Consider the following 62678-nt stretch of genomic DNA (forward strand, 5'->3'; position numbering starts at 1 on the left):
TGACTAAATAAACACCCTGTATATATTTGTTGTTGTATCAACAAATCAAGCATTTACATTAAAAAAGTGAGTGACATTTAATTAAGTGGAACTGCTGATGAAGACCAGACGGAACACCTCAACTACGCGTATTTCACGTTTGGCGATATCTTCTTCGTTGAGATTGTTCTGCAAGTTATTTTTTAAGCTTCATTTTAGTCAAGATCTATTTCTGATAATGGATCCCAGGAATAATGGATGAAACTCTTCAAATATTTTACATATAGTATATTTTTATATTTGCATTTAAACAGTGCTATTTGGTGAAACGTGTTCATGAAGATTAGAATATAACTTCTCCTTGACAAGTATTTTACGAGTTAGGGCTTAGGTATATTATATGGGCTTACCTATAGGCTATTGTTTTTCATTCAATAGTTTACATATGTGAAAGAGAAAGTATAACAATATGCTTGTTAGACTAAAATAGCTTTAGTTTTGTTAATTTCAAAAACTTAGTTGGTGATAATTATAACATAGGTATAGAATCTTCAAAAATAAAACAGTAGATACAAAGCAGGTGTTATTGGCCCGTCTTTATATATAAAAAATCGATGGCATGATTCCTAGGAACAGATCTTCGTATGTGTTATAGTTTCAAACTTTCCCATACTGAACGATCTAAATAGGCCACCATGTATACCCTACGGAACATTTTATTTCGTTGGATGAATTTAGGGTGTAGGGGAGAAACTACCCAATTATGAGCTACTTACTGAAAACTATCATTAATAGACAATTGTAAGGATATTTAACATTGCCAAAATAAGGTTAAAGGTGCCCTCTAGTAGTACTTAGTCGATATTGTGATACAATGAATGGTATTATAAACATTTTTCTTTTTTCATATACTATGGACATTCCTCGATGGCACCAAGCTGCAACTGGAAAGCGATGATCACACGGCAAATAAAATCGTGAAGACTGTAGCAGCCACGTCTAAGGAGGATGAATGTATCCACATTCAATATTTTTTATTTATTGTTTGTTTGATATGTAAAAATGCACGTCAATAAGGTGGCAAACTATTATTAACAGAGACCGGAATTATTGTGGCATTCTTGAACTGTCATAGAGAGTTCTCATTTATCGACTTCGGGTACACATATATCCATACAACGTAGAACACAAAATATTAAAAAGTTATAAAGTTAATGGATATTTGACTGTAAAAGAAGTAACTGCTTTTTTGCATTTCTTTTTACTTATTAAAAAATAGCTCTATAGTTAGGGAGTACAAGTCCAGTAAGGGTTGCTAGATAGCATCTCTCCAGCAACTCTTACTGAGTTTCAACATAATTACTTATATTTTCAAGAAATGAGAGGGGTAAAAAATTATAACTAACCATATTATTCTCAAAATGTTGGATTGTTTTAAGCATGACATCAGTGGAATATCATTTTGAGCGCTGGGATTCGGTGGTTAACAGTCATAGTCGGTCTTTCGCATGTATTGCCGTTATTCTTTAAAAACGGATGGGAAAGTTACTTACATTTTATTCACAAGAAATGCAAAGTAATTTAATCATTCAAATTTTGAAATATTTTATCACCTAGGAATGTAAAATTAACGACGACGACGACTTGTGATGATTTTGAAGTTTAAATATTTTTTGGCGTTGGTGTGGTAATTATACATTAATTCATAACGAGTTCAATTATTCACAACCAGTGGCAGTAAATTAAAACACGATCGAAAGGAGTGTTTTAAATCGAAACGAGTTGCCAATTATCTATTCGCACATATACAACGTTTTACAGTACATATGGCACTTTAAATTTTCGACATAGGCGCGTAAAGTGCTAATTAACGCCCCAGTGCGGTAAAGTAGTACCATATGTACTATAAAAAATGTTGTGTTTCAGTCGTTAGAAAAAATTGTTTAAACCCTCGTGTCTTCAAACCCCCGAAACGCTCAAGATTTACACTTCTCTAAAATACATAACTGTTTTAGCCAAAAATAATAACTGTTGAACTATATTGAAGGCCCGGTTCACATTGAGTGGCTGCACCACTGTGCACATACAAAGTTTATTCTAACTGTAACTTTTTTGACCACATTATTTTCAATATTTCTCGATTTTTAGCGAGGTAAAATTTTTTTGATGTCATGTACCAAATAATACAAAAAAGGTACTAAAACTGGGAGTAAGCGTCAGGATGTCAGGACCATGATAGCTATTTATATCGTTATAAATAGCTATCATGGTCCTGACATCCTGACGCTTACGATACTACAATACAGTAAGGGCTATAACCGCGAACCACTTCATTAGTTCATCTATTCGCCTCTCTATCACTGCGCGATCTTTCTTTGTGCGAAAGAGAGGCACATAGGCTTCCCCTTCCCCTGATGAAATTATGCGTTCCACGTCTTAATCATTAATTTAAGAACAATAAAACATACGAAGAGTATTATTGTATTATTTCAGTAGTTACAGTAATAATAGGCATAAAATAGGGAATATTACGCAAAACTCTGCGTAGAGGGCGTTACTAACGCACACAGGGCCTACCGCGAAATGGAAAATCTAAATTGTGGTTTCTGCCTCCATCATTCTTGCATATTCGATAGACAGAGAGGCATATAGGTAACGAAATTTCGTTTCGCGTTAGACCATCTGTAACCAAAACGCCTTGATGCATCAATGCCATAGTGAAAACTTGTCAAAAAACTGTTTAAGGCATAGTATGCATAAGTTACTCTCAGGTTTATAATACATGCTAGTGCTGCTCTCTACAGCCTGAAAAAATGTATGGCCTATCTATTTCAGGAGAATGCATCGTACGCGAGCAGTTAGCAATAATATCGCCAACGACAGATTGCAAATGAAATATAGGCACCTTTATGAGTAATTCAATAACTGCACTGAAATATGATGTTCGTACTCTCTGCAGGCAGATTTACAGAAGATCAGTTGGACTCTAAATTAAGTAAAAGAAATAGTTTCCCGTAATCTACAAATTTATTAACGAGATATTTCATTATATATAACTTCGTACGAAATGAAAAGTAATATGTGGGAATATGAGAAAAAATTAATATATTTATATTAATTTATAACCTACATGCTCATTAATGAATAATTTTTACAAGCAGTAACATTACTAGATATCTCATTTAATATAATCCGACTAAATTACATTTCCGCAACACCTCCGTATTTCACAAAATAAATCAAGACATTATGCAACTTATATAATTTTGACGTATATATCCGAGTCGCCCGTGTTGCGACCGTTGCGACTTTCATGTAGTAACACCTAACATGGAAAAGTAAATAATAAAGACTGAATCTTCACGGATACCGCGTTGTTCGGGAAATATATATAGGTCAAATAAATACTTAACTAAGTCGCTTGTAATAAACCTTGCGTAGATAGATAGATAGATAGATGTATAAATAGAATACTCTTTATTGGAACACCTCAGTAAAAAGATACAAAAGAAAATAAAAAACAAACAATTGATTAAATGTAGAGGCAGACAACAGGCGGCTACGTAACGACTTCTATATACTTATAGTACGTTATTCTTTTGTTATATAATTTATTTCATTGTCAATAATATGATAATCCGACAATATGTACGAAACGGCAGTATTTAGTTCTTAAAGCTCTGCTTCTTCTGAACATTTTTTTATTCCACTTCATTTACTATTAAAATTGGTAACAAATTCTAAGGCAACTTGTCTGGCGCTATCAACTATCTCAAGTAAAATGTGGAGCCAGCGTGACTAAAATAAATATAAGTACTATTTTTTTATTGCTTTCCACAAAACCGGCAATATGTAGAATTGTGTAGCTTTATTTACAGAAATTTGGTTTCATATAGAGATTGGCAGTCATTGTTAATTAACTTCTCTCTGCGCCGAGTAAAATATAACCCGACCAAGTAATGTATTGGCTATACCATCCATATTTAACAAACAAATTTATGACGTTTTGTAACCTTCTTATTTTGGCAAATATATACCGACACATCCGAGCATGCACATTGCGAAGGGTGGTATTCTGGTTTTTCATCTTGGTCCAATGTGTATTTGCGTCTGACATTTTGCTTAATGAGAGAGTGAGACGCAATGCACATTGGACAAAGATCTTAGACTAGTGGAATATCACCCGAAAGGAAGAATTGAGTCACCGGGTGGCCCGGAGGCTCCGGGAAGTCCGATTTTTGCTCATAGCATGACCGGCTAGTCTCCGGTCCGAGCCCGCACCGGGCCACTACAGAGCTCCGGTGATGACGTAATGCTTTCCATAGAAAACGAAGCGCCGGAAGCTCCGGCCCGGCCCTGCCCCTGTGTAGCGTGAGTCAACCTTAACTTTAAAATAGGCATTCATACGCGTGGCGGTGACGACTTCCATAGAAATGGAGTTATGGCCAAAGTCAACGATTAACAATGTTTATGAAAGTCAAAGATGATGAAGAGTCGATACATCGAATTATGACGAAAAAGTACTTTTGAAAAAAAAACTGTAATGTACTCGAATCTCAAAAAATGTACACGAGGTCAAACCCGAGAGCTTAATACTTAGTTTATTTCTGTCCAAAATTCTTCTGGTTCCAACCGAGCAGTCCGGAAAACTAAACAAAGCAGCCGGGAAAATAATAAACCTCATCCTTCAATTACAAAAGTTCGGTTTCTTAAAGGATTTCCATATTCTTAGGTCGGGTGCATGGTTTTAATTGGAATTTTCCTCATCACCGGAAACTTTTCAGTGCGGGATCAATTTCCAATTCTGAGTATTCTATTCGCGTTTGCGAGAATGCCGAGGGATGAGATCGTTTTCTGTCAATGTTATCGACACAATGTGAGCAATGTTTGCGAGCCTACAAAATTCGAAATAGACAAATTAACCATATGAATCAGGAGACCAGTATTAAATATTTGTATTGATTTTAAATGTGGAAATCTAATGTACAGTTAGCTTAGAGACTTTAAAAAAAAACCTTAAATCGAACGAAAAATTAAAAAAATTACTTGTTTTTTTTAATCAACTGTGCTATCTAAGCTCCCGCCACCAAAGTAATTTATGTTTCCATCTTAGTTTTTAATTTCTTATAGCATTTTTTAAATTAGTGATTTGTTTAAATTCGATCTCTGCAACACAAAAGGAAAAAAACACAAAATGAAATAAATTTTGTGTTCAAATATTAAATACAAATCCCAAAAGCATAATTATATTTAATAAAATAATCTTTCATCTAAACAACTCTCCTGCCCTTCTGGCTCCCACAACAATACCCTCCCACGTCTCGCGGCAGACCTGCTCGATGTAGATAGGATCCAGATGGAATCCTTGGAAACCACCCTGGAGACCAGGTAACTCATAAGTATAAGACAACGGGACTCCGATCAGATGCGCATAGTCCTCAGAGGCACCAGACGTGCCATACCAGAGCACCAAGACAGCGTTGCCGACGATATAGTTAGGGAAGTTAGGTAGTTTCCGGGCATCAATAGCGGTAGCCATATTCACACCAACAGTATGTAGAGCGAAAGCATTAGGAGATAGAGAACCGTCATGGCCCCATCCGTAGAGGATCATGCTACCGTAACTGTGCATTGTCAAGTACAAAGCCATGCGATGAAGGTATTCGTGAAGTAGATCCCTCACTACTCTAGTCTCGATCTCAGAGAAGGCTCGGTTCCCGGCGTACGTGTCTGCGCAAGGTGAGTTGCTGGTGCCAACAGTGTTCCAGAAGAAGTCATAGTTGCGGTTGCCATCTACTCCAGGACATAAGCCGCTCAAAGCATTGGTGTCAGTTGAGCGTGTTTTGCGCCAGAATCGTTCCTGGAAATGATATATAATGGTATCACTCTATTATAATATGATAATTACATATTATGTAACCTGTTGTCCTCGGATTATTACGCTGGTTTAAGATTTTATTAAAATTAACAACTTACCGATGTGTGTGTGAATACATATCCATCAGGATTAACAACAGGCAGGATGATCCAATCAAAGTTCTCCAGAAGGTCCGGCTCAGTCACGTCTTCAGTCAACTTATGAATCATCCAAGTAACCGAAGGTGGGGAGATCCACTCCCTGGCGTGGATACCGCCATCAATAAAGATCACGGGTTTTCTCTCATCTTGGAAGTTGGTGGTGGAAATCTTCAGATAGTAGATGGGGCGACCTTCGAAAGAATTTGCGGGACTGACCAAAGTGACGGTGTCAGGAAAACGAGCGGCAATATCGATGACGTAAGCGTCGATCTGAAACAGTGGAATAAATTACCTACAGATAACATTTTTTTTCTATTACATGAACGTTTAATAAATTGTATGAGTCAGGAAATTACTGATAAATCAAGGACGCTTAGCACGTAGAATTTTGTACATTGACCCACCTGTTCCTATCTGTATCACAAATGCACAATCTATGCGCCCGCGGATAATTCCGGGGATAATGTCACTGTGAGAGCTGGTCAGCATTATAATTGTGCAGGAGCAAGAGGGTCAATGTACGAAATTCTTTGTGCTTATCATCCTTACATTATAAGAAACCTTCACATAATAGTTTTAGTTTACTAGGTAGATTGACAACGGTAAGGTTGTAATTAAATGCAACTGGTTTGTGTTATTCTGTCATTAAAAATATGGTACTATGCCTATTTTGAACATACCGTTTCTAGACTCTGATAGTTGTCATAAGGGAGGCTTTTACCGCCATTCCTCATCAAGTCGCGTGCCTTCTTCGCCGCAATCAGTGTGTCGTCGTAGTCCAAGGCACTAAAAAATAAGTAATTTAATAATTTAATGGAATAATCTCAACTAATACAAATAAAATAAATAAATATTAAGGAGCATCTTATACATATAGATAAATCTAGCCCCCAAACTACGAAAAGCTTGTACCTACTATGGGTACTAGGCGATGATATATAAGCACTCATGACTCAGGAACAAATATCACATAGGTATCATAGGTGTTCATCACACAAATAAATGCCCTTACCGGGCTTCGAACACAGGACCATTGGCTTAAGGCATGGTCGGCCACCTAAGACCCACTAAGTCAGACCGGTCGTCGAAATACAAACTACTTAGATACTAAAAATTTTAGAAAATTGTGGCTTCGATTGCATCCGCATTCAGTAGATATGAGTAATAAATAGATATAATATCAGACAAAAGAAGACGTATGATGATTATCTTTACTGCTTAGTTCTTTGATTATATCTGCTTGGAGTTAGGTAAGTACCTACAGTATTTTACTAATCTACTTATGTAATAATGTAGCCAGTATATTACCCGTACCCATATTACATGATGAAATGTAGGTAGGAGATTTCGGACACTAAGTACAACAACCATCTCGCGCATGAGAGGAGGTCTGTGCCCAGCAGTGGCACCTATATAGGCTAAATTATTATTATTATTATTTATATTAAGTACAACAAAACGTAGGCAAAAATAAAATTATCATTACTCATATAGTGAAAAGAGTTTGCAGAAAATATGCAACTAAGTTTTCAATCTTAGTACCTAGTATTAGTACTAATTGACTCGTTATATTTGTCGAAATAGCTAAGCAATTTTACATTGCACTATTTACTGTTTACTTTGGACTTCTGCTATATAATGCCTGATTCAATAAATTAATTACTGGGTTGACTAATAAACCAATCCAAGTATTTAATAAAAATAGCTGAATGATAATACCTAAAAACATTTTTATCGTACGTAAGCATTTGACGTCAATATTTATCTCTTATAAATGAAGTTAATGGGTATTAACCATTCATAAATGGGATTTAAATTGAATAGTAGCAGCTTTGCTGATATTTTCGCTTTGACATGCCCAATAAGAAAAGTATAGGTCAAACATACAACTCGATGACATCGGCAAAGGAAGGAAGGAAGTCATCGTCTAGTTTTATTATCTTGAAATTGGTGAAAAATTAAGGATCCACTGCGATAACTAAAGCTGTTAAAGCATTAAACGTTTTGTTCAGTATCCGTGTCGATGACGTCCGATTGTCTACCGTGAACTGTTTCTTCTTTCATCCTGTCGGTTCTGCCACTGCTCATATGCTCTACAATACTCGACTTTGTATATTTGGTGCCTATAAACAGTGTCAACCTCAACTCGTATACATCTTATATAGTTTCTATACATTCCTATATGTACTTACGCTTTTACATTCTCAGCATGCACTTTGTAGTCGATAGCCAAATCTTCTAAAGCCTTGGTGAATCCGGCTTGATGTTTCGGCGCGACTAGAACAACGCCCTCACGTTGAACGATGGGGTGACTCAGGACATCAACGGAGTACTGGTCGAGGATCGGTGCGAGAGCCTTCAGCTGTTCAGCGGATGCTGGTCCCACGTAGTAGGACTTCCACCTGCGATTGAAACATATCACGATTCCGCAATGATCTAATTTGCTATTTTATTAGGTTATTATTTTAGAAAGTTTAAATGTAGGTTCTTGAAACGCATTACCATCCTTTTACCACCTGATAGGCAGGAATTTAAGACCGGATACAAAAATAATTCAATAATTTACGAAGACAGGCTACTTTTATAAGTAGTTGGCTAAAGAAGTTTGCAAGAATTAGTTACGTATATATTTTGTTCAGTTATTCTTATTTAAAGATGGTAGGTACACAATAACATCTTTCATATTCTTGTGCTCTTAAATATTTGATGCATGTGGCAGAAATCCCAATATGTAGTTTCAAAATGTATAATTGAAATTTACTTACCCCTCATATTTCTCGTGCTTGGCAAAAGCCAAAGCAAACAAGAGGACCACGGCTAGCAACCTCATTGTTTCGACTGTCTGGAAAACCGAATCGCCGTCTACATATATACTTGTAGCAAGATAATTACTTACAAAGTTCGAAAGATAACTCGATATAGATAGCTTTACAGTCTTATGTAAGTAGTTATCTTTCGAACCAACCACCTCAAAAACTCCTCCTCATTTGCACGTAACGGTGTAGACGACTAATCTTTTTAATCTTTATTTGATTTTATTTCGATGTACGTAATGTCATATGACTATAGGTATACGACTCGAGAATATTAATTGATTAAAATAAAATGAGTTCAAAAAGCATAAAAATATTTAATATAAAATCCTTCATCTAAATAACTCTCCTGCTCTTCTTGCTCCCACGACGATGCCCTCCCACGTCTCGCGGCAGACCTGCTCGATGTAAATAGGATTCAAGTGGAATCCTTCGAAACCACCCTGGAGACCAGGCAATTCATAAGTGTAAGACAACGGAACTCCGATAAGATGTGCATAGTCTTCAGATGCGCCGGACGCGCCATACCAGAGCACCAAGACAGCATTGCCGACAATATAGTTCGGGAAGTTAGACAGTTTCCGGGCATCGATAGCAGTAGCCATATTGACACCAACAGTATGGAGAGCGAAAGCATTAGGAGACAGAGATCCGTCATGACCCCATCCGTAGAGGATCATGCTACCGTAACTGTGCATTGTCAAGTACAAAGCCATGCGATGAAGGTATTCGTGAAGTAGATCCCTCACTACTCTGGTTTCGATCTCGGAGAAGGCTCGGCTCCCACCGTATGTGTCTGCGCAAGGTAAGGGGCTAGTGCCAACAGTGTTCCAGAAGAAGTCATAGTTACGGTTGCCGTCTACTCCAGGACATAAGCTGCTTAAGGCGTGGCTGTCAGTTGAGCGGGTTTTGCGCCAGAAACGATCCTGAAAATGATAAACATCACCTTTTAAGGTCTCACTTTTGAAAGTAAATTAAACTTACAAAATCTAACTTCGGTACAGACCAGAACTAAGCTGATGCTGATGAATGATAATCGTCAAAGACTACGTACTATAGCTAAAATAAATAATGTAAACGGAATGAAGATCCAATTTAAGTTACACTTACCGATGAGAAGGTGAAGGCATATCCATCAGGATTGACGACAGGCAGGATGATCCAATCAAAGTTCTCCAGAAGGTCAGGCTCAGTCACGTCTTCAGTCAACTTATGAATCATCCAGGTAACCGAAGGTGGGGATATCCACTCCCTGGCGTGGATGCCGCCATCAATGAAGATCACGGGTTTCCTCTCATCTTGGAAGTTGGTGGTGGAAATCTTCAGGTAGTAGATGGGGCGGCCTTCGAAGGAATTTGCGGGGCTGACCAAAGTGACAGTGTCAGGGAAACGAGCTGCAATGTCGATGAGGTAAGCGTCGATCTGAAAAAAAAACAAATTACAAATCAAATATATATTACATGATTGATTAAACACTTGGAGTAGGAAAAATACCGACACAGTAAATCTCCAAGAATAATCTCTCTCACTGAAATTTTATTAATTATACTCGGAATGTTCGAAGTTATGTGTGATGGATAACGGCAAGGTTTGTATTATGGCTGGTTATTTAAACTAAAATAGTTACTCTAGATTCGTCCCGAACTAAGCTAACATCTAATACAAAAATACCGTCTTTTGAGCCCAACGCTTAAAGTCCTCCTCGTATTTACCCTTTTACTGGTTTGTATTTTTGTATACCTCAATTTATATTTAGACGTAGTTATAAATAGGTACTACTAATATTTTGAACATACCGTTTCTAGAGTCTGATAGTTGTCATAAGGGAGGTTTTTTCCGCCATTCCTCATAAAGTCGCGTGCCTTTTTAGCCGCAATCAGTGTATCGTCATAGTCCAAGGCACTGCAATAATAATAATAAATATTAAATCAATCAAACCAGATTTCAAAGCATTTAAATTTGTGATCGCAAATACATACAGTAAATATCTAGTACCTATTGTCTGGAAGAAGCAGCCGAATGCTTACAATTACCTAGTATGCTTTACTGATTTATAGAATAGTTCGTGACATTCACGAAGACGTGTCCCTTGACTCGTAAGGTCAATGTTATTAAGGGTTAGATTTGACAAATGTGCGCGTTATCGTGGATGACACGAACTATAGGTATAAGCTTTTGCCTACGAAGACCACGCAACATGATGAAAAGTAGGTACGAGTAGAAGCATAGGCTAGACGCTCAGTTCAACATACTGTACATCATTTTTTTCTTTTTTTTAACACAAAAAATATACTTAACTATAATAAGTATGCAAAACGAAATAATACATTAATCAATGGGTTGATTAGTTTTCTATAATCCAAGCAACGTCATTAAAATCAGCGAAAAGATAATTAAAAACATTGATAACATACGTAAGTATGTAGGTAAACATTTGACATCGATATTAGCTTGTAGATGAATTTAATGATAAATGTCACGTATTACCAATCAATAATATATCAATCAATTAATATTAAAGAATTGATTTTTAGGATGAATGTATTCTTTGTCGAAATCCAGGTTAAGCTGTAGGTAAAATCTGTTCAGCTATTTTTGCGTGATCGAAGAACCAAAATACAACCTTTTATAAATGTCGAAATATTACACAGGCTTTAACGATTATAATATTACAAGTAGGTAGGAGGTTAAGGAGGTATTAGTAAGACAACAGATTGATGTCTATCAACTCGTAAGCATTTAGATTTTGTAAACATTAAAGTGTAGATGTCGCTAGTGACGTTGTTAGCAGGGATCGTAACCGGTTTTTTTTTTGTAAAAACTTCGAAATAACCATATATTTTGGTTTATTGTAAACTCCAAATGTAGGATACATGTCTATTATTAGATAACAACTTTGCAATATTAGATTGCCCAATTAAAAATGAAATAATTTACAAAGAACGAAAGTATATCGGTTTTGTTCCCGTATAAAAAATATCGGTTTCCGATCCTGGTTGTCAGTTGCAATGGTTAAATTCGCGGTGAATGACGGCTGGTCGGCTAGTGCACATCGTAACACATCGGACCGGCAATCCCGAGATGTGGGTTCGAGTCCTACGTTGGCCAGAGTTGATCATCGTTGATTTTTCTTTGTTATTGACATCTATTTATACAATTTATACATTTAGGTGCATTCAGAAAAAATGTTTATTAATAGAGATTGCCGCAGTGATATCCTCATTAATACAGGTCAATGTCGGTGATACCGGCAAAGCTAAAAATCGTTGTCCATGTAGTTTGATTAACCTCTCGTGTGTCGCGAGTATTTTCTTCAAATAGCTTCCTCGTACGCGGATCCGCGGATACGAGCGCTAATCCCGAATTTAGGTTAAAAATAAGTTTTTTGGCAAAAAAACCATTTTTGGTACAAGCTTTTATCGCTGACTGTATTTTTCTTTCTACAGGCAACTAATACTCATCGAGACACTTCTAAAATCCCCAAATACAATTAGGTTGCATTGTTTTATCACACAGTTCATATGACCACCTCCTGTCTCCATCATCAGATCAGCTCTATGGTACCATAATATTGCACTGTCACCCGACTTACATTTGTATGCAAATATTCATCTTCATCGGTATCTGGGAAGTGGGTCAAATTTAACCCGCAATTTAACTTGCAAGATTTGACCCGTACATACATATTTAGGTACATTGCAAGTTAATAAAAAGCTTGTACTTAAGCACTCACCAGTCAAACTCACAAACGGAGGGTCGTAGGTGCCTATCCTTTAAAAACAACGCCAATAGAAACTTAAATAACGTATTGAAATGATGACGTGACTTTTCGACGCTTCTATTATCGCGTACATTCTACCTTTTAGATTTGGGGTTTGTTCATTTGTACGATTGTCCGGGCTCCGGCCCCGGAAATTGTAGGAAGGATAATACCGACTCTGTTATTGGACACTTAAGGTAAATCTTGATAAAACTGTCAATCTACCATCATTCAACCGTATCAACCTACTTAAATTATTCCCAAATCTACTTACGCTTTAACATTCTCAGCATGCACCTTGTAGTCGATAGCCAAGTCTTCTAAAGCCTTGGTGAAATCGGCCTGGTGTTTTGGAGCCACCAGAACAACGCCCTCGCGTTGAACTATAGGGTGACTCAGGACATCGACGGAGTACTGGTCGAGGATCGGTCCGAGTGCTTTCAGCTGTTCAGCGGACGCTGGTCCCACATAGTAGGATTTCCATCTGTAATTGAAAGATATTTGTAGTCCGAAATGCTCTAGACTCTAGTTTGCTTTTTTATTCAGGCGTTATAATTTTAGGTAGATAATATCTCTGAAGTTTCTTCTTCTTTGGATGCCACAAAATTGGATATAGAAACACGCATACAAAGACATTTATAAAACAATAATAGCACCTGGTACTGGTACAAACAAAAAGAGACTTAAATTTAGAATAGACCAGGTTTTGTGTAAATTAAATGACGGAATCAGCCGAAGAAGTGTGCAAGGCTTAGGTATATTTTTATCTGTTGAAATTGAATTCTACTTACCCCTCGTATTTCTCGTGCTTGGCATAAGCCAAAGCGAACAACAGAACCACGACTAGTAACCTCATTGTGTCGAATGTGTAGAAAAGAAAATCGCCGTCTATATACTGGCAAAGTTCGAGAGATAACTCGAAAGATATAGATAAGTTTACAATCTTAAGTCGTTATCTTGACGACCTCCACCGGCGACCACCTCACCAACTTCTCTCTCTTTAGCACGTACGTTCAGTAGGATCGTTGTTTTCATTTGATAACAGTTTACTAGTTATTGCTACGCTCGCGTTTGTTTTGGTAATCTGTTGTTTTTATTATATTTTGTGCAGACTTTTGATTTAACATTCCGAAAATCCATACCAGTGGAATTTGTACACACGTTATATAGTGTAGGAAATGGTTTGTATTGTTTAAAGTTACAAGAAAAAAAAACAAATCCAACTTTGTAACAATTGAGAGTGATTTAAATTTCATCGTGCTTAACTTACTATAGGGTAGCCTGTGGCCCGCCATCTTGGTGATATCGCCGTATGATAAATTTCTTTGTTTTTTTTTTCATTAATGTTATTAGGTAATAGTGTAATACTGAAATAATTGAATAATGAATAGGAGTTGTCAAATCTTTAAAAATGATGTGGCTACACGGTCGTTAATAAGTGCCGTGCGAAGTAGATACAAAGTTCAAGTAAAAGTTGCAAAGTTAGTTCTTGTTAATGTGCGTAAATGGCAATCCCACGAATAATACGAACCTATGTTATCGAAATTACCAAATATTATTGAATGACGTTGCTAGGATTATATAGAACTGATCAACGTGTTAAATCGATTTTGATCCATATACAAATCAGGAAAATACGCAATCGTAATTACTTGATAACCGGCTATTCATTATGCCTTTTGCATCGCTATCTTTTAATTAATGGCACATATATATTGATTTGTATCTAATCAATCCATCGATCAATAAACATACCAATCATTGACAACTAATTTCAGATAAATCTGGACAAGAGCATGTCAGACCATGCTCAGTTTAAGTTTACCCACCACAGTCACAGTCCGTTCACAATAGACAACCAAAAAGCACTTTTGTGGAAAAGGTTTACTTTAAATAAAACCTCAAAAACGGCTCCAATTAATATGTTACTTTCGTGATACCTATGTTTCGAAATTTTTAACTCAGATCTAATTTTCTTTTCAGTACAATTAATGGACAGCGGATAGACAGAAGAAAAGTTGATACTATAAGGATTCCTAGTTTACAATAGCGACGAAATCCTAAAAATGATGTTGTTTTTAATCATGCAACATGCAACACATGATTACATTATAAAAATACATTAACAAAAAAAAAGGTCAAAAAGGAGAATACAAAACAAACAGATAAAGAAATGAACCGGTCCTTTTTGACCTTTTTTTTGTTAATGTATTTTTATAATGTAATGATGTGTTGCATGATTAAAAACAACATCATTTTTAGGATTTCGTCGCTATAGTAAACTAGGAATCCTTATAGTATCAACTTTTCTTCTGTCTATCCGCTGTCCAGTAATAGTTAGTACTGAAATGCTCTCCACTCAGCAATGCGCTCAGTTGTCGATGGCGCTCGCTGGTGTTCTGTGGAGCCAGCGAGGTGTGCGGGACAGCATATTGACTGGTGTCAGATTAAATAATAATATGTTATCAATAGTGAAATATAAATATATTTTACAACAAAAAAATTACTTATAATTTTATTATTCTGCGATTACTAGAAATCGACTAGGGCGTTAATAACATTTAGGAACTGGAGCTACGGGTATTACCGGTAGCATTTTGCAATTTCAACAATACCCTGTTGAGCCAATAGGTGTTATTTCAGTTTGGACTTGAACCCACTAATAGTAATAATAGGTTACAACCAATGCAAAGATAAGACTTTGGCTTGTGTGCAACCGATGTAAATATATCTTATGTAAATATAAATGTTTGGCTCATAAATAATTCTTCTTTTATTATTTGTTTCTAGCAACTTAGGACATATATCAGCTAAGCCATATATACAAATAGCTATATTATTATATTAGCTATAATAGCTATGAATTATGTTTTCATTTCTCATGCTTTGAAAGTGGGTCGTTGTTGTTCTAAAAGGTGTGCAGGAAATGATATGTATGTTTCTGCTCTAGAGCATTGTACCTACTTTCTAAGTACGTTTTTTTTCTCTTTTTACGATAAACAATTACAATTTTGGTTTTAAATAGATTTGTTGTACAATTTCCATTCTGATAATGAATTCCCCGTTCGATAAACAACGAAATGTATTACCTATTTTTTTAATTGAAAGTACCCTCAAGAAATAGTACTGAAGTTTATACTTAGCCGTGTTTTTCGTCATATTCGAAATTAAAAGTAGAGTGTTCGACTCGGTTGAAAGGCACCATTTCAATCTCGGACTATTGGCGCTCTTACGGCGTTCGAGCGCCAAACTACCTTGACAGAAATGGGTGTCTTTCATCGCTTGGTTAACAATATACTATTATTGTGTGGCCTCATGTTGTACATACTTTTTTATTTGCCTCGAGTTATAAGTGTTAAATCATAATCATAATCATATTTATTGGTAATATCATATTACATGTCACAATACATTTTATACTTAAGTACATATGTACATATTGCAGATAATTAAGTATTCAAAATTACACACAAAAAATACAGTACAACAGTATGTGTATCCTATCCTAAATCAACACAAAATAGCTCGCTATGATTATAGAAAGCCTGCTCGACAAGCCAGTTTTTTAGTTTTGTTCTGAAAACCGACGCACTAGGAGCAGCAACTATTTCGCTTGGGAGGTGATTATAAACCTTGCGACCCATAACGTGAGCGAGTTTTTTTGATTTGGCGAGTCTGAGAGGTAAAAGGGGTAGTTTTCCGGCGCTCGCGCTTCGGGTTTTGTACCTCCGGTAAGACTCGTTACTAATGGGGTTGGATTCAACTTCACCTCGTGTGGTCACAGCCATTTGTAATATTAAAAGGGAGGGTATCGTTAAAATACCTAGGCTCTTAAATATCGGTTTCGCTGAAACAGTTTGCGGGACGCGCGCTATTGCACGTACTGCGCGCTTCTGAAGCCGAAACACTCTCTCCCTCTCCGCGGCTCCTGCCCAAAACTCAACCCCGTATTGCAGGTGCGCGTGTACCGAAGCGAAATAGCAAGCACGGACAGTTTCCACAGGCAGGACTCGTGCGAGTCGTTTTAACGCGAAACATGCTGTAGCGAGTTTATTGCACACCTTATTAATGTGACAGCTCCAGGTGAGTCCACTGTCTAGCTCAAATCCCAAGAAGGTTGAGTTAGTGACCTGTTCAATCACATCACCCTTAGCTAGCACTGATAACGATCTCATTTGGCGTCCAGAAAGATCAAAATTAATGAGATGAGTTTTTTGAGTGTTTAGTATGAGACCATTGATACTAAACCAGTTTGCTATTGTTGCGGCAGTCACATTCAACTTTTTTTCGAGCTCCTCATATGACTCTGCGTGCACAACAACTGCAACATCGTCAGCGTAGATGAAGGTCTCTCCACAGCCAACAGCATTGGGCAGGTCGTTCAACAACAAAGAGAAAAGTATATTAGATACTGAGGAACCCTGAGCGACGCCCATACTTGTGACCACTGCGTCAGATCGTACGCGACCACTGTCAGCCAAAACAAGCTGTTTCCTGTTCCGTAGCAGATCTGCCATCAACGCCAACGCGGGACCTGCTAAGCCATAGTGCTGAAGTTTGTAAGTCAGGAGGTTATGATCCGCAACGTCGAACGCCTTAGACAAGTCGCAGCAGAGGACGGCGACTTGGCTCTTGCTCTCGCGGGCCTCCAGTATCTGACGAACCACGGCTCGTGTCAATGTAGTTGTTGAACGTCCCTTCCGGTACGCGTATTGTCTATTAGACAGTGCATTGGTTGTGATGAGGAAGTCCGTCAACCTAGAACTTAGGCCGTGCTCAAATATTTTGGCGATCACCGGGATAATCGCTACGGGTCTATATGCATCGATATCGGTTCTCTTTCCCTTCCCTTTGTATAGCGGTGAAATTCGGCTTTCTTTCAGTGGTTCGGGAAAGACGCCCTCTCGAAGGCATCTGTTGTACACAAAGGCGAGTATTGGAGCTATATCGACTGCTACTGAATGGATCAGTGTCACGGAGATGTCGTAAATGTCTCGAGTTGTTTTTTTCGCTATATAGGTGGTGATAATGCGGAACACTTCGTCTGGTGTAAACGGCTTTAGCTTAACGCAGCGATCAGCGGGCGGGCCGGCAGCGCGCAGGGCGGCCAGAGCGCGCGGCATGTCGGCGGGTGCCGCGCCGCATGCAACTGCCGCTCCTGCGAACCTATTATTCATCGCGTCAGCGGCGGCTTTTTTTGTTTTGTACTTAACCCCGTCAGAGTCGAGAACTAGATCTGTGAAATCCGCGTGATCTATGGAAGTTTTGTTCCCTTTTTCACGGTTTATTATACCCCACATCGTCCTAATCGTGTTAGTGCTATTGGTAATGTTTTTAGAGTAGTAATTTGCTTTTTTTAAGTTGAGTAGGTTATTATACTTTCGGTTCATGCCGGTTATGAGATTTGAAACATGTTCATTATCGGGCAATCGCTTACCCAGATCGATAATGTCAAATAATAAGATTTTGAGGTCGTGAATGTCGGGGGTCACCCACGATTCCCTTTTCCTATTAGTAATATTTTTAATCGGAAAGCAAATTTCGAATTTATTTTTAATCGTGTTAATTAGGGACTCTATCAGTTTCGTGACGGATCCATTATTGCGGTGTATGGTTTCGTGCCAGTCCACACTCCGTATCGCTATTCGGAATTCGTTGTAAAATCGCGTTGAGTGTGTTCATTTGGCACTTTGTTCGCTTACCATAAGGCACGCTTAATGATTATTTGTCTACGCTGAAATTTGTTTTCGAAGTCTAGCGCAACAGTATTTACTTTTATATTTATTTTACATAAAAATATTTTCACACCAGCTAGTAAAGGATTTCTTGGTTGTTCAAAAACTGATGAGAAAGGTGCATTTTATTCACATGTGTGGCAAAGTAATCTGATGTAAATTTCGAGTTGTTTCCTGGTGGAATTGATGAAAGATAAATATTAAATAACGTTCATTTAGATTCGACTTGGATTGATTTTGTTTACAATTACTACTTTCCTCGCGTTGGTGTGTTGATTTTTTTTTTGTGTTTCACTCGGTGGCAATAACTATTTAAGGTTCGTGGGCGAGTTGCATATTCAGCTCAACGTAAAATAATTTGTTTTCTTGTATTTTTGTAGAATAAAAGGAATAATGTGTAAGTACGTTATTTTCGTTATTTGTCATTGTTTAAATTGAATACGGTAAGACGTTACAAATTTTAATAACATTTATTGAGATTATTCAATAACTTGATAAAAATAAATTGTTCATCGGTGTTCATACAAACAGTTGTTGTTTTATTTTTGCAAATGTATGCATCTTATTACAAAAAGGTATAATTATAGCTAATTAGGAAAATGAATTTTAAAGTCAGTTAAAAAGGAATTTTACACACCTGACACGAAGATCTGGACACACATTAAAAAAATACCAAACAACTCATTCACTCAGGCCAATCCGAGCCTACACTGACATCAGCATGATATCTGAATGATGTCATTTAGTAATCCTGCGTCTCGTCCGCGCCAATTCTCACGGACAAGTATGAGTAAAATGCACGATAACTAATTGACATCGTTTAGATATCATTTTGATATCAGTGTACATTAGTATTGGCCTGACTGCCAGCAAGTTCGTAGGCGCATTCCGCTACAAATACCGTGTAATATCAGCTTCGCTCGTAGTGCGGAGCTCGCGTGTGTTAATAGTAGATTGTTAACCAAGTGACGAAAGGTACCCATTTCTGTCGAGTTAGTTTGGTGCTCGAACGCAGTGAGAGCGTCAATAGTCCGAGTTCAACATTCTACTTTTCATTTCGAATACGAGTAAAGAAAAACATATATACATTTAAAAAAACACAGCTAAGTATAAACTTTAGTATAGTATGTCTTGAGGGTACTTTCAATTAATAATTTAGGTAAAAATATCGTTTGTTATAGAATGGGGAAGGGAGTTAATTATCAGAATAGAAATTGTACAATAAATCCATTTAAATCCAAAATTTGAATTACTTATCGTAAAAAAGAGAATAAAACATATTAAGAAAGATCAGTGCTCTAGAGCAGAAACGTATCATTTTCTGCACATTTAAGTGCCCCTATTTTAAAACTCATATTTTTCATCAAGTTACCTAAATGCTTTCTCCTTAAATCCACATTTTTTTTTGATATCACATCAAAGGCGCAACAACAAATTATTATCTACAAAAATGTCTGATCGATACACCAATTTCGTTCTTAATGCTTTTCCGATAATTTGGGTTCGAGTTACAAGAATTTATCGTGAGGTACCTTAACATTCGCGTTCTTTAAGTAAACTAAGGCTGATATAAATTTTCTTTCAGCGAGATGGGAAAATATGGAGCTTTCGTTGTATTTTCTTGTCTGTGTTTTACATTCATTCGAATAACCCTCCACGGTATTAATTGTCCCACAGGTACCATTTATAGTACCTACTTATATTTACTTATATGACTGGACTCAAGATTTTGAAGATGAACATACCCATACAAAAGCGGTCATTAAATAATAAATAAATATTATAGGGACATTCTTACACAAATGAACTAAGTCCCACGGTAAGCCAAGAAGGCTTGTCTTGTGGGTAGTCAGACAACAATATATAAACTTCTATACATAGATAACATCCATGCCTCAGGAACAAATATCTGTGCTCATCACACGAATAAATCGTCAAATTAATAAAAGGCGGTTAAATATGTAAGCACGTAAGGTAGATTATTTTTGTGAATTTTAAGGGTTAACCTGTTGTAATTTAATTGTACTTGTATCGCTGTTTAATTTTAGGCTTATTATGTTTATTGTTCCTTTACTTATCTAATTTACACCTATATTTGCCTGGTTAGAGAGGTCTCCATCGGGACCTAGGGTTTTAAAGATTTTATTCAGTTCCCAGCCATGATGTATATTGGTAGGTAAATAAAACAGGACTGCAATGTTGTTATATGTGCAAATAAATAAATAAATAAATAATTGTCTCATAATTTATTTTACAATGTATAACATCAATTATTTCTTATACCTCGCCCTATAAGTGTCAGCAGCATATCTGGCTCCTTCCTTGATACCCTGCCAAGTCTCAAAACCAGCCTGTTCGATAAAATCAGGATCAACCAGAAAACCATTTACCGTATTGTAATTATTCCTATACGCTGGCAACTCATAAGTATAAGCTAGAGGAATGCCAAGAGACTGGGCATAATCTGAAGTAGTTCCCGAGGCAGGATATAAGAGCAAAGCACTGTTCCCAACTACGTAGTTTCTGTTAGAAGGCCATTTGACAGCGTCAATAGCTTGAGCCATCCTAACGCCAACCATATGGATGATTAATCCATTCGGAGGCAACTGTCCATTGCCGTAGCCATAGAGCATCCAGCTTCCAAAACTATGGATGTCTAAGAACAGCTCTATCCTGTCGCCGTAAGCTAAGGTAATGTCCCTGATGATGGCAGCCTCAGGTTCGGAAAAGGCGTTGTTGCCGTGGAAAGTTTCCGAACATACGGAGGCACTGGATGCTTGAGACCATTGGAAGTCAAAATTTCGGTTCAGATCGACGCCAGAGCACCAGTTTCCGACCACGAAGCCCGTTGCGCGGTTTTTTGCGCCAGAAACGACTCTGGAATATAAACAATTTGGTTCAATATCATTGGAAACAAAAAAGTCATAGTTAAGTAAAGACTCCTGTGATATTCGGATGTCCACTGCAGCTGCATTATTGTTGCGGCATCATTCTTACCGCATGGTCTCTGTCACTTGATAAAATGAGTGATGAAATGAACATCATAAGTCATAACCGCGGCAACGAATGTCTGTTTTATCAAGGAAATTGACACTTGACAGATACAGCATCGGCAACAACGACGCTGCAACAGTAATGCAGTTACAGTCAGAATCAGATTCAGATTCTTTATTTACGTTAAGTACCTACACGTACATGCAAATACAGTTATACAGGATATGTACAATTATTTACAATATTTATATTAATCGCTTGACACCTTTGATCGTGTAATACTTACGTAAACAGGTTGTTGTGTACAGTAAGAATTAAATTAAAGCCAATGATAATGGAATTTAGGAGCTACGAGTTTGACTCCCATGTATGTAGGTTTAACAAAAAATAATGGTTTCGGAGAAATCGTCGAAATTTGACTCGTTACTTTTTATTGATGACCACCATGTATAAATACAGAAAATTAGAATACTTTTTATTCATGATCCACAGTAATAAGACAATACTAACGCTCGTGTGCGTAAACTCATATCCATCAGGATTGGCGATAGGCAGGATAATCCAATCAATGTTGTGCAGAAGATCCTGCTCCTGAACGTCAATCACCAGTTTCTCAATGGCGTATAGAGTGGCAGGCAGAGTGACCCATTCACGAGCATGGAGCAGAGATTGCATGTAGACTATGGGTTTGCTCCTGTCCTGTAAATAATAGCAAAATATTGTTAAGGAGATCTGTCTCGTAAATTCCATTCCTCGTCTTAATGTTCAATATAATAATAAGTGAACCTTTAGATTTATTTACACTAAAAACTAATAGACGCTAACAGCTAAAGTAAAGTTAGCAGCTTTGGCATTGAAAGCCAATGATATTGCAGTAGAGTGGTAAATTGATACTAAAGCAGCGGATAAGTAGCTTATTTTGTTGCTAAAGTAAGTAGTAGAAACTTAGGATTTTTTTAACTTATTTTTAGGTCTGGGTAGAGCTAAAGTGCAGTCACGCTCCCTGATCGTTGAGCCATTTAGGGTCCTAGCTAAATTAGTTGTTCAATACTTACTATTTAAGTTTATTGAGATCTCAGAGTGTTTTGTCAATTTACTCATCAATTATTTGCTTACAATTTGACTGATTATTCGTAGTCATACCTATATTGGATTCAACTTTAGCCAGCCCCACTTTTCACACAAACTTTTGTTTTATACTGTACAGAACATGTAAGTCCTAATAAATTGAATTTACCTGGAAGTTTGTGGTGGAGATCTTCAAATATTTGATATCACGACCTTCAAAGCTTCTTCCTGCAGACACTACTGTGACGAGATTAGGGTACCTATTGGCAAGCTCGACTAGGTAAGCATCAACCTAAAAAAAAATACATTAAGGTAAGTGGTAATCGTAAAGATCACCTGAATATTGTTCTACCTCTTACCCTAATCCTTAAAGTTGATTCACGCTAGAATCGTCCAGTTTAGAGCCGAGATATTCCACACTTCGTTTTCTATGATTGTGAACACTTCAGCCCCAGATCGTTCTAGCGTAGGTATCGTGAGTCATCCTTTAATCTGACAGACTTCAGGGACCGCAGTTTAGTGTATTTCATTTCCAATGCAATAGCAATAAACCCTCTAGGTTACAAGGACCCAAAACAGTATTGTTGTTTTATCGTGATCTCCTTCTAACAAGACCACTATCAGAGGAAACTGAGTATAAAAGTGATAAGAAATTCTTATTTTTTAATTGTCCTTGTTAAAGTTATACGGTACCCTACTATTTTTTTTTATATCATTAATAAATTTAATGAATTGTTATACTTACAACGTCATATCTGTGGATTGTGTCGAAGGATAGGCCAAATCTACTATTAGTCCTGTTGCTTTTGGCTGCCGCTTCAGATAACAGTTTTTCTTCCAAGTCCAATTCCCTGTAACGGTGTGTAAAAGGTTTGAAATAATGTTATTTTATTCTATAATTCATCTTTCAATTAAAAGATAATCTTTTTATATGTTCGTGAATAAACGAATAAAATAGTTTAGTCATTTTCGTGCATTTCATTTTCTATCCTATTTTAGTGCATTGACGACGCAAAAAAGAGAGGTGTTGACGCCAATGTCTGTCTGTCTAACTCTCAGACGAATGGACCTATTTCGATGCGGTTTTTACCTGAAGGCGAGTTTCCTTGCGGTGGGTCTTAGCTATGTTTGATAAAAAACGATCGAGCCGTTTGAAGAGTATTAGGCTTTTTCCAAAATGATTTAAAGTATTTTTGTTATAAAATCAAATTTATGGCATAATGCAATTTTTAAAATGTTTCATTTAATGGTTAATAAATGCGGGTTTTATGTTTTATTAATGTTAGCTTTTAAAAAGAGTCTCTTTACCTATTTTTTTATGGAAATATATTATCTCGTACTAAGCCTATGCATATAGCAGATAAATGTTTTAACCTTTATTATTTTATCGTTTCCGTTACATCTTTAAAAATGAATCGCAAAATTTAAACTGATAAAATACCGATTTACTCAAATTCATCACATTTTAATCACGGATTAATTACATTCATTATAATAAGTAGACAGATATAAATAAATTATTTTGTTTTTTTTACCCGACTGCGTCATAAGGAGGGTAATGTGTCGAACGTTTGTATGTTTATATAATTATATGTCCATTTCTTTGGCACGTCCTACAACCTAAACGGCTCGACGCTTTTTAGGGTTCCGTACCCAAAGGGTCTAACGGGACCCTATTACTGACACTCCGCTGTCCGTCCGTCCGTCCGTCCGTCCGTCCGTCCGTCCGTCCGTCCGTCCGTCTGTCACCAGGCTGTATCTCATGAACCGTGATAGTTAGCCAGTTGAAATTTCTACAGATTATGTATTTCTGTTGCAGCTATAACAACAAATACTAAAAACAGAATAAAATAAATATTTCTTTCCAATCTCGAGGTTCTCATCCAATCACCGAAGTAAAGCAACGTCGGGCGGGGTCAGTACTTGGATGGGTGACCGTTTTTATACGAGTGCGAGTGCCCTTCCTGTGCGAGTCCGACTCGCACTTGGCCGGTTTTTTTGACATATGAGGCGTCGTTGAATTCGTCAAAATATTTGTAGAGACATATTAAGCTATGTAAATTTTGAAAATGGCGCCCGTAAATGGAAAAATACCATAGCAATACGGGTATGTAATGAAAGCTAGTGAAAGACCAGTTTAAAAATATTACATTTTCCACCGCAAGTCAGCCTATCCCAGCAGCTTCCAAGCCAGTCTGCAGTTTGCTGCACCGACGTGTAAAAGGTAACAAGCGACAAGTTACTTACTCTTTAACATTTACTACCACAAGTCTGTAGCCAATCACAGCAGCTTCCAAGCCATCCTGCAGCAGAGACCGAGCTGCCTTAGGGACCAGGACGGTGGCAGGGTTACCCTGCCCACCATGTGCCCAGATGGGTTCAGATGATGCTCCAAATTGATTATTGCTCTTCAGTTGAGTGATCGATCTCTCAAAGGTAATAAGCAAGAGTTATTTACTTATTTACTCTTTAACATGCTCTACCGCAAGTATGTAGCCAATTCCAGCAACTTCCAAGCCACTCTGCAGCGGAGACCGAGCTGCCTTCGGTACCAGGACGTTCGTAGGGTTACACTGGCCACCATGGACCCAGACGTCCACGTTCAGAGGATGCGCCAAGTCAACGAGGGAATATTCGTGCTCTTCGGTTTGGAGGCTAATCTTTTTAAGATAACAAACAACAAGTTACTTACTCTTTTACATTTTCTACCGCCAGTCTGTAGCTAATCCCAGCAGCTTCCAAGCCATCCTGCAGCAGAGGCCGAGCTGCCTTCGGGACCAGAACGGTCGCAGGGTTACCCTGGCCACCGTGGGCCCAGACGTCCAGGTTCAGATGATGCTCCAAATCGGCTAGGAAAGATCCTTGCTCTTCAGTTTGGAGGTCGATTTGATAGAGGGCGTGGCTGAAAATTTTAATTAATTTGATATCTTTTTTAATTTGATGCGTAATTATGCTAAAATATACAGCGTGTATTTTTGATACGACCACATAATCAAAGGGTAGTTAGTTTAAGCTGTAATTAACACACTTTCATAGGTTTTACAAAAAATGGACGACTTTTAATTTTTCATACAAAATAATTCAGCAAGCAATGTATCACTACTTTGTTTTAACTCAAAACGTCTCATTAATGACGCCACGTCACAACTGTTACAAGTGATCATGATGTACGATACATTGCCGCTCGAAAACAATTCAAAAAATAATTATGCTCTGGTAGTGAAGACTAATCTAAAAATATCTTCAGAATTGTTTTATAGTACTAAAACCTACGTCTAGTTTAAGTTTGAGGTTTTATCAAAAATACACACTGTATAGAAGAGATACCTAACTGCATACAAATATACACCGTTGATATCAGTGGGTACCTATATAGATAGACAGAAGTGACAGAGTGTGGAAGTACCATAATAAATCAAATTTGGAGATACATAACTACGTTCACTACCAAATGGCCACATTTTGTTGCTACCTTTATTAGCTAAATCTTTGCAAATTTTGCTTAGATTTAATACTATTTTCCTAGCTTAATTTACTCACCCATCATAAATTTCGTTCCTTGCGAAAACAGAACAGAAGACCAAACAAAACACCAATATGGCTTTATTCATTTTGGCCTTCTCCTATTGGCTACAAGTTTTGAACTGATTTGTCAATTTCGGCTCATCGATTATTTATTTGATAAGCGGATTTGATTATAAGCTGGTGAATAAATTTCAGATAAAAATCATTGGTTAAGGTACATTAGGGTAACTTCGAAAGCGGGTTTATTTAGAAAATGACTAATATCGACTAATCCTACCTTTATGAGTTGCTATCTTCATTTGTATTGTAAATCTTATTTGAATTTATTTTGTATGTGTTGCAATAAATAATATTTACTTTACTTTCATCCAAAAGCACTTCAGACTTCAGCAACACTTACGCCACTGTCACGTTTTTCTTGATACCACCACGATACAGACACGGTACGATATGACGACCGATCTGGCCTAGTGAGTGACCCTGCCTATGAAGCCGATGGTCCTGGGTTCTAAACCTAGTAAGGGCATTTATATATTTGTTTATTTTTTATTTATTTGTTCCTGAGTCTAGGGTATTTTCTATGTATTTAAGTATCTGTATATTATATATATAATTGTCTGAGTACCCACAACACAAGCCTTCTTGAGCTTACTGTGGGACTTAGTCAATTTGTGTAAGAATGTTCTATATTATTTATTTATACTCTTTCTAAAATAAACACTTTAGTAGATATTAACAATATTCAAAATTATCCTGCTTTCGAAGTTACCCCAAGGCATATTTTATTATATAATTATAGAAATGCTAGATCCTAAATATATTAAATATAAGTTTTTGGTTTAATTTGCTCCTCTGCGAATCATTTAAGTTGTTGTATTAAGATGTTGAATCATAAAAAAACCTCGCATGTGTTTTTTTTTAATTCAGTATCTTTATGTAAGGGAATTTAAATTTAATATCTCGGTGTGTTTAGTCCTGTACAAAACACACTGTATTTTATGAAAACAATATTTAATTACGAGAAAATGTTTTATATGTGATACCTACTACAAACTTACCTCTCTAGAAATTATTTTTATATAGACATTTTGTATTTACTAATTTTTACGTGTTTGCCACACTTCAATCTCTATTCATTAAGTTGTCGTTCTATGGATTAAATTATTAACTGATAAACACATTTATCAGTTCTCGATCAATCCAAAAATGGCCTATATTTCACAGTATTCTACAATCTGTACAATTGTTTTAAATTAAAATATGCAAAAAAAGTATTTATCGATAACAAGTTATCGACACCCGCCCTCCCTAGCTTCCGTTTTCTTGGTCCCGAATGCTAATGTGGATCCCGAAGAACTTTCCGATGAATTTAGGTGCATCGTTGCAGCAAGCCGGTATTGGAATCTTTTAGCCCCTCTTTAATCCCCAATCGGCTAATTGCTCGTTCAGCTAATGCCGTTGTTCTAACTTATTGACCATTGTTGGATCTAATACCTTTATAATAAGGCTCAAAATGTGTTAGCAACGTGGACCGGTATTTAATTGGGGATAGGATTACACTAGCTACAGCTTACCTGAACCCGCTAGAGTTATGATACTTATGATAGAGGAAAAAGTTCTTGGGGCCTATCGTACAACCGAAATCGAAAGTCAAGCGATCATTTCCATACATTATTTCAGTTTCAATTGACGTTTTTAGGGTTCTGTTATCGACTAGGAACCCTTATAGTTTCGCCATGTCAGTCTGTCTGTCCATCCGCAACATTGCTCCGTGATCGTTAGGGCTAGAAAAAAAAACATAGAAAAATATTTTTTTAGGGTACGTCCCGTACAAAGTTTTTTTTTATATTTATTGGCTTTAACCCAATAGTTTGGGATATCGTTGGATAGGTCTTTCGAAACGAATAAGGGTCTCTAACAAACATTTTTTGATAAAGTGCATATTTCCGGGAATAGACGCTCCGAAAGAAAAAACTATAGCGAACATGATCGGTCCTCCTCCGGAAGCCTTTCTATTCTTAGTACAAAAAAGACGTACAAAGCGCTGCGAAGGTACTCCCTTATGCTTGTAATTACAATGTACAGTCAACTGCAGAGAGAGGTGACCCCCCCTTTATTGCAAGGAATGGTAACTACGGAACCCTACAATGAGCATGGCCCGACATGTCGGTCGATTTTCATACGTACTTCACAACAATTGACCCCGGCTAGGCGATGGTAGTCGAGCGGTAAAGCGTGCGACATCCCAACCGTGGGTTGTAGATTCAAACTCCGGCTCGTACAGTTTTTTCCGACTTTGTAGGTACGAAATATATTTACATTTATTACTACTTTTGAATTGTTTATCAATAATAGAGTATTTTTTTTTAAATTTGCGACACTAAGCTTAATATTATTTTCCTACACGTCTAATTAAACTGAGCTATATTTACGTGTCTACTTTGTTTCATTGCAGAGTGCCTATCAATCATTAGACCTGCTTGTTACCACAAAATTGCAATGTCACCGAGATTATAAAAGGTACTTATGCTAAATTTCAGCTTAATCCGACATTGAAAACTGGACGCTTACTCTAATTGTAGACTATAATCCAGTTTAAGAAATTTTATTTCTAAATTTGCACATAGGTATATACATAATAAAGCTTACAAAGTAATTGACAAATTCAAATCCACAACGTAGATTTCGTCAGGAGGGTACAAGCAGAAATCAGCAACAGGCCCGGACCCGGGTACGTCCTTAAACTACGTCCAAAAAAGAGGTATGGGCATTGTGAATGTCATCTCGCTTTGTTTGGTAGGGCACAGCCAGTGGATATTGTTTGCTGATGACACCACCGTGGTAGTGAAGGCGCATACGTACTCGCAGCTCGAGGAAAAATTAGCGAATACGTGCAGCCAACTTCGTGAGTGGTTCTCGGCAAACGGCCTCATCCTCAACGTCACAAAATCCCATATAATGCTTTTTTCAGCCAGTCCTTTGGTGAATATAACACAAATACATACTCAAATTCCAAGCTGTGATTCGTGCAAATTCCTTGGATTTACCGTTGACGCAAAACTAAAATGGAAAGAACACATTAACAACTTATGCGAAAGGCTTAGTAGTGCTATATTCGCGATGCGAAAACTAAAGCCAATTATTTCAAAACATACGCTGCTCCAAATATACTACTCCTATTTTCAATCGCTCATGTTGTGCGGTATTATTTTATACGGAAATTGCACAGAATCAGATAGGGTGTTTAAATTACAAAAAAAAGCCTTACGTATATTAGCAGGTGTACATCCCAGACACCCGTGTCGACAGCTCTTTAAGAAATATAACATAATGACGCACTACTCTCTCTATGTTTATGAAATTATTATGTTCACACGCCGCAATATCCATTTATTCAAACGTGTAAACATGCCTGGCAGAATAACCCGCCAGACCGGCCGATTACAGTCCGTGCCGCGGCGCCTCGCGCTGCTCGACAAAAACCCACGCGTAATAGGCCCGGCGTTTTATGAACGTCTACCCGCCACTCTCAAAAATGAATCATCGGACGAATTATTTGGTCGCCGATTGAAGGAACTTTTATTGACCAAAACGCTGTATTCTGTCAAAGAATATAAAGAATAAAATGCCAATTATTTGATTTTTAATATTATTTATATTTATAAATTATTAATTAGTAAATTCTGACATTGCTCTATTCTTTTTTTGTCCCTATTATTTGTATTATTAAAAAATTTTACTTTTTGACATTACCTAGGTTGTCCTAGCTGTATTTTTTATTTTTATATTCTTAATAACTTTGACAAATATTTCTATTATAGAAAGTGTTTTTATATTTTTTTTATTTCAATTTGTTTACTGTTTTATTTTATTCCGATTCGTAGTTATTATTATTATTGTTGTTATTGTGTTGTGATGATCTTTTTGTGAATGCATTTTATTTTGACATGTAAAATATAATGTACATTTCCAATAAGAAATAAATGAATCTAATCTAATCTAATCTAGGGTCGGCAACACGCATGTAACTCCTCTGGAATTCCAGGCGTATATAGGCTACGGAGACTGCTAACCATCAGGCGGGCCGTATGCTTGTTTGCCACCGGCGTAGTATAAAAAAAACAGGCGTCGTCGTTACACACAAACAATAAAGCTATCCGCAACGGGCTTCGTCAATTTCCCATAAAAAACAACGTGATATTATGTACTCTTTCTTTTCGGGTCTTTAACTTTTATTATATTTTCCTCAAAAGATCTCTTTCTAAAATTTATTTGACCCATAATCCCGGATCGCGGATATGATCCATTAGCTCTATCCATATTGGTGCGATAGAGATAGATGCGTTACGTTTCGTTTCTCTGCGAATGATTGTCAACTTGGCAAGGCCCCCAGAGCTTCAACCACAATGTACTTATCCAGATCAAATTCATAACATATTAATACAATTAGAATAAGCGGCTTGGTTCAAATTTTATTCGGAATATTTGGACTTAACAAACTGACTACAAGATAGTATTAATTTAGTTAACTTTAAATGGAAAGTACTGTATCAAAGTTATTTTTCTTAGAAAACTAAATGTAGAGACCCATAAAATTTTAAATTAAGGGTGCTTTTCGACCAGATGTGTTATGCTGTGCTATGCTATGTTTCCATACATTTGAAACGTAGCTGCAGCTGGAGCTGGGTTTCAAATGTATGAAAACATAGCATAGCAAGCATAGCACATCTCTGGTCGGAAGGCACCCTAAGTCCACTCGAGAAAGAGCAAAAGCCTAAAATACAAACAGACAACTGTTTTCCCCAGGTAATATTGAAGGGGAATCCAGTAAATGCCTCCGCGTTTAAAGGGGGAGGGGGAAGTACATATTGCCCAGAGCCGGACGTGCTGTGCACACTGGACATAAGGGAGGGGTAACGTCTGTAAAACGTAAATGTCGCTAAATGTATTGAAATTACTACGGTGTGTGCACTACACCTCACTTCACACAAAACAAGGAACAATTTGCTGTATATTCTACATACTTAATAAATAAATAAAAATGTAGAAACAAGTATACCCCATTTTATTTGCGATGGCGGGATTCCACTTGAAACTGCACAAAGAAAACCATAATGTTGATCTATTGTTTAACAATTGCTTTACGAGCTCTGCTCTGCAAAGCCAGCACGTGGTCAAATAATAACACAAAAGGGTCAATTCTAGACAGTTACATGTAAGACACAACGCCGCAAGAAAAGTTGGACCCGGGTACGTCCTTAAACTACGTCCACAAGAGAGGTATGGGCATTGTGAATGTCATCTCGCTTTGTGTGGTAGGGCACAGCACAGCGGATGTCTTTCCAGATCTATAGCAGAGCCCAACTGGGGAAGTACCTCCACCTTACAGAAAATCGCAGTCAAATAACACTAGACCCTACTCATAGTGTTGTGTTCCTGCCGGTGAGTAAGGTTGCCAGAGCTCAACGACGGGAGGGAGGGGGTTAGGGTCGGCAACGCGCATGTAACTCCTCTGGAGTTGCAGGCGTACATAGGCTACGGATACTGCTTACCATCAGGCGGGCCGTATGCTTGTTTGCCACCGACACAGTATACAAAAAAAAGTTTGCCTTCTTTCTTTTATTGTACTTGCATTGTTTACGCCTAATGACCGTCTCGTGAAATCCCGCCATCACAAATGAAATGGGGTATACGAACTGTAAATATCTCATGTTAGGCAGTTTTAGATGTTATTAAATATTCATCAAGGAATTTTTTTTCTTATGCTATGAATGCTTGTGCCGGCATTTGGCCCTTTGAATATTTTTATGCGATCGAGCTGATGAGAGTAGCCAAGTTTTACAGTGATTTTTAATATCAATTATATCGACCCTATTGTGCTTGTCCTACATTTGCGTTTTTTCATAAGATAGTTTCAATAGGTATTTAAGACAAAAATAGAGTATTTGGTATAATACCTGTATGTGAAATTAAACTTTAAAAGCTACTTTTCTACCTAAACAAAAAATCGCGTTATAGAATAATCACCTCTAGGCAAATCCCAGCACTACGTGTCGTCAACGAGCACATTGAAAATTTAAAAACCGTATCACCGACCAAAATTCGTTTTCTCCCTTCCTCTAAAACTACAAATAGAGAAGCAACTATCGATTCCATCGACACCAAACCTATTTCAAATGCCGTGACCGTTACGTTTCTTTTTTCAAAGTCAAAATACGTGCACAGAAATTCAAGGATACTATTCTTGTGGTTTACCGAGCGTTGGTCTTTACACTAGTGAGCTTGCTGCAAACTTCGAAAATTAATCTGATACGTCCGTCTCTGTCTCTCGTTACGGCTGGAGCGATAGAGAAGGATATAGACGACCTTCGAATTTCGATATTCGCATTTAAGCGAGCGGCGACGGCCGACGACCGGTCTGGCCTAGTGGGTAGTAACCCTGCCTATGAAGCCGATGGTCCTGGGTTCGAATCCCAAGGGCATTTATTTATTTAAACTTTATTGTACAAAAGATTTATTTATTGGGCTCAAGCAAATCGGTCTTATATGAATATATTTACATAGTGGATGGTATATATTAATGTAATTGGCGTTTTTGTTCATAAGTATTAGTCATGTTATTTATTTTAATAGTAACTTCGAAGTATTTTTTAATTTCATTAGTGATAAATGACTTATATTTTTCTGAAGGAACAGATAAAAAAAAATATGCGATAGAAAATGTGCCTTATAAATGTCTCAGATTACTGGCAAAAATTTGTTTGGTTTGAAAATGTCATCACAAAATAATACGCAAAATTAATTGTATGAAAAATCAAATTTCGTTAAAGATCTCCATATAAAACGCCAATTTCATAGGTAATTACCTAAGGTCAACCAAACAAATTTTTGCCAGTAATCTGAGACATTTATAAGGCATATTTTTCATCTCATTTTTTTTTAAATCTGTGCCGTCAGAAAAATATAAGTCATTTAAATACTCGAGTCGGCAGCACATGAAAAGAGCTGTTTTCAGGGCGGTATTCTGAATACATAAAACAATAAAAGTAGCAAATAATTGTATGTAAAATCGTAATTATGTAGCGCACTAATGAAATTAAAAATACTTCGAAGTTACTATTAAAATAAATAAACTATGACATGACTAATACTTATGAACAAGAACGCCAATTTCATAGGTAATGACCCAATATATTACCTACTAGGCCAGGCCGGTCGTAAAATGCTCGTCCAGCGTTAGGAACATCGCCAGGTTAATCGGAAATTTCTCCTTGTCCTGCAACTGTACCAACGTTGTTCGGAAAGAGAACTATTCCGTACAGAATGATTGTTCAATTTTTGTTGTTTCTATTACTTAAGTGTCCGCAGCAACCTCGGTTCTCCATACAAACGTAGTTAAGCTCTCATTTTAAAACGCCTGGCTACATTGCTCTGAAACTGATTCCTGTAATTCGTTTATGCAGCTTTAGATACCATAGTTAAAAAATATAGCGAATTTAAGTATTTCATACAAATTTGTTTTTGCTCTATTTGTTTGTTTCATAAGCTGATATTACCTTATGTCAATATATGTGCAAAGTTTCATAACAATCTAAAACGTAGTTTTAAAATGAGAACGAAACTTCCTTTGTATGGGAAGGAGAAATTCAGCCGAGCTTGCTGCGAACTATTAATTCTATTCATTTTACGTGTTTACCGCCACACATGTGAAAGTTGCGGAATATTTCCAAGAAGGAGGAAAAGAGTTCGGTAATTTTAGGAAAAAATAACAGGAAACAAAGGAAACTTTCATTTTGGATAAGGAAAACTTCGATTCCGATACAAAAAAAAATGAGCGGTGAAAATTTCGCAATTTTGGATACTTTCCGACAGCTCATAAGTACTATAGAAATACCTATAGATCACTTTATAAAGGAATAAAGTTATTGACCGAGCGAGAGCGAAGCCTAAGCGAAAGAGTGTCCGTTTTAGTAGGCCCTAGCACAGAGTGGGGAAAGTATCGAAATTCCGAGAGATGAGAAGAGAGAGAGAGATTCCGAGTCCCTCCCAAATTAATACAGTAAGAATAAGATTTGACAAAAAAAAAAAACATTTTCGGTACTATAGCTTTTATCGCTGACTGTACTATTCTTTCCACAGTCAACTAATACTCATCGAGACATTTCTAACAACCCCAAACATGATTAGGTTGCCTTGCTTTATCGCAGAGTTCCCATGGCCACCTCTTGTCTCCATCATCAGATCAGCTGCATGTCATCATAATATTGCATTGTCATCCGATTTACATATGTATGCAAATTTGTAGCTCCCGTAGGAATATACATATCTCAGCTGAGTCTCATGAAATGTGAGAAGGTCCAATAATTTATTAAGCTGTTTGGATTCAATTTTTTTTTATAACCACTACCACTGGTAATAACTTTTCTAGCTTTTATAGCGTAATGGATATTTTATAACTCTCTAATACTACAATAGCTTTTAAAGATATTGTACTATTAAAACAAGCCACTTTACAGAAGTAAAATCCAGTGATTGCTTAAACAAAAAAAAAAGATTCGCAACGCACCTGTGAAACTACTAACAAACAAGATAAATTCCCTCGTGAACCGCGACGGTAACTACCTACTATTTATTATTAACATTCGTATGTTTTGTCTTATACAAAAACACAACTGCCTAACAACAACGACGATAAGATTAAAAAATAATTCAAATAAGTATCTTCTAATCTACATTTCGGGGCGCCTGCAGTTATCATCGAACTTCAATGTCAAGTAAATATAAACATAGTTAATACAAAAATATCAAATTCCGAAGCACAATACAATTCTTCGCAAAAATTAAATAAAGTCCAATGGTAGCTATTTAATATTCCCATTTCTCCATAATAGAATTTCCATCTGAAGCAGTCGAAGAGACACTGCAACAAATCTTATCGGAACGTATTAAATTTTGAAAGAGGGTCGTTATTGCAGAGTTTAAAATGAGATTTTCCCTTTCTTCGTAAGGGATCAGTTTCCAATTTGGTGAGATATTTTTACTTCGAATCAGTTTTATTTCAATAAGCACTGAGTTGTGACCAGAAATGTTAGAGTAACGCGTTTTGACTACTAGAATGACGAATTTTCCGATTTTGGCTGAATTTAATGGAACAGCTGTTTACAAGTTTTATACTTCTTTATGTGAGTAAATTCCTGCAATGCATGTTGCTTTATATTCAGCCTGGATGTTGTTGTTATCTGAAAATTATATTATAATATAATATTAAACATTTGATTTAACAGGTTCCTTATTCTTTAGGCCGCTCACAATTAAAACCTCTTTTCTATTTCAGCCCGTCAATCTGTCAATTAAATGACTGACATCGATATCTAAATTATTATCATTGAGGTGTTGCGGGATCTAAATTAACTTCATTTGAGTGAGCCAATGAGGTCTATTTATGTATAGGCTTATAAGATGACTGCTTGGAAGTTATTTTATGAATATAGTGAAACTGTTGTTGTTGAAACATACATCTTCCGTGCAACATGTTTGAAAAAGTTCTCTTTTCGTTTTCAATATATCTAACTGTTAAAACTAAGGTATCCACGTATGTTTGATTAAGATATCTGTAAATAATGTGTAGGTATGTAATAGATATTTCTTGTAGTGTTAGTTTTGTTTTTACATTTTTATGATTTTTTTTACTTCATTTTACATTTTGGCATTTAGATTTTTTCTTGAACGCAACCACAATTGAGAATTGTCTTATTGTGTCTTGTCTATGGGTTGATGTTCCGTGTTCAAAATTGAGATTCTTTTATAAAACGATTAAATGTGCTTGTGAAATGCCCGACTTAAAATATGATGATAACTCGATACTACTCTGTTGGTACAGGTGTTTAATACTAGGAGGCCGATTTTTGAATTTCGAGTGCTCGATTTCGTGTAATTTCCTTCAATTTATCTCCACTACTAGGCATTTACATTCTACTAATATCATTGAAAAGGAGTGGTCAATATCACTAGATTCCCAATTTTTTATTGCTCGTATTTCTAAAATATTTTTTTATTCGCTGTTTTTCACAGATTTTCGAGTGACAATTCGAGCGCTCGAAATTCAAAAATTAGCCCCCTGAAACAAGTTAGACCATGCATTTCATATTTATATTATGTAAAAAAATAAATGACTCTTCGGTCAAATCCATGCAACAGTGGGAATTTCATTTTATGATATTTTCAAGGAAAATTCATAGAACAAAAATATTGGCGTTAATACTTTTGGAAATATGTAACTGTCAAGCAAAACTGAAGGCATTTATTTAAATCTATCTGAGCCACATTTATATATCGGCCATTGTTTTAAAATAAATTCTGCTACTTTATTAATTGAAATTGGAGTGGACATTGCCGATCTTAAAAGACATGGTAGACACTTCGATGCTATCTGCAGAAAAATAAATAAGATATTTAGATTTTGATGGACACAGTAACCCATTTCATTGCTCTCGAGTTTTTTGTGTTTTCCGTTGTCGGAGAAAAAGTAATGTATGCAACAGAATGAGAACATAATTAGTTTTTAAAATTCAAGGGTTGAAGTTACAAAACGAAACTTGGCCGAGTGTTGGAAAAAAGATATATCATTGTTGCATAAAGTACTATGACACAACTGATGCATAAGATTTTAATCTTTTTTTAGACGTACTTTTGCGTGATTTATTTTATCGACATATTGTTTTCAACTACCTATGCCTAAATAATGAATTAAATACACCATCTGAACCATCCGCAGTAAAACGATAAAAGAATGAAACAACTTCATTTCAACCATTTTTTTTAGTTCTAGTTTATCAAATTATCAGCTGCGACAGACACAGCTCGCCAAACATCTTCGACAATGTCTACTATTTCATTTTCTGGCACAATAACTCCATCAGTTCCTCGTCGTATAATATCAATATTAAAAGCATATAGCACATCATTAGTTCTGGCATAATCTGAACTCGTACCAGACGCTCTATCTCCGTAAGCTACTGATGCTGTATCCAGATGATATTCATCTTGCATTGCTGCTACCATTTCCATGGCAAGCAAATGGTTCTGTCGGAACGTACCACTTGCAGCGAATTCATACTGCCATGGATAAGAGATATAGCCTCCACCATTCTGTAGAGAAACGTACATGCTGATCCGGTCTCTGTAAGTATCTATGATACTTTGAATTAATTGGGTTTCAATTTCAGAGTTTGCTTCAGTACCGGCATAAAGGTGGCTACAAGCACTGGAACTAGAATCAGCTCTAGACCAGTCGATGTTGAAATTTCTGTTGATATTGACGCCAGGACAGATGAAACCCAAATTGCTTTTCGTGCTGAGGTTCTTTTCCCAGAGACGAAGCTGTAAAATAATACTTGTTAAGAATATTAATTCTTATTGTGAACACACACATTAAAGTCACACAACATTAGAAATATTGATAAAAAAAACACTATTAATGTGATAGCAAACTAAACTTATATTTATATTATTCAAAAAACAACACCGATAAATAAAGACGAGTTCTAGCCCGCCAGTACAATAAAGAAGCACGATCTCATAGGACATTTTCTATAATTATACTACTTACATCTGTATGCGTGTATTCATATCCATCAGGATTTACCACAGGTACAACAATCCAATCAAAATTATCTAAATATCTCGCCTGGTTACTTTCTAATACTTCTTCTACAATTTTTAATGCAGAAGGAATAGTGATCCATTCCCTGGGGTTTATTCCTCCCTCGATTACAATAATGTGCTTGTTTTCTTCGCCACCGGTTCTAGTTAATTTTAGATATACCAAAGGTCTATTAAGATCAGTTGAACCGAATTCTACAACTCCAACAGAAGTAGTTTGAGAATCTACATACGCATCTCGTATTTTGTATATATAGTCCAGTATCTGAAAACAAGGAAACCGGGATAAAATTGTAATACCATTTAAGTGTAATAAACTTGATATAGTATATCGGTTTCTAATAAATGGAAATGAAGTTCAAATAGTAGAAATACTGATTGCTTAATTATAACATTGAGTTTGATTAAATACTGTCAATAGTGGCAATTTACTTAAAACATAATGCTCATACTTATGGTGGCTATATTTCTAATCAAAATACCGCGTGTTGCAAGAGAACGGATTTATAAATGAACTTTGGGCAGGACGGGTTCATTAACTGTAGTAAGATACTAACTGTGTTGTATCGATAATAATCGTCAAAGCTAAAAGTGATGTCATCCTCTTCACTTTCCTCGGTTACATCAATCTCTTCAGTTTCATCTCTACCGTCCTCATCTTCATCCGTAACATTAGTTTCTTCAGTTTCATCTCCACCGTCTTCGTCTTCATCAGTCACGTTAGTTTCTTCGGTTTCATTTCCGCCATTCTCGTCTTCGTCAGTGAAGTTCTTTTCCCCGGTTCTGTTATAATCTCCCTGGTCATCAGATACGTATGTTTCATTAGGGTCTTCGTTATTGAAAGCGTTGCTTGGTGCCTCTTTTATGACCTTTGATTCCTTGGCAGATAAGTATCTGTAAATATATAAAAAATATGTTTATCATGAGTTTATATAAATATTTTTATGTGTGTGGTATATTTTACCATTACGTGGCAACATGTATCACACACACAACGTCATCTAATTGCATAGTGGTTTCGTTAAGAATTCAAACTGACCAAATCTACTACGAGGGTAAGTGGCTATTTTTTATTAAACCTTTTTTAACATTAAAAGTTAGATAGTATTAAGGAATTATGTACTGCATCTAAATCGTATACTCTTGTCATATCGATGTTATTTTAACTTTCAGTAGCATTAACATTTTTAAAGAAAGCTATTAACTTACTCATATACATCATCAATAGCAATTGTCTTGTCAACTTTCAGCTCATCAAGCCTTTCTTCAAACCACCTGAAATGTGAGGGAGGTACCATGGCTAAACCTGTGACGCCATACTTAAAGTTCGGCTTTATCCAGTAGTCTATTATGTCTTCCTTTAACAGGTGTAAATTTTCATGCTGCAGTTGTGACGTGAGTTTAACATTGTAAACTTTGTACCTGCAGAATTTATGAAAGAATAATTTTTGTTGTTTAATAAGCTTACAGTTTGTAATGATATAATTATTAACCTCTGTGTTGGCAGCATGGTTCCATTTTTATCACTTGTCACTATGCCCGTCACTTTCATGCTTACATACTTGTTAGAACGTGACAGGCATGTAGACAAATGATAAAGAGCCGACAATCTTACCCCTACTGGTTTGTGTATGATAGGGAGAACAATTTTTCCTGCTCTATAAGTCACAACCGAGGTTTGAACCTACAATTTTAGGCTACCACATAAATAAGGAAGGATGGTGTTAGCCTCGTGTTAATATTTTGAAGTGTGTCCTGAAGTTCACACTTGTTCATAACAGGCAGTTTATAAACTTGCTCTTCGTTTCTCATATAAGAGTACTTAGGAACCAACATACTTTTTTCTTATAAATTGTTCATGCACAGTACGACACATGCCTCGTAACTAAAGTTAAAATGTAAGTAAATTTTTGAACATTTAGCCAATTTTACTGACAATGTAAGCTGTCTTACTTACCCCATGTACAATTCATTTTTAGCAACCGCTAGAGGCACCAAACTTATCAAAAATAAAAATAACATTTTACAAATACGATAACACGGCAGCGAGAACAGTAATAAAGACGGAAACTATTAATTTTGATTTTCATGACACCGGTAGGTGGTATCAGGGTGGTAAGATAATTGATAATGTTTTAATACTTTACTATATATAATATATCGAGATAAACAATCGAATATTTATGATATACATGATAGTAGTGATTGATGGAGTGACTTGGAAACTTATTTTTAATTAATATGGTGATTATTTGTCAACAGTTACTAACAAAGACCACCACACGACTCCCAGTAATAAATGGATCACTAATGATTTAAAAAACAAGGGTAATTTTTTTTCTGGATTTCCAATATCGAAAATATACATGAAAGTTATAACTATATAAGATTTTTGAAACATGTTATAAATTCGATTTACTAAAATCTGAATATTCTTCTTGAAAGCAATTGGTGGTAATAGGTATTATTAATACAAAGATAAAATAATAATATATTTTAATAAATTAATGATAATAATTATATATTATATTGTTATAATATATTTTAATATTTTAATGATAATAATTATATATTATATTGTTATGATATAATATTATATTGTTCTCAAATAGGTACGTTTTTTTAATGTTTGACGGTATGAAGTTAGTAAAAAGAATTCAATCTGGGCAAATACATTAAACAAAACAACAGTTTGCATATAAAACGCCTTAATATTAAAATTTATTTTGCATTATGCTTCGTTCTGTAGCTCGCCAGTGCGCTTCTGGCTCCAGCCTTAATACCTTCCCAGGTCTCGAATCCAGCCTGCTCAATAAAATCAGGATCCACAAAGAATCCAGCACCAGTTCCAAAGCCAAATCTGTGACCCGGCAGTTCAAAGGTATACGCTAACGGTACTCCGGAAACCTTCGCATAGTCCATAGCAGCCCCTGATGCATCGTATAACACCAAAGCGACGTTACCGACTATATAGTTGTTGTTCCAACTCATTTTGACAGCGTCTATTTCTTGGGCCATGCGGACGGCGACGAGATGAAGGTTCAGACCATTGGCTGGAAGAACACCATTTCCGTAACCATATAAGATCATGCTTCCAAAGCTGTGGATGTCGAGAAACAGTTCCAGTCGGTCCTTATGCTCGTCGACGATATTCCTGATGATTGCTGTTTCTGGTTCGGAGAAGGGAGCTCGTCCGTGGAAAGTATCCGAGCAAACGATGTTGCTGGAAGCTTCGGACCAGAAAGCATCGAAGTTGCGGTTGAGATCGACTCCGACGCACAAGTCACCGACCATGTAGCCGACGGCACGGTTCTTCCTCCATAGACGTTGCTAAAAGGTTTTTAATTAAATATAGATTATGATGGTTAGGTAAAATTTTAGGTAATAAGCTAATCGCTAATAGTTCAAATTCGTCATGGATAGTACAAATAAAATGGTTTTTGTTTCTATCCGGAGGGGGGGGGGGGGGCAGTCATAATAAAGGCGTCTTTTCTGAATTTAGTTTAAGACAGTCGGAATTCAAAAGCTTAAATTATAATGCAGCTTAATTTCTGGCTGTGTCTTATATCGCCTGAAATCGGCCCGGTGGCGCAGAGGGCCTACCGCGAACACCAAAGTTCACAAATTTCGGGCATCTTTCTCTTTTGCTCTAATTAAGGAGTAGTTAGTGTCAGAGATATTTGCTCGAAATTCAAGAATTTTGATTTTCACGGATATAAACCCAGTCTTGGGCACCAAAATGACAAAACTTAGAGCTCTTTTTAAACAGCTTAAATATCTTAAAAACTAAATTAGTCTCAGCTTTAATATTTTACATGAGTATGCGTGAACTCGAACCCGTCAGGGTTGGCGATGGGCACGATGATCCAGTCGATGTTCTGCAGCAGGTCTTGCTCGGTAACGTCGATGATGAGCTTCTGTATCGCGTACAGAGTAGCGGACTGCGTGATCCACTCACGGGCGTGTAGTAAGGACTCCATATACACTACTGGTTTGCTGGTATCCTGGAATAAAGGAGTTAGGCAAAATTATGACTGTGCAAGCGCTTAGAGGGAGCTAACGAAAAATTACAGTTTTTATAGTGTAATACTCGCAACACGTGCAATGCAATGAAAAATCACACGGAAACTGGACTATATTTGCAAGGACAGACTCTAAACCTTATTTTTAAAACTATAAAGAGTTTAATTTAGCTTTATTGTCTATTATATAAAATAGCTTGTTATATGACCGACGAATCCTACGAAAAATATAACAGAACTATATTTTCAGTGATTAAGATAAAAGGTAAGAACCCGCGCGACAGCCATGTCTTTTCGTCACAAGTTTCGTGCTGCTCACCAAATCTTTTGTTTCCTTCTAATTTCCTGGTTGTACGCCCCTCCTTAAGCCAATTACTTTAATTTGAAGTCAGAAGAGAACCTTTAAAATGAACTAATCCTTATTGCAATAACTACATTTTATGCAAGTCTGAGCTAAATGTGATGAATGTGTCTATTATTTATGTCTGTGCCAAAATGCCTGTGTTCTTTTGGTGCCTACGTGATTGGTATAGTTGATCAAAATATCCCTGCCCAGGTAACGGGATACATATTATGTATAATTAAGTACACTTATTTCATACTATAGGTAAATTTACTTGTAAGTAATCTCCTTCCCTATATTATGTGTATAAACTGATACGAAGCTCACGTTAGTATCTCTGCGGCTCCTTTTAATTTCTAATAGTCCATCTATGATCCAAAAACCCTAAAAAGTTGATGTATTACAGAAATAGTACCTGGAAATTAGTGGTAGATATTTTTAAATACTTCATGTCTCTGCCTTCGAAACTTTTGCCAGCGTTTACCAAAGTAACAACGTTTGGGTATGCTCTTGCCAGTTCTTCCAAATATGTATCGATCTGAAAATGAAAGTTACATGTATAATATGAAGTAACACATAAATAGGCAAACAGCAGTACAACACAATTTTTACTTTCCTTGGGTATGAATTTCAAAAAATCATTTTCTAGTAGATGTGCTACAACATTTGTAGTGGATTTGTTACAAACCGGAAGGTTTAGGCTGCTGAAACATTTAAGTCTATCAGTATCTTTATAATAAAACTGTTGTATTGAACGAGCAAAAATTAAGGTCTCTATTTCAGCAAAAAAAAACCATGTGTCCGAAGATTCACGTCTACAAGCCATATTTTTCAACCGATCCTCGTAAAATTGGTGAGCAAGTATAATAATTATACAGTTTTTTTTTATTCGATTCATTTTTTAATGGCGAAGCCTGGGGATTGCGAGATCTACAACAGGCAGAGCTACTAGTACTATTTAGGTTAGGTACCTCTTCATATCTGTAGACTTTATTCAAAGGCAAAGCCAAAGCTGATGCCCTAGAAGATGTGAAGTTCTTGCTTGACGCATTTCCGAATAATTTGTCTTCCAAATCCAACAAACTGAAATATACACAAAAATATTATCAAACAATGTAGGCTCAATTTTATCTTTGTTATAAAAGTCTTATCCTAACTAATATCAGCATTACGATGACGAAAGCAAATTTAACAATATTTTCTACGTTGGGGTTTGTTGAAAAATCTGATACCTCACGTAATCTTTATAAGAGATAATAAGCGCGAAAATGGTAGAATGCCCGATGAAACAATGGGCCATATCCAACTTTTTTCTTCTTCTTTTGTTATTTTTACAAGTGTCAATAAAAATTGCAGGGTTTGACTAAATAATTAACTGGTTAACCGCATTTCAAGAATAATTCTTAATTATTTGCACATTTGAATTTCTACGTTAGGTCACTACATAATAATCAATATTACTTACCTAGTTTATCTATACTTTAAACAACTTTAATGAGCAAAAAACTTGTCGGAAAACCGAAAATGCTTCTATTTGACTTAAGAAAATAACAGCAGAAACTCGGAAGAACATGTATTTTAATGAAATAGTTTGAAATAACTTACGCCTTCACATTTTCTACCTCCAGCTCAGCCTGTATCCCTTCATCCGCCATCAGATCCTGGAACATTTTGCTCCTGGTTCCTGACACCATGATCATACCTGGATGGTCCAGGGTAGCTTCCGACCATATATCCAGCCCAAAATCCTGCTCCAGGTCTTTAAGCAGTAAGACATGGTCATGGGTTTTTACGGAGACTTTAAAAATTTGATGGCTGTAAGGAATACAACATTATTATATGATGTGTCGATGAAGTTGCAAAACATGGGACAGGTAATTACCAAACTAAAATGGAATTGGGTGGGACATATAGCCAGGCACAATGATGGCTGATTGGTCAAAATGTAAACAGAATGGCGGTCGGTTTCGGACGAAGAAAGCGCCTGGCGACCGTTAGTTTATTGGGTGGACCCGTGGACGACATTCAGAAGATTGCGGGTCACTTCTGGATGGGATTAGCTCATTGGGCGATAAAAGGCTGATATGATGATGATGGTCACAACGAGGACCAATTCAGCATTCATTAATTTGTGGCTTCCGAACCGGTAGTCGAGGTTCGGACCCCGGCTCTTACTTAAGTAAGGTTTCATTTTGATTGCAACTGTAGCAACATTGCTGATGCAGCATCACTGCTGTAGTTTTGCAGCATACCACTTAATTTAGCGAGGTAATTGGCAGTGAAAGCGCCCGCGTCAACAGTGCCAGCAGTAATGCAGCAACAGTAATACGGATGCAGTTACTATACGAATTAGGAAAATGAGATTAACAGACGTGACAACTGTGGGACATAAAATACACAGTGTTTTTTTTAAGTCTGTTAATTTTAAGAATGCATACCTGAGCTTAAATCATGCCATTCAGTTTCCTTAAATGAACCAACTTAAATAAATAAAATAAATAAAACACTTACTTAGCCATTAGTTAACGGAGTTTTAAAAAATACCGTTTATTCATGATAATGTATTTATGATATGATGTTACTTAAATTCGCTTTAGTAAACTAAACTCACCCATCGTAAATCTCATGTTTAGCATAAGCTAAACTAAAAACTAAAAACAATGCCACCGCCCGAAACATGACTATAGCCGGTCAGAAACTTAGCCACAGTGACAATAATTAATTAGGCTGATTGATTCGCCAAATGATGCCTATAATCAATAGATACGGTATTTCTGAATTGATTTTTTTTTTAAATGGATTCGTTATACAATTTTCTTTCTGATAATTAACTCCCCATTCCATAATTAACAATATTTTTGTTGTTAATTGAATGTACCCTCAAGAAATACTACTGTCACTAGTGCGGGAATGAGCACTTTCCGTGCCTATGTTGAAAGTTTATATGTACTGTAAAACGTTGTACGATACACATGCAAATAGGTAATTCGCAACTTGTGTCGATTTAAAACACTCCATGCGGTCGTGTTTTAATTTATCACTACTCGTTGCGAATTTCCTACTTTTCGCATTTGTATTGTAAATAACTAACTATTAAACGTCATTGTAGATCTAAAGTTTAAGCTAACTCTGCGCTGACTTATTTATATACTACACTAATTATTTATACTTAAAACATCATACAAGACTCGGAAACCGGTTAAATTTCTAACCGTTATCATGTACTTGGCGCAAAACCTTTTAATTTCTGTTTCACTCGAAAAACCGTTATTTTAAAACCGGTTTTTATAAGAACAATTCTTGTCAAATTAACCGGTTTAGAGCAATAAAAACCGGTTTCTTATTATGTCTATGTTTACGTGGCATACCCTCAGGCCGGCCGGCCGTTTTGGTTGATCGTCGAATAAACCGGTTTTTGTAAGTTAAAATAAAGTTCTTAAAACATTCGCGTTCTTATAAAAGTTCGGGGGAAAACCGTAATGAATGTTTTCGTCGGTATTTTATAAACCGGTGCCCAGCCTTGACGTCATATTTTCATAAGAATTTATGGGGCATTTTCACTCTGTGATTTGACAAGTGGTGAAAAGTTGCATTAGGCGACCTCTACGCACGATGGGGCCAACTTAATTTCCCTATCTATTCTTGTATCTATCGAGGATTACCGTAATAATACAATCTAGAACGTTATCGCGTTCATTAAATCAGATAATCTCATATCGATAATTTTATAAATTGGTATTTACGTCACGTGCATTAATTAAGTGAAAAGCTATGTTCTTATTTATTTGTATGGCAATAAATGTTAAATATATTGTATACCATAAGAGTTACGGTCTGAAATTTATCGGCAGGTCTACTTCCTCAAATGTTACTTTTTGAATGCCACTTTATTTGAGGAGTTAAGTACAATAATATTAATATTAAGCTTTCAAATAACTAAATCAAATGCTAAATCGGTTCAGAAATGCCGAGTCGTAAGTTCTTTTGAATAACAAACCTACGCTGTACCGTGTACAATAATCATCAAAGGTAACGGATCCTAGCCACGATGACAATCTTACATCGACAAACGCTAAACGAATAGAACAAAAATGTTACGGGATGATGCAGGGGTCATCCTAATACAACGCGCGATTAAACATATTGAACTTGAACAGATAGGTGTCCTAATTGACAATCGCGCGACGCGGTAACGCAACTTAAATGTTTAAAAATTGGTTCGCGGGAACTTAGTTTTGGCACGTTGTTTCATCTGATACTATTAAAGCTGACTGTACACAATATTCCTGTCGTGTAGTTCGATCAAGAGCTGGAACAAGAGTACCACGGCGATGCATCGACGGATTGTACATCACCTTGTTTGACGATGAAGACTGTATTGTGTACCAGCGAATATTACGTCGAGCAAGTCCGCCATAAGTACTAAAGTTTTTTTTTTATATAGGAAGTAAACGAGTAAACATGCCGCCTGATGTTGTCGTCCATAAACCAACGTACACGTGCAACGTATTATTACGTACACTGAAACTCTTTTGTGGTGCCCGTGCCGCGAACGCTGCAGGGGACCATCGAGTGCGCCGACTTCTGGCTGTAGGGTGTCGTATTTTGGGGGTTCCGGGGCCAACTGCCGAACTCGACACAAGAGCAAACGATTCAATCTCTCGACGGAGCTAAGCCTTTCTATTGCCAAAATAGAAAATTTAATATGTAATTTATTATTTATTTATTTAAACTTTATTGTACAAATTTTAGAGAAGAGTATAAATGGCAGACTTAACGCCTTGAGGCATTCTCTACCAGTCAACCATTGGGTTAAACAGATACAGTTGGTTTGGTGCAGGATTGTAAAAAGTCAATACTACTATTATACTATACAACACAAACATACATTTATTTGTATCGACTAACATACATATAAATGTATATTTGTGTCGTATAAGGTATATTGCAATATGGGTTATATGGGCCAAATTGGGTTGAAACATTAAAAAAAACCTCAGATGTAGAAGAGTTACGAGTGCGTTGCCAGCCTTTAAGATGGGAGTATGTTCTTTTCTTGAAGGTTTGAAGGTCATATCGGCTCGGGAATTCCCGTGGGCGACAGTCAGAATGAACAGTTTATTTAGCTGTTTAGGTTAGTTCGTCCAAGCTAACCCTGCATCGACTGCGTGTGTCTTTGAACTTCGAATTACAAACGTGCGATGAACGACTATGCGACCGATGGTTATTGCGATAATGTTGGTAGACAAAACGGCTCTGCGACGAACGTTTATGCGAAAGATCGAAAGCGCGATAAACTGTTGCTCAACAGGGGGCCAAGCCAAGCTGATTACATCAACAAACGCCAAAGGAATAGAAAAAAAATATCAGGATGACAAATGCTACGTAAAGTAATTTGTTAATTAAGTTTCGATTGGCGTTTTCTATTATGGAATTAGCAAGGTTTTGCTATGAAAGTTTGTTAGAAATATCGAATCTTCGCTCACTGCAATAATGCCCCTTATGTTTTGCGCCACACAGACCGAAGTCCCATTTGCAGTAAGGCTCCCAGGCACCGGATGGGCGTGTCTCGAATACGCTTCAAATTTTGTTGCCGAAATATTTTTTCGATACTAGGCATTTCTGTGCTGTATGTGCCTGATCCGAATTTATGATTTAACATGTGCTTTGCAAATGGTTTGGAAGGTTTTAAGGGTGGGGCTGATATTTATAAGGAAAAAGTATTGCTTCAATGTGACGCATCGTTAAACAATAAAATCTAAAAATGTGGCTCTTGCTTCCTTCCATGCTTCCCAAAACCCGCGCTCATCCCGATACTTCGCGCGTAGTTAATTTACGTTTGTGCTAGCTTATTCTACAAGGCCGTATGCGGCAAAACGAGTTTTACCGTGCCATGAATAGGTACCAATACTTTTATGAGTTTTGTAATGGTTGAGATAAATCAAGATACCTGAAGACAAAACTTACAATGCGTCGTCTTAAAGTGCGTGTTACCCCATGCGTTTAGAAAGAGAGGTATGGGCATTGTGAATGTCATCTCGCATTGTGTGGTAGTGTAACAGACTGACATCTACATTTATTTATTTACTCTCTTAGAAATTATTGAATTTGTTTGGAGTGAATTTCGCGCATAATATTCGCACTTGTCACCTGACATCTGGCGGTGAATAACTGAACTAGTAGGTAGTTTACTCATGATAATATTGCATAGTACAATATTTGTTTATAATATATTTTTCAATATAAATTAAGTAATGTTTATTGAATAATCGATTAAACACAATAAACTACTTCGTAAGCTTTTAATTTATTTATGTTATCTTTAGAGATGCCATCTGTTGTAAGGCAGATCAATCTAAATACGCGGGAATAAAAGTGACCAATCATAGACGAGGATAGTAAATATTATCCAATCAAAACTCTGCATTCTGGTTGGGCTTAGGAGTAGGATTAACATGGCGGTTGAGGGGTTCTCATGGGGGAACGAGGTTATTTAAGGAACTGCAAAGTGGATTCGTGATCTTTTGCCTTCAGCAGAGCGTCGAGTCAAGAAGGAATCCTGTGAGTGTTAGGTTGTAAGGAAAACCATGTGTCTAAGCTTGTTTGCAGATACGTCTATTAGCGGCCATCTTCAGGAGATATGAAAAGAACAGCGACTGCAATGGGCGACGCGCGGGTCGTATTGACTTGAACCATGGTTGTGAAGAACTGTGTGAGCCTACCACGGGCAGCTGTCGAAAGGGCTACATTTCACGAGCATCGGGTCTTAAAGGTTCTTAAATTGTCACTGTGAGTGGCAAATCATAAGAAAACCGTGTATTAGAACTTGTTCGCAGATACGAGTATAAGCTGCCACCTTCGTTGGAAGCTTAGCGTGTGGATACGGCCAACATGGGCGGGAAGCTGTAGGAGCTTCATCCGGACCATGGGCGTGTTGAAAACCACAAAACCATCGTGGGTCAGCTGCCAAACAACTACGTGTTACGGTGCGGTAATTTCATATACCTACTTAATTATTTGCATATCATTTTATATCTTGAGGAAACCTAAAATACATATTTCGTTCATTCATAGGCTCCAATGTTTGCTTAATATCAGTAGGATTGTAGGCTTGGTTGATACCAACGAGTTGCCCATAAATAAAATCATTATTTCTATATATGAATAGCGGGTAGGTTGAATAGATCGCGTTGGGTACCCTTCATTGTGGAACGAGATGACGATTCTTGTGCTCTGTGAATGCAAGTCGGATTCTTGTACGAGAGTGTTATTTTAACTACGACGGCAAAATGGATTGAGATATTTAATTTCATTAGTTCAGTGAATTTCTAAATCATGTATATGCTTTTTAAATATAATCAATTTTGAAGATAGGTAAATCAGTGTTCGTGTGTAATATGATTATAGGGTAGGTAGATGCATTCAATTACGATAAGTACTTGATTTGAGTTGTGAAATCATTAGCAAATAAATGAATGTATGTTTAGTAGTAAACGAGCGCGTTTATTATTGTGGATTAACCGTTTACGAAAAGAAGTGCAACGTATGTATTTTCCATGTTTTAATTCAATGGCAAGGGTGGAATGTGACTAGATTTAGATATAGATGGCATAAGTAGATGTGTTCAATTAGGTTGATAAATAACTTTAGTTGGGTTACACTCGGCGGTCATTTCTTTATCGTTTTATGTAGGTTTAGCCGTCAATATCAGTCGTTATTACCATATATAGTATAACATGTAAAGTCAACGAACGGTGTAGGTAATTTAATTCATGAAATGTTTTAACATATATTTAAAATTATTTATTTCTGAATTCTCGGTTCATGTACGAGGAATATCGAGTCCTGTCAGCGGATCCTAAGGGCGCCTGCTTCGTGTCTCGCCATCAATTCCTGGGGTGTTCTGCCTTCGAGAGCTTCAACGCTTCAAATCAAGATGCGGACCTCGCAGATGTGGTCGCGAAGGTGAAGATTCACTCCGGTGCAAGCTAGTAGACACGGTGCGTTGGTTCTGAGTTATATGTTATCTCAATCTTGACCTGACATATCTATATATCACATACTTTCATGTTTCAGTGTTAGTGAATTACAGCACTTTGATTGAATATGCAGGTTGATAGGTTGAGTGTATTAATTATGATGTAATACATAATTCACCTTTTACAATACTACAAAAATAATTGGTTGTGTAATTATTTGTGCGCGCGTATATAGGTATACGGCCACGTTTGTTTAATTAGCAACCAAGTTCATAAACTAGATTGATATAATTGTTTGGTGAATGAGTTTTACAAAATACTTATTTATTTAGAATGTTATACAAATGGCTAATGACGTAATATTATGTCGCAATACATTATAGGTTTTATTCAATGACTTCTTACAGTAGCTTAATTACTGTGGCTACTGTTATAGGTATTCTGTACGCCACTAAGTTTAGATCCTTTGACTTCTACTATTATAGTTTGATTATCATAATTGAAATGATTCTTCCTTCGAATGCCTAGTTGCCTTTATTCATATAGATACTTAGCTTCATATATTCCGTAGGGCGTAAATGTTTAACTCGATTAGAATATTAAGCACTATTTTTGTCTCAATTTCCGGTTCACGGTGGTTGCGGAGCGAGTCTTGTTCCATCAGCGGCTTTCGAGTGTCTCGGTGTCTCCGAGCATCCTCGTCGGTACCTGATCAACCCCACTGCCACGGGCGCCCAGATGCAAGACCTACCTTCTACATGAAGAGGCTGGCTGCACTACGCCGCATCTGTATCTCACGCCTGCACATTGTATCCAGTGCACCGTCCATTTGCGTGGAACGAGAATTGATCCTGCCTTGCCTTGTCTTCTCATCATGATGTGAGAGCATCGAAGCCCCATCAAGCAGATCTTAATACCTAGCGGTGACGTAACCTTTCAATAAATTATACAAAAGGTTTTAATTTCATCTTATTTGTAGGTAGATAACTGGTGCCTATTTGATACTTATTTTATGATCATGATTCCGTTTTATAGGTACATACCTAAGTATATTACGTATGTTGAAATGTTATTGTGGGTGTATATATTTTGATCATTTGGTATATAGTTTGATCTGTATTTGCCAATGTATTATACCTGCCCTAATTTATTTGTCATATTGAATCAAATCATATGACTAGAATGTGGTTATTACATTTTGGATTATGTCCAATTGAGAGGATATTATATATATTTACTAATCAATTGTAGTTGTTGAAACCTGTCACAGTGGTTTTATAAGTGGCTGTTTTAACAATGCGGTTTTTAGTTATATTTGGGATTGTCGTTGCATTTGATTGATCCCAGTTATGACTAAAGGTATCAAATCCTAAACCGACTGGCTTGTAATATAATTAACAGTTGTACTCTTTGCGAGATGTCGCATATGATAATTTAGTAAAATGGCTGATCTCATGATATTAGGGGCAACGCTTATATCATTGTCTTGTATATTTTCGTTCTTGGTCACTCATGTCATTTATTTACTATTATCCCGGTTTCAGTACTTGATAGTCTGAACCTTACGTGTAATATTCCATTAGGCTACATGCCTCAGGTACTGCAGACGGTGCAAGGTCCAAGTGACTTACCTATGGAAACATTTCACGTGGGATTTGCGGCTCGACATATTAGGGAGTTGTCCATAGAGCGGTGTATGCATGATAATTTTATGAGATTCAAAAGGTTGCCTTATAGTTGACTGCAACCAGCTATTTTATTTTACAGTATATTAAGGTGATAAAGTTGTGTGAAGCCAGACTACACCCCGTCGATCCTACCTAATTTTATAGCTTATTTATGAATGTGTTATCATAAGTACTAATACATTTTTACTTATATTTGATCAAAAGGTATCAAATCTTAATCCAACTGGCTTTTAATTTAATTAACAGTCTTACTCTTAGCGTGACGTTGCATATGACAATTTAGTAAAATGGCTGATCTCATGATATTAGGGGCAACGCTTATATCATTGTCTTGTATATTTTCGTTCTTGGTCACTCGTGTCATTTATTTACTATTATCCCGGTTTCAGTACTTGATAGTCTGAACCTTACGTGTAATATTCCATTAGGCTACATGCCTCAGGTACTGCAGACGGTGCAAGGTCCAAGTGACTTACCTATGGAAACATTTCACGTGGGATTTGCGGCTTGACATATTAGGGAGTTGTCCATAGAGCGGCGTATGCATGATAATTTTATGAGATCCAAAAGGTTGCCTTATAGTTGACTGCAACCAGCTATTTTACAGTATACTAATTAAAGTAATACAGTTGTGAGAAGCCAGACTTCACCCGGTCGATCTTTATAACACATTTATGAATACGTTATCAATACGTCAATCACAACATAAGTGCTAACATATCTTTATTTATATCTGAGCATATTACTAAACCTTATATATTATTAATAGAACTTGCTACAACTTCTTGTTTCATAATTTTCTTTATCTTAAAGTAGGAATATTTTGATCTCCTGATGTATCCCACAATGGCATTTTATAGGAAGAAGGTAGGGTTTATTATAGTAGTCTTGTAAGTAGTATTCAATAATTTTGATAGGATTTTATAATTTCCTATTGGTTTTAATGCACTTAAAATAGTGTTTCATTTTATTGACATGGTTTAATATTCGTCTTTCTTTAAGAACGGATATGTTTTGTGCTTGTTGGAACATATTTCAGATTTTATTTTATCATGTAACATGTCTCACACCTCAGAGAGCTCGGGTTGTTATTTATCGTGATGTTGGTCTATATTTACCACTAAACGATCACGCCATACCTAATTTAAATGAGGTTTTAATTTGTCTTTATCTGACACATATTTTGTTATGTTTGTGTACAGGTTAAATTGGGCAGTCAGGTTTTTGTTCCGTCTTGTTTTCCTGACTTAGGTATTTGGCCCTAGCAATCAAGGCGGTATATCCGAATGGGTCCTAATCAGACTTCATTGGATATAGAGCTCATAAATTATTGAATCATACTCAATCAATTTTAATGCAATAAATCAAATTTATTAGCATTTAATACCTTGTTTATTTTATAATTCATCCCCTATAGCCTAGACCCTTATTTACAAAATTTCAGTATTACTTTCCAAAGGTTTCAATAGAGTTGAGGAAAGTAACAGTATTTCAGCTTACAAAGCTTTTGTAGTAGAGTTTAGCCAGGCTAAGACATTATGGTTTAAGCCGTAACCAGGATATTAACTTATTATTTATTTTATTTTCGTGCCTTTTAAGGCACAATTTGATGTTCGTGCAATGGTCTGGGGTCGAAAGTGAGACATGTTCTTTATCTGTACTGTGTTCTAACAAGCATTGTTTATATGTAAAACTGAACTTTTAGGCTGTTTCGTTTCGTATACTTTCCTTCCATCTTGATATATTTTACTAGGTATCGTTGTTCACAGATGGTATTACCGTGATTTGTTTTATAATGCTTTGGTTTCTTTCAGTATCATGCACCATACACTACAGTTTTCAATTGACGTTTTACAATTTATTCGATTTTTCAGTAGAGTTTTATGATATATTTTGATTTAAATTACAATGATTTAATAATGATTAATTTAATTTAAAAATTTGATTTATTCAAATTTTAATCTACACTATTCGGTTTAGATTTTATGAGCTCTATGAAAATGTATTGTGACAGTTTTAGTATACTAACTTTATTTTGAAAATTTCTTCATTTTATTTTTTCCTTAACTTTCGTTGTAGTAGAATCGTACAAATTTATTGTTTTGTTGATAAAGGAACAGTAATATCAGTGTTGGAGCGAACACTATTGATTTTCATTTACTTGTACTGTGTGTGTTTATATAATTTTATAATTTCCAGGATACATTATTTTAATTGGTACGTATAAATACATATGTTTAGTCTTTTACGTGTAATATTTTACAATTGTGTACTATTTATATATCGACATTTTTTTATTTTAGTTTAGCCGCTATGTGTGTCAGTCTATCTCACAGTAGCTTATAGATGGTTGTATTAATTTGGACGCGGATTTTTTATTTTGAAATTATATTTTAGCGATGGCACTGCGATATATCTTAAAATCGGTCCTTTCATTTTATTGCATTGGTGTTTATTTTCATGTTAGTGATCTTATTTTCAGTTTTCGCCGACAAAGTAGGCTATTGAGTTGATAGTGACATTACCTTTGGTTCTAAATTGCGGGTTTTTTGTGTATTTTAGTTAAATTATACCGGACGGTTGGTTTATAGGTGCTATATAGTAATTTTGTCAGTCATGGTTATAGTGTTTATAAGGGAAACCGATTTAGTTATGTTGATGTGATATCTTGTTACCTTAAATATAATAAAACGTGACATACATGTTATTTATGTTTATCGGTATATTATTAATATTATTATAGCCTTTAGTTAGTTAGTGCTTCTGGGCATTTTCCGCAAATCGACAACCATTGTGCCTATTTTGCGTGAAACGAGGTAGCGCTACTCTAACCACCCTAGCTCCTCCACGAAGCCTAGCAAAGTTTCCAGGTTGCTAATTGCCTCTCCTATTGTGGCCGGAGTCCCTAGGTATTTGTTCCTGTATACTTCTACCTGTTTGCAGTCTAGGAGAATATGTTTTGTTGTTTCTTCTTCTTCCATGCACGCTTTGCACATGGGGCTGTCTGTTTTACCCATATTGCGTAGGCGTTTGTTAAGTGTGTTATGTCTTGTAATTAATCCTACTATTTTACGTAGTTGGTGTCTAGGTGTTTTCAGTAGTATTTTGGCGAGTTTGTGGTTCAGTTCCGGTAAAACATCCTTGGTCTGCCTGCATGTGTCCATTTCATTCCAGTATTTAGTGTGCAGTTGTCTGTGATGTAGGTCTAGCTGGTTGTGTATATAGGATATTGGTAGGGGTATCATGGGCTCGGGTCCATATGCCGGCGTTTCCGAACCTTTCCTGGCCAGTTCGTCCGCTGCATCGTTTCCTCTTGATCCACTATGTCCCTTTATCCATTGAATTGTTACTTTGTTGCCTTCTTTGCTCACTTCCGTGAGGCTTCGATGACATTCGAGTACGAGCTCTGAATTAAGTTTGTCGCTGCATAGCGCTTGTAGTACTGATTTACTGTTTTTTTATACTACGTCGGTGGCAAACAAGCATACGGCCCGCCTGATAGAAAGCAGTTTCCGTAGCCTATGTACGCCTGCAACTCCAGAGGAGTTACATGCGCGTTGCCGACTCTAAACCTCCCTTTCAATCGTTGAGCTCTGGCAACCTTACTCACCGGCAGGAACACACCACTATAAGTAGGGTCTAGTGTTATTTGGCTGCGGTTTTCTGTAAGGAGGAGGTACTTCCCCAGTTGGGCTGACAGTATTAGTATTAGTATATTTTCGTGTTTCACTTGTAGTTTTGTTATAGCATTGCAAGCTTCTATTATTACCACACATTCAGCTTGTAATACCGTGTTATGTTCTCCCAGGGGTTTTGAGATGTGTATGTTCAGGTCCTCCGAGAAGACACCACATCCTGTACCTTCAAATGTTTTTGAGCCATCTGTGAATTTTCTTAGGTTTGTTGGTCTAGTCCTTCTTTAGGATCTTCTGTTAATGATATGGTGTATTCTTTCCAGAAGATCATAGTTTTGGTGTTTTGTCGATGGGCGCCTCCAGCATGGGTAGTTTAGAGATTATATTTTTATAGATCTTCTTGTACGAAGAGCAGAAGGATGTCCATAGGTTTAGCTTTTTCAACCGAAGAGCCGTGGCAGCCACTTCTTTTTGTATGTATAGGTGTAATGGTAGGAGTCCTAGCATTATTTCTAGCGCCGCATTCGGAGTAGTTCTCATACAGCCGTCGCAACCACACATGCTAGTCTTTGTGTTTTGTTTAGTTGTCTACTACCGTGGTTAGCTGGGTGCGGGGCCACCATACGACCGCGCCGTAGCTGATCATTGACATTATTACCATTGTATAGCCACAGTATGATGTGAAGAGCAAGTCCCCATCTCTTGCCCACCATCCTCCGGCATTGCCAAAATGCGACTGTTGCTTTGTTTAGTTTATTGTCCAGGTGTTTGTTCCAGTTCAGTCTATCATCCAGGATTATGCCTAGATATTTTATATCCTTTGAAAGTGTCAATCATGTGCCAAAAAGGGTTGGCAGTTCGTAAGTACCCAGTTTTGTTTGTGTGTGAAGAGAATTGTCTGGTTTTTTTTTTGGTTTACCGATAGGTCATTCTCCTTGCACCATTTCTCTACTATTTTCAGTGCTGTCTGTGTGAGATCCCACAGTGTGTTTATTACTAGGCCGCTGATTATAGTCTTTATTGCTGGAAACTAAACTACACACCATTGTTTATCAGTTTTATGAGGTTTTCAGGATTTAGTGTCCAGCGTGTCTCGTGACATATAGGCCTTTTCCAGCTTCTTAAATTTTCCTCTATCGTTTGCTATTTTCGGCCATCCTGTTCCTCTAATTTGTAAAGTTTTTTTTGTTGTCATAGGGAAATGTGTGCTTTTGATTACTTCTTAAAGGATCTTTTTTTTCTCTATTTCGAGGCTTATTTGATTTCTAAAGGATATTAAATGCACAGGTACGCATAACTTTCTGCATATTCGATATTCATCATTGACTTTTTTTTTTGCTATATTTTCTTTGTTTGTCATTACTTTCGGTTTCGATTTGTCATAGTCTCACCAGCTACTCTGCTTGCCTCTGTGTTTATCGGTTTTACAACTTCTTGTAAATACTTGCGATGTCAGTTGTTATTTTTTTATTAGTATTATTACTCTGGTAAACTCCGTAAATATACTAAGGGCGATTGTAACAGACTGACATCTACATTTATTTATTTACTCTCTTAGAAATTATTGAATTTGTTTGGAGTGAATTTCGCGCATAATATTCGCACTTGTCACCTGACATCTGGCGGTGAATAACTGAACTAGTAGGTAGTTTACTCATGATAATATTGCATAGTACAATATTTGTTTATAATATATTTTTCAATATAAATTAAGTAATGTTTATTGAATAATCGATTAAACACAATAAACTACTTCGTAAGCTTTTAATTTATTTATGTTATCTTTAGAGATGCCATCTGTTGTAAGGCAGATCAATCTAAATACGCGGGAATAAAAGTGACCAATCATAGACGAGGATAGTAAATATTATCCAATCAAAACTCTGCATTCTGGTTGGGCTTAGGAGTAGGATTAACATGGCGGTTGAGGGGTTCTCATGGGGGAACGAGGTTATTTAAGGAACTGCAAAGTGGATTCGTGATCTTTTGCCTTCAGCAGAGCGTCGAGTCAAGAAGGAATCCTGTGAGTGTTAGGTTGTAAGGAAAACCATGTGTCTAAGCTTGTTTGCAGATACGTCTATTAGCGGCCATCTTCAGGAGATATGAAAAGAACAGCGACTGCAATGGGCGACGCGCGGGTCGTATTGACTTGAACCATGGTTGTGAAGAACTGTGTGAGCCTACCACGGGCAGCTGTCGAAAGGGCTACATTTCACGAGCATCGGGTCTTAAAGGTTCTTAAATTGTCACTGTGAGTGGCAAATCATAAGAAAACCGTGTATTAGAACTTGTTCGCAGATACGAGTATAAGCTGCCACCTTCGTTGGAAGCTTAGCGTGTGGATACGGCCAACATGGGCGGGAAGCTGTAGGAGCTTCATCCGGACCATGGGCGTGTTGAAAACCACAAAACCATCGTGGGTCAGCTGCCAAACAACTACGTGTTACGGTGCGGTAATTTCATATACCTACTTAATTATTTGCATATCATTTTATATCTTGAGGAAACCTAAAATACATATTTCGTTCATTCATAGGCTCCAATGTTTGCTTAATATCAGTAGGATTGTAGGCTTGGTTGATACCAACGAGTTGCCCATAAATAAAATCATTATTTCTATATATGAATAGCGGGTAGGTTGAATAGATCGCGTTGGGTACCCTTCATTGTGGAACGAGATGACGATTCTTGTGCTCTGTGAATGCAAGTCGGATTCTTGTACGAGAGTGTTATTTTAACTACGACGGCAAAATGGATTGAGATATTTAATTTCATTAGTTCAGTGAATTTCTAAATCATGTATATGCTTTTTAAATATAATCAATTTTGAAGATAGGTAAATCAGTGTTCGTGTGTAATATGATTATAGGGTAGGTAGATGCATTCAATTACGATAAGTACTTGATTTGAGTTGTGAAATCATTAGCAAATAAATGAATGTATGTTTAGTAGTAAACGAGCGCGTTTATTATTGTGGATTAACCGTTTACGAAAAGAAGTGCAACGTATGTATTTTCCATGTTTTAATTCAATGGCAAGGGTGGAATGTGACTAGATTTAGATATAGATGGCATAAGTAGATGTGTTCAATTAGGTTGATAAATAACTTTAGTTGGGTTACACTCGGCGGTCATTTCTTTATCGTTTTATGTAGGTTTAGCCGTCAATATCAGTCGTTATTACCATATATAGTATAACATGTAAAGTCAACGAACGGTGTAGGTAATTTAATTCATGAAATGTTTTAACATATATTTAAAATTATTTATTTCTGAATTCTCGGTTCATGTACGAGGAATATCGAGTCCTGTCAGCGGATCCTAAGGGCGCCTGCTTCGTGTCTCGCCATCAATTCCTGGGGTGTTCTGCCTTCGAGAGCTTCAACGCTTCAAATCAAGATGCGGACCTCGCAGATGTGGTCGCGAAGGTGAAGATTCACTCCGGTGCAAGCTAGTAGACACGGTGCGTTGGTTCTGAGTTATATGTTATCTCAATCTTGACCTGACATATCTATATATCACATACTTTCATGTTTCAGTGTTAGTGAATTACAGCACTTTGATTGAATATGCAGGTTGATAGGTTGAGTGTATTAATTATGATGTAATACATAATTCACCTTTTACAATACTACAAAAATAATTGGTTGTGTAATTATTTGTGCGCGCGTATATAGGTATACGGCCACGTTTGTTTAATTAGCAACCAAGTTCATAAACTAGATTGATATAATTGTTTGGTGAATGAGTTTTACAAAATACTTATTTATTTAGAATGTTATACAAATGGCTAATGACGTAATATTATGTCGCAATACATTATAGGTTTTATTCAATGACTTCTTACAGTAGCTTAATTACTGTGGCTACTGTTATAGGTATTCTGTACGCCACTAAGTTTAGATCCTTTGACTTCTACTATTATAGTTTGATTATCATAATTGAAATGATTCTTCCTTCGAATGCCTAGTTGCCTTTATTCATATAGATACTTAGCTTCATATATTCCGTAGGGCGTAAATGTTTAACTCGATTAGAATATTAAGCACTATTTTTGTCTCAATTTCCGGTTCACGGTGGTTGCGGAGCGAGTCTTGTTCCATCAGCGGCTTTCGAGTGTCTCGGTGTCTCCGAGCATCCTCGTCGGTACCTGATCAACCCCACTGCCACGGGCGCCCAGATGCAAGACCTACCTTCTACATGAAGAGGCTGGCTGCACTACGCCGCATCTGTATCTCACGCCTGCACATTGTATCCAGTGCACCGTCCATTTGCGTGGAACGAGAATTGATCCTGCCTTGCCTTGTCTTCTCATCATGATGTGAGAGCATCGAAGCCCCATCAAGCAGATCTTAATACCTAGCGGTGACGTAACCTTTCAATAAATTATACAAAAGGTTTTAATTTCATCTTATTTGTAGGTAGATAACTGGTGCCTATTTGATACTTATTTTATGATCATGATTCCGTTTTATAGGTACATACCTAAGTATATTACGTATGTTGAAATGTTATTGTGGGTGTATATATTTTGATCATTTGGTATATAGTTTGATCTGTATTTGCCAATGTATTATACCTGCCCTAATTTATTTGTCATATTGAATCAAATCATATGACTAGAATGTGGTTATTACATTTTGGATTATGTCCAATTGAGAGGATATTATATATATTTACTAATCAATTGTAGTTGTTGAAACCTGTCACAGTGGTTTTATAAGTGGCTGTTTTAACAATGCGGTTTTTAGTTATATTTGGGATTGTCGTTGCATTTGATTGATCCCAGTTATGACTAAAGGTATCAAATCCTAAACCGACTGGCTTGTAATATAATTAACAGTTGTACTCTTTGCGAGATGTCGCATATGATAATTTAGTAAAATGGCTGATCTCATGATATTAGGGGCAACGCTTATATCATTGTCTTGTATATTTTCGTTCTTGGTCACTCATGTCATTTATTTACTATTATCCCGGTTTCAGTACTTGATAGTCTGAACCTTACGTGTAATATTCCATTAGGCTACATGCCTCAGGTACTGCAGACGGTGCAAGGTCCAAGTGACTTACCTATGGAAACATTTCACGTGGGATTTGCGGCTCGACATATTAGGGAGTTGTCCATAGAGCGGTGTATGCATGATAATTTTATGAGATTCAAAAGGTTGCCTTATAGTTGACTGCAACCAGCTATTTTATTTTACAGTATATTAAGGTGATAAAGTTGTGTGAAGCCAGACTACACCCCGTCGATCCTACCTAATTTTATAGCTTATTTATGAATGTGTTATCATAAGTACTAATACATTTTTACTTATATTTGATCAAAAGGTATCAAATCTTAATCCAACTGGCTTTTAATTTAATTAACAGTCTTACTCTTAGCGTGACGTTGCATATGACAATTTAGTAAAATGGCTGATCTCATGATATTAGGGGCAACGCTTATATCATTGTCTTGTATATTTTCGTTCTTGGTCACTCGTGTCATTTATTTACTATTATCCCGGTTTCAGTACTTGATAGTCTGAACCTTACGTGTAATATTCCATTAGGCTACATGCCTCAGGTACTGCAGACGGTGCAAGGTCCAAGTGACTTACCTATGGAAACATTTCACGTGGGATTTGCGGCTTGACATATTAGGGAGTTGTCCATAGAGCGGCGTATGCATGATAATTTTATGAGATCCAAAAGGTTGCCTTATAGTTGACTGCAACCAGCTATTTTACAGTATACTAATTAAAGTAATACAGTTGTGAGAAGCCAGACTTCACCCGGTCGATCTTTATAACACATTTATGAATACGTTATCAATACGTCAATCACAACATAAGTGCTAACATATCTTTATTTATATCTGAGCATATTACTAAACCTTATATATTATTAATAGAACTTGCTACAACTTCTTGTTTCATAATTTTCTTTATCTTAAAGTAGGAATATTTTGATCTCCTGATGTATCCCACAATGGCATTTTATAGGAAGAAGGTAGGGTTTATTATAGTAGTCTTGTAAGTAGTATTCAATAATTTTGATAGGATTTTATAATTTCCTATTGGTTTTAATGCACTTAAAATAGTGTTTCATTTTATTGACATGGTTTAATATTCGTCTTTCTTTAAGAACGGATATGTTTTGTGCTTGTTGGAACATATTTCAGATTTTATTTTATCATGTAACATGTCTCACACCTCAGAGAGCTCGGGTTGTTATTTATCGTGATGTTGGTCTATATTTACCACTAAACGATCACGCCATACCTAATTTAAATGAGGTTTTAATTTGTCTTTATCTGACACATATTTTGTTATGTTTGTGTACAGGTTAAATTGGGCAGTCAGGTTTTTGTTCCGTCTTGTTTTCCTGACTTAGGTATTTGGCCCTAGCAATCAAGGCGGTATATCCGAATGGGTCCTAATCAGACTTCATTGGATATAGAGCTCATAAATTATTGAATCATACTCAATCAATTTTAATGCAATAAATCAAATTTATTAGCATTTAATACCTTGTTTATTTTATAATTCATCCCCTATAGCCTAGACCCTTATTTACAAAATTTCAGTATTACTTTCCAAAGGTTTCAATAGAGTTGAGGAAAGTAACAGTATTTCAGCTTACAAAGCTTTTGTAGTAGAGTTTAGCCAGGCTAAGACATTACAGTAGGGCACAGCACAGCGGATGTCATTCCAGATCTAGAGCAGAGCCCAACTGGGGAAGTACCTCCACCTTACAGAAAATCGCAGCCAAATAACACTAGACCCTACTCATAGTGTTGTGTTCCTGCCGGTGAGTAAGGTGGCCAGAGCTCAACGAGGGTGGGAGGGGGTTAGGGTCGGCAACGCGCATGTAACTCCTCTGGAGTTGCAGGCGCACATAGGCTACGGAGACTGCTTACCATCAGACGGGCCGTTTGCTTGTTTGCCACAGAAGTAGTATAAAAAAATGCATGTATGGGTTCCGCGTTAGAGCTATTTATGTGGAATTAAATTATTCCAACCAACCGGCTAGCCCGTTCTTGTTGGATATGTGAAAAAGCAGCAGTCCTGAATAGGAAAGGAACACACATGTCATTAAATTTCGTTGAGACATATAAAAACACATCATGATTAAGTACTTGTACAGTCAGCATCAAAAGTAGCGTATCAAATAACGTTTCATAATTCTGTAACAGCCTAACAAAAAGTGATGTCCTGAATATAGAACAACTAAGACTGTAAACGATATACTTTTGAACGCGAATTTTAGAAATTTATCTATATTTGGAAAAGTTAATCGGAATATCAGATACTTTTGGCGAGTTGTTTCATCCGCTACTTTTGATGCTGACTGTACACATATCAGTTAAATACACATAAGCACTATAGTAAACACCCCTATGCTGACATGGCACCGGTAATGGGATGGTACTCGTATAGACAAATCGTCTAAAATAAATATTTATCATCAG

General features: G+C 36.6%; 5 protein-coding genes across 5 annotated transcripts; all 5 read right to left on the reverse strand.

Moving 5' to 3' along the window:
* Positions 1-5174: 5174 nt before the first annotated feature.
* LOC133524836 (carboxypeptidase B-like) lies at positions 5175-9006 on the reverse strand. Its single transcript, XM_061860988.1, has 5 exons — positions 8763-9006; positions 8190-8399; positions 6678-6783; positions 5956-6267; positions 5175-5839 (listed from the first exon to the last, which is right to left on the reverse strand). Exons 1-5 carry the CDS (start codon positions 8825-8827, stop codon positions 5246-5248), a joined length of 1287 nt encoding a protein of 428 aa, XP_061716972.1. The 5' UTR covers positions 8828-9006; the 3' UTR covers positions 5175-5245.
* Positions 9007-9107: 101 nt separating this feature from the next.
* On the reverse strand, positions 9108-13479 carry LOC133524835 (carboxypeptidase B-like). Its single transcript, XM_061860987.1, has 5 exons — positions 13362-13479; positions 12845-13054; positions 10607-10712; positions 9921-10232; positions 9108-9736 (listed from the first exon to the last, which is right to left on the reverse strand). Exons 1-5 carry the CDS (start codon positions 13424-13426, stop codon positions 9143-9145), a joined length of 1287 nt encoding a protein of 428 aa, XP_061716971.1. The 5' UTR covers positions 13427-13479; the 3' UTR covers positions 9108-9142.
* A 7057-nt stretch (positions 13480-20536) lies between these two features.
* On the reverse strand, positions 20537-26038 carry LOC133524837 (carboxypeptidase B-like). The gene is given in 7 exon segments (XM_061860989.1): positions 20537-21166; positions 21168-21182; positions 21810-21998; positions 22537-22659; positions 23113-23218; positions 25060-25269; positions 25908-26038. Coding segments are annotated over 7 exon segments (1305 nt in total). The 5' UTR covers positions 25979-26038; the 3' UTR covers positions 20537-20575.
* A 10263-nt stretch (positions 26039-36301) lies between these two features.
* LOC133525274 (carboxypeptidase B-like) lies at positions 36302-39887 on the reverse strand. Its single transcript, XM_061861565.1, has 5 exons — positions 39511-39887; positions 38763-38975; positions 38111-38447; positions 37501-37818; positions 36302-37271 (listed from the first exon to the last, which is right to left on the reverse strand). Exons 1-5 carry the CDS (start codon positions 39573-39575, stop codon positions 36717-36719), a joined length of 1488 nt encoding a protein of 495 aa, XP_061717549.1. The 5' UTR covers positions 39576-39887; the 3' UTR covers positions 36302-36716.
* Positions 39888-40244: 357 nt separating this feature from the next.
* Positions 40245-44692, reverse strand: LOC133524838 (carboxypeptidase B-like). Its single transcript, XM_061860990.1, has 6 exons — positions 44530-44692; positions 43524-43733; positions 42890-43001; positions 42334-42456; positions 41369-41557; positions 40245-40883 (listed from the first exon to the last, which is right to left on the reverse strand). Exons 1-6 carry the CDS (start codon positions 44595-44597, stop codon positions 40275-40277), a joined length of 1311 nt encoding a protein of 436 aa, XP_061716974.1. The 5' UTR covers positions 44598-44692; the 3' UTR covers positions 40245-40274.
* Between the last annotated feature and the right edge of the window lie 17986 nt (positions 44693-62678).

This window comes from Cydia pomonella, chromosome 14 (assembly GCF_033807575.1).
Source record: "Cydia pomonella isolate Wapato2018A chromosome 14, ilCydPomo1, whole genome shotgun sequence".
Taxonomy (NCBI): Eukaryota; Metazoa; Arthropoda; class Insecta; order Lepidoptera; family Tortricidae; genus Cydia; species Cydia pomonella.

Bases quoted from the DNA above. Each gene is read 5' to 3' on its own strand.
- LOC133524836 (XM_061860988.1), bottom strand. From the start codon at position 8,827: ATGAGGTTGCTAGCCGTGGTCCTCTTGTTTGCTTTGGCTTTTGCCAAG. The intron at 6,784-8,189 runs GTAAGTACATAT...CTTATTTTTTAG, and splicing joins CATGCTGAGAATGTAAAAGC to TGCCTTGGACTACGACGACA. The intron at 5,840-5,955 runs GTAAGTTGTTAA...TATCATTTCCAG, and splicing joins ATGTATTCACACACACATCG to GAACGATTCTGGCGCAAAAC.
- LOC133524835 (XM_061860987.1), bottom strand. From the start codon at position 13,426: ATGAGGTTACTAGTCGTGGTTCTGTTGTTCGCTTTGGCTTATGCCAAG. The intron at 13,055-13,361 runs GTAAGTAGAATT...TTTCAATTACAG, and splicing joins AAGCACGAGAAATACGAGGG to ATGGAAATCCTACTATGTGG. The intron at 10,233-10,606 runs GTATGTTCAAAA...TTTTTTTTTCAG, and splicing joins ACTATCAGACTCTAGAAACG to ATCGACGCTTACCTCATCGA.
- LOC133525274 (XM_061861565.1), bottom strand. From the start codon at position 39,575: ATGTTATTTTTATTTTTGATAAGTTTGGTGCCTCTAGCGGTTGCTAAA. The intron at 38,976-39,510 runs GTAAGTAAGACA...TAAATTCTGCAG, and splicing joins AAAAATGAATTGTACATGGG to GTACAAAGTTTACAATGTTA. The intron at 37,819-38,110 runs GTTAGTATCTTA...CCTTGTTTTCAG, and splicing joins ATTATTATCGATACAACACA to ATACTGGACTATATATACAA.
- LOC133524838 (XM_061860990.1), bottom strand. From the start codon at position 44,597: ATGTTTCGGGCGGTGGCATTGTTTTTAGTTTTTAGTTTAGCTTATGCT. The intron at 42,457-42,889 runs GTACCTAACCTA...TTTCATTTTCAG, and splicing joins AAGTCTACAGATATGAAGAG to ATCGATACATATTTGGAAGA. The intron at 41,558-42,333 runs GTACTATTTCTG...CCTTTATTCCAG, and splicing joins TATCTACCACTAATTTCCAG to GATACCAGCAAACCAGTAGT.